Below are 69,585 nucleotides of genomic sequence, written 5' to 3'. Positions count from 1 at the left end.
GCTCCGGTTCAGTTCCGGGGAACGAACATGACGGTTCGAACCGGTTTGAACTGGTTCGTACCGGTTCGAATCGCTAAATTGAGAATATATTTTCTGCGTTCTTTTGGCAATCGGCACAATTTCTAAAGTAAAACGCATAACTGTACTGCTTTTCATCGTTCGTAGAATCCACTTCTCATTTCAAGGACCAAAAATAAATTGCGGTATTTAATTTCGATCAAACAGGAAAATAAAAGCTAGATTACGATATATGACTCAAAATCTGTGTCTTTTTTCTTTACCGTAGTTGTATATATTTAAACTGAATCGAAAAGCTCTCAGTCTGGTAGGTCGCCTAAAATACCCGTGATTATTAGAACTTTACGTCGCACTATTAAAAGTCGAATCCTGTTGTGCTCTTGAAATTAGGGATTAATTACATTGCATAAGGTGATAACATTGGCACGTTTTCGCCACATATATTCTGAAATCTGGTTTACAAAGTACATTTCACAATATATATGATGACGACGCGACTGAGCTAGAAGCAATAATGTTTTCGAAGTGTGTCAGTGTACCTTCTATGGAAACTGTGAGCGGCAATAACAACGCTTGCTTTCCTGACCAATATTGTTTGTACTCAGCACCGTGATGCAGGCGAATACTTCTGCAGAAATGAGTGACCTTCGTACTCATTTCAGAATCTAATCTAATATAGCGCGTATCAAAATGAGCATTTTCGGCATAGTTTGGCGTTTGAGGTTTGTTCTTGACACGATGCCGGTCAATTCAATTGGCAAATAAACGTCACCCTTGTTTTTTTTTTTTTGTTTTTTTTTTTTTGTTAAACAGAGCAAAGTAGTATCTCGTAGTCTACTTGACATCGCAGCCACTTAACTGCTCACTCTCTGACGGCCTGCGTCCGCAGTCGTCATATTTTCGCCACGCGCCACTGTGTACTTTGTTTTCGTCCACCCAACAGAAACTTAAAATTCTTTTCTATCACATGAAAGAGGCAACATACTTATTTATGTTTGGGAAGTTGTATATGGGTCAGGAAATCTCAAATCACTTATAGACATGCCTATCGAGGATAAAAACGCCGGTAAAGATTTGCAGAGCATATTTCGGATAATTAGGGGGTGCATTTACTGTATATCTTTAGGGTGATCGGTCCGTCGTTTATGTTGTGAAGTCTTCAGGCTGTAATAGACTATTTATTTTTGTCATTAATAAATTTGAATGTACGAAGTTCAGATCTTCCCGTATCGCTTATAGTCCTCCCGTGTCGGAGGACGATACTCGGAAATACGCCATCTGTTGCGTCTGCGAAAATGCGTTTTTTTGTTTGTTTTGTTTTCGCTGTTTGACAGTGTGAAACACCGGGTCGCTGGATAGGCCAGAAATGAATATGTGCTCACGTTATAAACTTGAATGCAAATACTCGAAATATGAGGGAAGGGAGATAATAAATCGTATTCTCCTAAATAATCCGATACACGAAGTCTTACTGTAAGAAGAAATATATTGAAATGAATGATCTAAACGTAAACACGTTTGACGCAACTCCGCCTGGTTGGGCCAAAAATTCGAAAATACAAATCTTCAGCAACCAAGTCCTAAACATTTAGAGCCCCCCCCTCCCCCCTCCCCCCTCTCGGGGTCTACAAGAGTTTGATGCATTACTAGCTCGCCCGCACTTCATCACTGCTTACGCGTCATTTCAATAGGTCCGGCTAAATAAATCGACAGGCACTTATACACCGTCGTATGCCAACAAACTAGGGCACCTGAAGAAGAGAAAGTGAGTGAAGCAAACGATGCACCGTAGAGGGAAAAGAAGCTGCTGCTCTGCACGTGCCATTAGTTGACCCTGATGAGAAAAAAAACCTGATCGGTTTTGAAACGTCGGGCTCCTAGACATGGTTGGTGATGGTCCGTATTTCTCTAATAAAGATGCGTGCAATGATGTTCCTAATTACACATAAATAGCGTGAAGAAGACACAATATATTTCTAATTTTTCTCACATTCAGACATCGGCTTGCACGAGCTCGAAACTTCGCAGAATACTAGCTGTCTCGGGAGGCTAAAGTTATATTCAATTCTACTTGCGCATGTTCTGGGGCCTCAATTTACAACTCTGTGCTTTATCATATATGCGTCCTTTAACAATTTATTGGGCTGCCGCATATCGTCGCGAGACATATATACTGCAGAACGGTACAATTTCGAATTCCCATTTTGCACTACTTCGTTTCGGCTTAAAGGGGCGTTGCAGCGATATTCAATTGGAATGTTTTTCACTTTCACCAGCTTACTGGCACTATAGTTGAAAACAAGGATACTCGCATTCAACGCCACTGGCCAAGAAGCTCCTTCGTTGCGGTGTAATTTCAAGGACAAAAGCGAGCGGTCTAATTCACTATCTCCTTCCCAAAAATGAATGATGCAGCTGGGCGGTCGCAGCACCACACAGTGACATTATTTGAATGCAGATCATAGATTGCACCCGGGCAATGCGTGGGCACTCAACTTGGGATCGTGATAATCGATAACTCGAGAAGCATTGGGGTAGTGGCCCGTGTCCAATCGCTGCAATGACGACAACAGCCGAACCATAACAATGTCTGGAACTCAGCGCCTGTCCTGTGCCTTGCCAACCCCAGCGCGTGGTTATGATCGACTTTGGCGGCATATAATCGGATCCAGATCACGTGGCCGCTTGTTTTGACTGCGAGTTGGGGGGGGGGGGGGGGGGGTGAAAGCTGCTCGTTTTTCTTTTATTTTTTCTGCGACTTCGATTCCGCGTGGTGAAAAGCGAACGACTGTTTCACAGGTAATTAACGTCAAAGATCCGTTCTAAGCGGTGCCTATCAGTGTCAAAGGCATGCCTATAGGCATGCCTTTGAATCTTTCAAAAACGAGCTTTTACTGACGACATTGGTCTAGAGAGTCAGATAATCACGAAACAGAAGTTTAGAGGTAGGACTGGCTGAATAGGCGCAAGTGATTCTTTCAAGCACATGACTGTAACTCCAATTTTTGCTTGGAATACCTGTTAATTGGTGGGGCGTTCACATCTTCATAACTGGATGTTAATTTTTTAACATTTAGGAAGATCACGCATACATGTTGCACGCTCTTGTCGTTTTGGTTTTCTATTGGTTCAGACCAAGGAAGTCATCGACAAAAAAAAATGTGCTCAAATTTCTGATCTTCTTTCACCTATTATGTTCAAAATACATAATATTTCTTATTTACTGTATGTTTAATGTGTTGCTAGAGTCCCACTCACTAGTTTGAGGGAACGCGATACAAATAAAAAAAAAATTTACAATACTCCGTAATGCGAAATTAGAGCGGAGCTCTTGAGGAGGAGGTGGTGGGGGACGGTATTCCTCTCCTACCCCTCCGTAGTTTCTTCTCCTTTCTCCGTCTCTGTTCTTCTTTAGCGAAAAACTTTTGCTGAATTTCCCGCTAGATATAGCGAAAATATTCCCGCTAAATTTAGCGGGTTATGTTTCCTTGCTCAATATAGCGGGGAAACTGTGACATCCCGTAATGCAACGCGCGCGGTTACGCCGACGCCGATGCCGATGCCGCTCAGCCGGGAAACAGGCGCCTGAAGCGGGTTTCACATGCGGCGATTCCGCGGCCGAAATCACTGCCGCTAGCGGCGCGGCGGCACGGATAGCGAGGTTTCATTTCACATAAGCGTTTTCTGCCGTTGCGATGGCCAATGTTGTTTGCAGCTGGCAGATGCGCGGATGCAGCAAGCAGATGTTCCTCATTTTTTTGAGCTGCGCGTCCCAAAGAACCCGATGCTTCGACACTTCACTGATAAGCAGTTTATTGAACTGGGAACGATACATTTTGTCTAACTTGGTGTGACGATCTGTGTTGGAAACGACACGTCAATGTCGTTCAGTTCTTCTTCTTTTGTTTTTCTCACTAGCGCCCGCACAAGCCGTTTCCGATTAGCGTCTCTTGCGCTCGCTACCGTTGGTACTCAGGCGAGGAAACTAAAAAAGAGCCACTTAATTCATCGAGAAAACAAATTCCGAGGAAGGGGACAGCAATCCCTTTCCCCCATAATTTTCTGAACAGTTCCGACACGACTGCTGTACCAAAGAAGCTCGACCAGCCGAAAAAAAAACAACCGCAAACCAGTCACTTGCGTACTTTCTCTGCTTGGCGTCTGCTTCAAAAAGGTGAAAACGCCGCCGCCCTATGCGCCAGCTTTCCCGCAATATTTCTCTTCCAGTCACGTGATTTCCCGCCGTGTTGTGAGTGGCCAGAGCGGAAGCTGTCGCTCTGCCGCGACGAAAAATGTCCAACCTAATTGAACCGCGTCCTCAGCCGCTGCGGCTTGCCGGAGCGCCGCGACGGCAGAAATCGCCCCGAACTAGGCCCACAATCGCTGCATGTGAAACCCGCTTAACGCTATAGCTCCGGATTTTTCCTCTTCACCGACATCGTCGCTCGCTAACGACACCTGTTCCTTAAACCCTTTAGTTTGGGCACAAGTTCGCCCCATTAAACGTTTCTTCTTCCTGTTTCTTTTTGGTTCTTTTGGTCACCACCCGTGACATTCTACTATGGGTGTGGGGTAGCACCTTATACCTCTTTACCGTACCCCTCCGAGGACCCGCTCGACAGGCCCCACTCCAAGGCGACCACTTGTAGAAGAGACAGGGCCCCGGGCAAGCCAGCGTCTCCGAGGACAACCCCCTGAGCTTGGACAACTACCTTACAAGACAAAGAAGCTACCGAAGGCGACAATGAATTCCAAGCTCCAGCAGACGGAAAATCCCCAAGCAGCATCATCTATACGTCTTCTTGCCTGTGGCTCCCCGTGTGGCGACGCAATTTGGCGGTGAAATCTATGAGAACCTAGAAGCCTGGCCGCAACACGAACGTGTGGCCCGCTACAACGCGTGGACGGCAGAACAGCGCCTCCAAAATATTTACTTCGTACTGGAGGGAACGGCAAGGCAATAGTTCGAGAACCACGAGGATTCCCTTACGACGTGGGATACATGCATGCAGGAGCTAAAGCGCACCTTCCCGAACCAACACCCACGATAACGAGCCGATGACATCCTTCAAACAAGGCGCCAAGGTCTGAACGAGAGCGTGACTAGCTTCACTGAAGATGTCGTGCGCTTGTGCGTTCGTGCCTACCCTGGGGCCACTGAAGGCAAGACGCTGCGCGTTCTGATGAGAGGCGTGAAGAGCGAGATTTTTGGCGGCCTCGTTCGCAATCCCCCGATTACCGTGGATCAATCTGTTGCTGAGACAACAAACATTAAGCGAGCGCTGTCGGCCACGGCGGGTCAATATCAGAGACTCGCCGGCGTAGCTCCCACCTCATCCCTTCAATCTTCCCACCCTGTAATGGGCAGCGTTGGCATCGAGAACCTTCGGGAGGTCGTTGACGAGGTGGTTTGAGAAAAACTGAAATGGTCGCTCCCTCCTCTAGAACGGCCAGCCGCTGTTTCGATCCTGCAGGCTGTTCGCGAGGAGGTACACCGGGCGCTTTTGCCAGAGGTTTCCGTCGCAGTGTCTCCCAAACAGCCGGCCCTAACCTACGCCGATGCCGTCAAGAGAGCACTTCCCGTCACTTGACACTACCAACCAGCTCCCCCACGCGAGGCACCGGCGCCGCACTATGCTTCATGCCCAGAGCAGCCTGGTGCCAGGAAGATCAACGTTTGAAGGACGCCCGAGTGACGCCCTCTGTGCTTCCACTGCGGGGAAGGAGACCAAACCTACCGCCGATGCCCATACCGACGACTAGGGCTGCGCAGGTTCCACCCGAGCGACCAGCGCCCTCTTTATGGTGAACGCCCTCGTGAGATCAACGGGTTCCTGCGACGACCTCAGTCCCCCCACCCTGTGCCCCCGAAAGTTCCGGTCGCCGTCGCCAAGATGTCCACCTTTACCAATGCATCGACCCCGACGTAAAAGCCTGTCGTCCCTCACTCCTCGCCGGCGAAACTAGGCGCGGCAACCGCTGGAGGTGGAGTTGCCGAAGACGACCAACGCCAAGATCCTCCACGAACGTCGAAGGGCCCCCACTCGAACGCCACAGGAGACCGAAGCGACGCTACTGCAACGGTTAAAGAATAACCTGAACGTCGTAGGTTAAAGCTGGCGGTTCCCGTGCGTCGTCGACGAGAACGTTTGGCCGAAGCGCTTGCTGGACATCCTCTCGAATAATCTCGGCGATCGAGGGTGAAGCTGGGCGTTCGGCGACAGTTACCAGCTTCTTCAGTTCTTCACGGACGATGTCCCGTGTATTTCGCGGATCCCCGGCATATTGTGGCTGAGGGCGCAGCTGGACGGCGTGGGTGCAGTGATGCAAGGACCTCGATGATAGTGGGCGGCTCGGTCTTGCACTGCGGGTGTAGTGAGGACATCTCTTAACAGATGGCGCCATATGTGCTGTACTGCGGTACTACGCGAAGCGGAATTTCCTCCGGTAGTTAAAATACGATTAAAGTCACTTTTTTTGTAGAGCTGTCACTCGGGGTGGATGTGTCTTTTCTGCCTGGCGACCATGTGGTCGCATGCGGACCCCTACCACCCTTACGGTCACAACATGGCGTCAGAAGTGGGCAGCCTGCCGGTCTGACGTCCTCCTCGCTCCTGCCAGGCTCACATCAGGCCCTGCTTCTCGTCGTCTTCGCGTCGCACGCAGCAACGCTTTTCGTCTTCTCGTCTCGGTCGCTACGTTCCTCGTCATGTCGCAGGAGAGGAAGCTGCCGCCGCCACGGCCCCCGTTGTCTCACTCCCGAGCTTGGTTCCGCCACCCGAATTTGACTTCCAAACACAGACAAGTGGCCGCAATGGTTTCTACAATAAGAAAATTTCAGCCTTGCCTCAGGCCTCTACCAAGCGTCGGACAAAGTTCAGGTGCGGACGTTCCTGTACACTATGGGATCCGAAGAGGCGCGGCGTGTTCTTGAAATGTTAGGCCTCACCGCAGAGGAATGAGGTTCCTTCGCTGCGGTAAAAGACAAGTTGAGGGCGCACTTCGTGCATCCACCGAACGAAGTGTACGAGAGCGTGCTTTTTCACCAGCGTGTCCGGGAGATCGAGGACAGGCTCGTTAGAGACCGCTTCGTCGTAGGACTTCTCGACTCGAGACTCTCTGACAAGCTCTGCCGCTGTCGGACCCTCACCACGGCCGAGGCTCGGCTACAAGCACGCATGCACGAAGACGCCGTCAGGGCGCGGGCAACCGTTTTTCGTAACGAGACAGGTGCCGTCGCTCCTGAGCAGTTCACGCTAGATGAAGCACGTGTGAAGAAAGGACGGAAACCGACCCCCAAGACATCTCCCAAGGGAGGCTCGGCGCCGTCGCCGAGAGAAAGCAGCCAGGACTGCAGATTCTGCGGGCGTCGAGCGCACCCCCGTAACGAGTGCCCGGCTAGACAAGTCAAGTGTCACTACTGTCGACGCCTGGGTCACTTCGAAGATGTCTGCGAGAAGCGGAAACGAAGTTTGAGCACTGTTCATCTACATGCCGTTTCGACCGTGGACCGAGAGAAGTTTGTCAAAGTAGCCGTCAACGGACTCCGGAGCCGAAGCCACGGTGGTACCAAGCACGTTTCACGGAGCACCTCGCAGACTCCAAGAGCCTGAAGGGCAACTCACTGGACTGGGCAATCACCCATTGAAAGTTCTCGGTACCTTCCAAGCCACATTGACTTGGACAGACAAGTCGGTCGTGGAGCGGGTTTACGTCCTGCCGTCGCAAGACCCGCCTCTTTTGGGGTTTCCTGCCATCCAGAAGCTGGGTGTGGTGAAGTTCATTCACGCCCTCTCCAATCTCTGCCAGCCAAGCCCTCCTCACAGCGACATCTTCGAAGGGTTGGGTGAGCTGAAGGACGAGTATGTGATCCGACTCCAGCCAGGAGCACAGCCGTTCTCCGTCAGCGTTCCTCGCCGCATTCCAATACCCCTTCATAGCATAGTACGCGAAGAACTGGATAAGCTAGAAGCTGACGATGTGATCCGCAAAGTCGACGATGCGACGGACTGGTGCTCTGGTATCGTTGTCGTCCCCAAGTCCTCTGGAGGATACCGGATCTGTGTTGATCTCACACGCCTTAACCAGGTGGTCCAGCGGAAGCGTCACGTCCTCTCATCGGTGGAGCAATCCTGGGACGTCTGGGTCCTGCACGGATCTTTTCCAAGCTCGACGCTACAGCCAATTTTCACCAGATCAAGCTATCTGCCGAAAAGCCAGCTCCTCACGACCTTCATGACCCCGTTCGGCGGATACTGCTTCTGTCACCTTCCTTTCGGAATTCGCTCCGCTCCGGAATATTGCCAACGTCAAATGGGGAGGATCCCGGAGGGTCTCGACGGAGTCGTCCACATGATCGACGACATCCTTGTCTTCGGACGCACCGTAGAGGAACATGACCAGCGTCTTGCAACAGTGTTGGGTCGCTTGAGCAGTGCCGGAGTGAAACTGAACAAGGCCAAATGCGTCTTTTCGGCATTCGCTGTCAAGTTCTTGGGGGTTACTGTCAGCGCAGACGGTATCAGCCCCGATCCTGACAAGGTCCAGGCTCTGGTGAACTTGGAGGCCCTAGTGGACGTCAGTGGTGTCAGGAGACTTCTTGGCATGGCTAATCACGTAGGCCGTTTTCTTCCTCACCTGTCCGACGTGACTACGCCGATTCGAGCTCTTCTCCAAAAGAACATTGCCTGGTGTTGGGGGCCCACTCAGCAATCTGCCTTTGATCGTCTTAAGGGCATGTTGAGCTCCGAAGTCTGCATGGCGAAGTACGACCCTTCGTGCCATACAACAGTGTCGGCTGATGCAAGTTGGTATGGACTGGGAGCCGTCCCGCTGCTAGATTAACCATCGGGAGAGTGTCGTGCCGTTGCCTACGCTTCGCGATCTCTTACACCGACTAAAACCCGGTACAGTTAGACGGAGAAAGAGGCTCTGGCCCATGGGCCTTTCAAAGGTTTGACCAGTTCGTCCGAGGCATCAGGCTTGATGTCGAAACAGATCATCGACCCCTCGTCACTCCGTTGGGATCTGCGGAATTGTAGAGTATGCCTCCTCGCATTCAGCGCCTGAGGATGCGAATTCTGGCCTACCAGTAGAACGGTCTCTATGTACCGGGGAATTTTCTAGCGACCGCAGACACCCTTTCCCGAGCTCCTGTGCAGGCTGCTGTCAACAAAGTCGACATCGCCGAGCTCTTCGTTGGGTCACTGCTCAGAGACATCGAAAGTCTTGCATCCACTCGCCTCGATCGCCTTCGCCAGCGCCAACCAGAGGATGGAGTCTGTGCCGACCTACTCCGATTCTGCAAGGATGGGTGGCCCAAGAAGGTGTCCAACGTTCCAGTGCATCTTATGGCTTTCTGGAAGGAGCGAGGCAACATCACAGCCTTCGAGGGCCTGTTGCTGAAGGACTGTCGCATCGTGGTTCCTCAGGCACTTCAGAAAGAGGTGCTAGCATTACTCCACGAGGGCCACCAAGGCGTGGGAAGATGCAAGGCTCGCGACTCAGTATGGTGGCCAACCTTTAACAGCGAGCTGGAGCAACTGGCGGGACGTGTGAGCGTTGTGCCCAAACACGAATTCAGCGCTGCGAGCCGCTTCTCGGGACTCCTACACCCGATCGCCCTTGGTAACGTATCGGGGTTGACCTCATTGAGCTGCAGGGACGCAACTACGTGGTCATGGTTGATTTCTATTCCCGTTTCCCCGAGGTAGTCAGTATTGCGACCAGAACATCAAGCTCCGTCATCGCATCTTTGAAGAGTTCCTTTGCCCGCTTTGGGATTCCGGAGGCTGTGGTCTCAGATAACGGTCCGCAGTTTTCCTCAACGGAATTTGCCTTTTTCGCTGCCTCGTATGGGTTTGCCCACCGCACAAGCAGCCCGAGGTACCCGCAAGCGAATGGCGAGGCAGAGCGCATGGTTCGAACACTAAAGGAGCTCTTCGCGAAGGCAGAGGACCCGCACATGACGTTACTGGTGTACCGGGACATACCCGGAGTGACCGGCTACAGCCCTTCGGAGCTGCTCATGGGCCGTCGTCTCCGGACCAGGCTGCCAGAGTTACACGCATCGCTGATGCCGAAGTGGCCGCCACCAAAGCTCGTCAAGAGCAGGAACCAGAGGGTGAGGAGACGTCAACGCAAGGACTTCAACGGGTGTCACGCCGCCCAGTCACTGCGCCCTCTGGAACCAGGGGAAGACGTGTGGGTACATGATATACCATGTCCCAATAGGGTGTTGAGTCCGGCTCAGCGGCCGCGCTCCTACGTGGTCGAGACGTTGTCCAGCGCAATCCTCGCCACTTAGTGCCGTTTTCATCCAGTACTCCCAGCCAGCCAAGCAACTTTGTTTGCACCCAGCCTGCAACTTCAGACGGGCGAGTTCCTGTTGCCGAAAGACCAACAGGCGACTCAGCGGAGGTGCCTAGTTCTACACGGCAGTGTCTCCCAAAGGGTATACGCGTCACACGTTCGGGGCGGCAAGTCAAGCCTCCTCAAAGATTGAACTAGTGAAAGCACGAAGTAAAGTTCCCTCGAGCTGGAAGGGGAGATGTAGTGAGGACACCGGTTAACAGATGGCGCCATATGTGCTGCACTGCGGTACTACCGGAAACGGAGTTTCCTGCGGTAGTTAATAGACGATTAAAGTCACTTTTTTTGCGAGCTGTCACTCGGGGTGGATATGTCTTTTCTGCCTGGCGACCATGTCGTCGCACGCGGTCCCCTACCACCTCTGCGGTCACACCACGCTACGGTCGCAGTGCACCCCTTGGAAGGGTGCACTGCACGCACATGCGTTACCCCGCACCTCCACAAAAATGTCACCAATGACAAAGGATGAGGCGGCGATTTAACTGGAGAAACTAAGCGTTTAATGGGGCAAACTTGTACTCAAAACAAAATGGAAGAACGGTAGCGTCGCTGGCGTCGATGTTGGCGAAAAAGCAGGACCGAGCGCGTGCAAAACTGACTTTGGCTCGCCACGCGAAGCCCCTGATGTACACGCGTGTATTTTTAGAATTATCGGCGTTCAAGGTTCGAAGCGTAGAGCATTCGGGCCTAGAATAAACAACAACGTTTTCGAATTCACCAGAACGCTAAACTGAAAGAATAAATGAAAAACGTATAACTCCCAGGAATCGAACCCTGGGCCTCCGCGCGATAACCACTCGGCCACGCACGCACTCGCTCGCAGACGCGCGTGGCAATATTAACGACCTCCCTCTTTAACTTTCGTCATTTATTCGTTTTTTTTTTCCTGATGCGTGTGTTATTTACCGACTAATAAAAACTCCCAAGTGCATGCATATATACTCTACGCGCTCCACTTCTCTGCTCGAGAAACTACATTAGAAACTTAACGGCACTGCCCTTCAGACTGCTACCCATTATAAATATCTAGGTGTGTATTTAACCCCTGACCTATCCTTGTATGTTCATATTGATAAAAGAATTTCCTCGCCGTATCAATCACAGTCGTAATTTTAAACCTTTCCCTTCTCACCCATAACCACTTCCTTATATCACTCTTGTTCACCCTAAACTAGAATATGCTACAATATTATGGCACCCTCACCAATCTGGCCTAACTAATGCAATCGAAGTGGTCCAAAATCGTGCTGATCGCTTTATTCTTTCCGACTACTTACGTTTTCCAAGTGCTATTGCAATGAAAACCCAACTAGACCTTCCCGATCTTTCCTCGCATCGTGAAATTTCCCGACTTTGCCTTTGTTATAAAGTTTATTATTCTGCCCCTTTAAAAGATTCGCTTCGTAAACCTCCCAGATATATTTCAGCAAGACTCGGTACTCCTGCAAGATTTTACGTCACAAGACTACCTCTACAGCATTCCAATATTCTCTCCGACATACCATTGTGGACTGGAATGGCATTCACGATAGCATCGTCACCATCACCGATAACATCAAGTTTCGGCTCGCGCTAACCACCGACTTGCCTCTGTGATGCGCCTCGGGCCCTGAGGGTATTTGTAAAGAAATAAAATAATTAATTTGGCAGCTCCGTTCACCCCTAAGCAAATAAGCTAATACTGCGGAGGGAGCTACGTCCTCGTTGGATCAGTCATACGCCTCTGTTTAGCCACGTCATTAACATACCAGCTCATACCCAGGCGCAGAGAGCCGAGTCAGGTGATAACAGGGAGGAGGCTGATTGGTTCGGCGAGCACAAAGCTCGCACCGCAATCTCAGCTTAGAAATGAGCGGAGTATAGGTCAACTCAGTTACGGAGCTGCCTAAAATCTTGCGGACCTCGTTGAACCTTTCCTGAAAGGAAGGACGGTTGTCTGTTCGAAGATGATAACTAGATTTCCTTCGTACTCGTCATTCCACTTGGCTTGTGACGAAGCAGCGTTTGCAGTGCTAAACGTACCTGAGGTTTGGCCGGAGGGCAGTATCTTTCACCAGTTTTTCGGTCGCCTTGATAGTACACGTGTTCAAACGAAGAAACGAAAACTCCCGAAAATGGCAGCAACGCTTAGTGTCTTCTACCAAAACGTGAGGGGCCTACGTACGAAGGCTGACGAGCTGATGCCAAACCTAGCTACAATTAAGTATTGCCGCTCGCAGGGTCACGAACTTGTAGAAGATTCTTGTTTATTCTTCCTGCGGACATACCTTCTATCGTTTATCCCCGCTTCTGTTGTTCTAGAAAGTGCGCGTTCATTCTCGCCCCGAGCGCGCTACGCTCGAACCTTCTCCGCCGAATCTTCGAGATAGTGACTCACTCTAGATAAGAGGCCACCCGCAACCTTGCCGAGTCAGTTTCGCCTCAGCGTTCGATCTCGCTGCTTCGCCGCCTTCGACGCCCGCGACGCTCTGTTGTTATCTTTCTATTTCCTTTTATTTTCCGGCACAAGTTCCCCCATTAAACGTTCAGTTTACTCGGTCATTCGCCGCCTCGTCACTTGTCATCCGTGACAGTATGATGTTGTTTGCCTCACGGAAACTTGGCTCTGTGATGGGATACCGGACTCGCACTAGTTTACACCTAGCTACAAGGTGTATCGCCGAGGCAGAGATTACCAGACCACTGGACACAAGTATGGCGGTGACGTTTTAATTGCCTGTGAGTCATCTCTTTCGTCGCACCGTCGCCCCGACCTGGAATCATATTCCGAGTGTGTTTGGCTAGAGATACAGGCAGGCGATGGCTTTAACTGGTAACTATTATTTTTCACCACATTATGACCAAGTTCTTTTTATAGAACGTTTATATAAGATTAGTGAACAAATAGATTTTGCGAAGTACAGAGTGCAGGTTTATGGAGATTATAATCTTCCTGGAGTGAATTGTGTGCGCTAGCCCACTCGGCCATCAATCCCCCCCCCCCGTCCCCCCCAAATTTAGCGGGGAAACTTAATGCGTAGTGTTGAACTATGGGACGTTATAGACCTACACACAAATTCAGTTTCTTCGCTAAATTTAGCGGGAATTAAATTGGTGTATAGGTTTGTGACGTCCCATAATGCAACGCGCGGTCACGCTGACGGCGACGACGACGACGACGACGCGAAACACGGGAATGAACGCATAAGATGCTGCGCTCTAAAATATTTTCTTTAAGAAAAAATTAGGACGGAGTGCTGTTTCCGAAATTATTCATTGCAATAAATGCCAAAAGCAGACAATTAACTGAGGTGGCGGCAGTACTGTAATTTAATAAATATTATTAAAGTAATGAGCGCGACAAAAGAGGATGCTCCCAATGAATGAGTGGTTTGTATTCTTCAGAAAAAAAAAAAAAAAGAGAGCCAACGGATACAAATGAGACGTGTCCCTCGGCACTGAAAAAACAGTGAGTGCGCAGGCGAGCGGGTGGATGTTGATCATCCTTAGAAAACCCGAGACTGTGGTAAAAGCAGGGAAACTTGGTCGAAGAACAAAGACAGGGGAAAATAACGTCTCTTTCCCTGTCTTTCTTCTTCGACCAAGTTCCTCTGCTTTTACCACAGTCTCGGGTTTTCTACATCATGATCCCTGGGCACAGAGCCGTTACACTCGATCAGTTGATCGCAGTAAATCAACGATCACTCGCATTGCGTTAGTTCTTCCTGCTTTTGATCCCACCGGTTTAGGTTGGTATTTGCAGAAAAGTAAACATTGTACGAATTGCACAGTGTGTTAATATAGTTTTCTATAATTTTTATTTTTATATATTAATTTTTTTTTCTATCTGATTTTTGTATGCCGTTGTAGGGGTAGGAAACCTGTGAAGCTGCCTTGCAGGTTTTTTCCCCCAACCTCCCCTATCTTTTTTTAATGAAAAAAAAAAAGAATTGCATTGTATTCAATTCGAATGCATATGCGGCTTCCTTAATGGTTTCGAGTAATAAGTTAAAAAAGAGGCCTGCTTGATTAATTTTTTTGGTTGACTTGAAGTACATTCATTGTATGCATTACATGAGAAGGTTTAAAAACCAAGAACACATAATACATATATTTTATCATTAAACAGTAAAAACGAAGGAATGCTAACAGAAACAAGTAAAACCAGATTGCAGTTGAAGCGCACTGAGCTTCAACTAATTTATTTACACTATTTACATTATGTTAAATCTGAGACGTGACAAGCCGACCTTGCGGGTGCCGTTGTTCCTCAATTACTGTGCTGTCTCGAGCTCAGATTTAACATAATGTAAATAGTGTAAATAAATTAGTTGAAGCTCAGTATGCTTCAAATTGGTGACCCGGACGTGATCGCGCGGGCACTTCTTTTACTTCTTTCGGGCTTCGCTGGGAGCCGCTACACAGTCAATAAGCCGCGGTATGTATGGTGATAACACAGAAGTGACAAGTGGTGAGAACTGAAGAAAAGGAAAATGCGTGCATGACAATTAAAAGCGTGCCAATATTCCAACACATCACCGGCATCGCACAGTGGTTGCGAAAAGCCGTACGAGGAGGTTTAGATTTCTTTTCTTGTTGACGCATGACTTTTAGTTAGTAAAACGTGTAAAGGCAACGATTATTTTATTACACCGAACGAATTTATTTAACCAGAGCCATTGTAAAGCACACTAGTGCTATTTACAAGTAAGCAAGAAGCTTACTTTTGTCAAGTAATTTGTAGTATAAAATCCAACCGTTTTCTTTCTCTCTGTATTTTGAAAAGGTCCTTTTTTGTATAAGAGCACTCTTCATGCAGGTTAACAATGTTACGTTTTCGAAGTGCCGTTTTATTATTACTCGCTCAAACTGCTCCTCTGTGCCACTTGATATGACCAAAGAAATATTGTTCAGCTATCACAAAGTAGATAGATATCAATATCACGTGAGGCTCACGGCTCTGACTCAAATCATGCGTTGTTGATTGGCTTGGGCTACGGTGCAATCAGTATCATAATAAAATTTATGCCGACGCTTACGTTCAATTTGTGTTTTGTTGAAGGCAGATGAGATTTAGATTTTCTGAAAGTCAAGCAGGCTATCTCTACATGTTAGATCTTCAAGGACGCTGCTGTTCGAAGTTCGGTGTATTCCTGCTGCCAGCCATCTGGACACCTGCCATCCTTCCTGCATAACATCTTAAACTCGTCCTCAAGAGTCTTTGTTCAGTCATGAATTGGGCCATTCGTAACTTGATGGGTATTGCTACAATCGCCAAGTCTCCTGTTATTTCCCAAGACATTTTTTTTCAGAGTTCCTTGTTAAAAAGTTCCACATCGAGACACAATTGGAAGCTCTCGTGAAATACTTGCCCCTTTTTATAGTAAGGGGGCAAGGTGGTGATTTTCCCCAGTTGGTTCACAACTAAGGAAAACAGCGGCTTGATCCTTGTGGAATATCGGCGCGCGAGAACCCGGGGAGAGAAGGGGACGACAGCGCGCGGGGTCGTCAGAACGGCAATTTCTGATTCGAATGCTTAGTGGGTAGGCCTAAAGCCTTTGTCTACACTGATTCGTCAAACGCGTTCGAATGCAAGAACCAAACGCCGGAGGCCGGCGTTACGCGTTCTAAAGCGTTCGACGACTGCAGTAAGGGCAGAGGCTACTTTGTCTTCACTACACTCGTCGAACGGGTTCGAATGAAGAAGCCAACGGCTTGACGCAGGCGTTCCGAATTCTAATGCGTTCGGCGACATCAGTGGACACAAAGGCAGGTAGCTTTAGGTCTACCCAATAAACCTTCCAACAAGAGCTCGGCTTTCTGACCTCCCCACGCTCTCTCGTCTCCACCTATCCTTCAGGTTCTCGGCGCATAGCTTCATGGTTTACAGACTAGGCGCTGGCAATATTTTCTTGCGGCGACAGGATGAATAGCTGTAGTCAGTTCTGGTAGTTAATATATGAGGAAGTTGAGTAGAATGGGGCACTTATTATCTCAAGCGTGGAGACACCAACCTTAAAGTAGTGGGGAGAACCGCTGACCGAAATAATAGTTCCCAACTCCTCGATACCGGAATATGCAGCTCTGCGAAGGTCAGGCACCGGTTCTGAGTGTTTCTGGATTATATATAATGTAGTCATTTTTTAAGTTGCTAAAACAGTGTAATTATTCAAATGACAACAGTACCTGCATCGTCAAATCACTAAGCCCACTACGATTTTTTGCTTCAGAAACAAATTTAATTACAGCAATCTTATGGCGACAATGCAACTGATGCAGAGTTTACTTTCTCGTGAATTTTACAATTTTCGTTATACACTTTATAGTTTGTGCTACCTTTTGTCACGCAGGCCTCCTTGTAGATGCTTATACAGGATGTAAGTTGTTTTTCATCCAAAAAACGGCTGTGCACGTACATCTCACAGGCTTGACCTGGAAAAGATGCCATATAACGTTATGTTGTGAAATATTTTAGCATATCATGACCCAGTTCTAAAGGTGCGCTAAATGTTGGTAGCTTCATATTTGGGGCTCCTTTACGTTCATTCGTGAACACTACATGCCTACTGATAAAGAATGCACTTGGACCATCAATTATGAACTCAAATTATCTAATGAAGATTGCGAATAATATAAAATTAGATCTTCAACAACTTATATTATCTGTGAGAAAAATGAACTATGAATCTCGAAAAACTAATGCCGAAACTATTGAAGAGTATTAAACATTGGTGCACCGTATGCACTGCGGCTCAGTCGGCTATCAGGCGTTTATGAAAGTATTGAGGAACGAGTGAGTAAACGCCTTTCTTAAATCTGAGTATCGATGTTTGTTCATTGAGAATTGACCGTGGCTGTTGTTTCCAAAACGAATAGTACCTTTCAACGTTTTAATAGCAATATTTGTGACTTTGTTTTACAATTTATTGATGATTATTAAGTTTAATTCCCTCGTGTCCCAAGGTCTGCCGTAGCTGATATAATTAAATCAAAGGTATAATTTAGCATCATTAGAGCTCATTTTAAAACGTGCAATGTTTTATAACGGAAGCATCGACTCCCTGAAATATGAATGCCCGTACATCCGCTCATTTCCCACGACAGTGCATTTTATGAGAAGCAGATTGGTTAGCATGGCAACATACGCAGTACGATTAACACAAGCACTTACTTGTAATTAAACCAACGTATTCTATTTGCACATTAATACGGCAGATATTTAAAGCAAAAAAAACATATTGGAAATAAATAAAAAAATATTCCGGATGAGTAAAGCTATCAACCATGGAGGTCGTCAGAGCACGAGTATGATAAACAATTATTGACATATAATCAACTAAAATTCGGTAACAAAATTTTTCACGTCTTTTTAGCTGGCATATTATAGTTGGAGATTTTTGTCCGTTTTTGGTATAAGCTAGCTGAGTTGCTAGATATTGTCTTAAAATTATTCGTGCTACGTATTACGTGTCAAATCACTGAAATTCGCCGCGTGACTACCTGAAGAACATTTTTTTTAAACAAGATTAATCACTTTTTTGCTTATATACCCGACGGTCTACACAACTCCAATAAAAATATGACAGATAAAAAGATACCGGGTGTTCACGCCACTTCCGGCCGCCACGAGAGGGGAAGAGAAACACTTCCGGTTCTCTTGTGTTTACGTTGTGCTTTGGTGGGTGTGCGACGACTCTCGGTTTCCTAGCTAGAAATCGCATCAAAGCTAAGCTCAAGAAATGACCCAGTGTCGTGCTTTTAGGTTGCCGATACGTAACGGCACGAACAAAATGTTACAAGTGAAGTATTTCGAATATCTCTAGACGAGGGACGTCACCGACGCCGCCGAATCTTGTAGGTCGCAGGACGACGACATTGGCAGACGGCGCTGGCACCTCGATGTGCTGCCGATGGATGGAGCATCGCGAGAAACGCGAGGAGGTGGCGAATCGACCGGCCATCTCCGCACAACGATGGGCCATTACGACACGGACAAATGCAGTGTGCACGGTGTTCTGAATAAGAAACCTTGAACACCAAAGAAAGCAAATCAAAACAGTAGAAAATTGTACATTACAGAGACTGGCGTCGTGCTAAAGCTAGCGTAATAAAAACGTTTGGAATATCAATTGCCTGCCAAGACCCGGCTTGGGGACCGCTGCGGGGAAGCTCGGCGCGTATCTTCGGCGCCTGGGGTAGGGAGGTCCCCATCTCCGAAGACTTTCCGTTCAAGAAGTAATTGAATGCATTTCAGGACTTGTAGGTTTTGAGTCGTTCTCAGGTATATGAACAAGGCGGCTCGAAAAGAGAGTCGTGAAGATGCACTCACGATAATTTCGGCAGATTTGCCATTTCGTTCAGGAAAAAGTGCTCTTTCTCATCACCAAGGGGTTCCAGAAGGCACGTCGACCCCGGATAAGTAAATATGAGGAGGTCACGCAGTTAGTTATCGGTGTTGAGACTTTTCGAGCAACCGTAACTCACTGCGGTTAATCAGAAGCAAGCAAAAACAATAGCCAACAAGAAGCATCATACTCCCCTTGAAAGTTCGGCCATGTTCGTTTCAAAGCGATAGCTACGGGGGCACTTTGCAGATATTTTGCTCTCATCGGTTGTTTTGGCCGCGCGCGGCAAGAATGGAAAAACCCGTCTCTCCCCTCTTGACACGAGGCCAAGGAAGTCGACCTTTTCTGTCGGCCGCGCGGAGATAGAAGCCCCGGAATCCCGCCAGTAACGACGCGACGAAAGGAGAGCCTCCCGTGTCGTCTGCTTGAAATACTTGTTTTCAAACATTACTCTCGTTATGCGAAATCCTACTTCAGCAGTATCCAGCTGCTACGCGTAATATTGGATGGTTTTAGAAACTTCCACCTCGCTTACCCACTTATCTCAGCGAGCACTCGTAGCGGTCGCGAGTGGCATCCACGACGCCAATTACGACGGCTATGAGGACTAACCACGTCTCACCTCGTCTTAGGGTGTGTGACGGCACCATTCCACCCGCATTGCGCCACCGTGCTACAGCTATTGCCTTCGTTTCTTCGCATATTGTGGGGAAAAATAGTTCTTTTTTTTAACTTTTCACATTCTGTAGACAGGGATCGCGCAACTTCCGGCCACCATCAGAGGGAGAGAGAAGTGGTTCGGTTTTCCTATGGTTACCTTGTGTTTGGGGGTGTGTGCGACGAATCTTGGTTCTCTAGCGACCGATTCTGTGAGAGCTATGCTCTGGAAATGCCTCAGTGCCGTGCTTTCAGGTTGCCGATGCGTACTGGCACGAATAAAGTGTCACAAGTGAATTATTTTGATTATCTGAAGACCAGGGACACAACCGACGCAGCCGAGCCTGGTAGATCGCATGACGCTTGATGTGCGTTTTGATGTGCCTGTCGACAGATGGCGCAACGCGAGAATGTGGGGCTTCGACCGACCATCTGCGTGCCACCATGGGCCATTACGGCAAGTACAAATGCAATGTGCACAATCTGGGAAGAGATCCTTCAATACCGAAGAAAGTAAGTCAAAACACTTCAAATTGGGTATTGCAGAGACTCACGATGCTCAAAAGGGTACGTAATAAAAACTCTCGGAATATTTTATGTTAAAACAAACACCCGGCTCGTCGAACCATGCGGGAATTTCGGCGCCTATCTTCGGTGCCTATCTTCGGCGCCTACCTTCGGCACCTACTTTCGGCTCCTATCTTCGGCGCCCCGTGGTGGTAGGTGACCATCGTCGTTGCCTTGCTGCTCATTAACTCGTCGAACGCGTTTAGAGATTCGTAGGTTTTAAGTCGCTCTCAAGGAAATTACTCAGGCGGCTCAAATAGGTAGTCCCGAAGATGCCCCCACAATACCTTCGGCAGATGTGTCGTTTATCTCAGGAAACAAGTGTTGTTTCTTTGCAGCCAAGGATAGAAGAAGGGGTATCAATCCCGTATTAGTAAATTTCTGGAGGTACTACTGTTTTTCCTCGGCGGTGAGACTTTTAAAGTATGTGCTACTCACCGAGGGTCCTCAAAAATAAGCGAAAAGCAATAGCCAACCGGAAGTGGCGTCTTCACCGGAGGTTTGGCCATTATTTTTTTTTCCTCCCACACCCTGTATTATTAAAACGTTAATTATATTTTTTTTATGAATTAAGTCTCTAATTTGTTTTATACTCGTGCACCGGCGATAGCGTTCGTTTCCATATTTATTCTGTTTTGTTTACCTAATACTTTTAGTATTAGAAGAAAAAGAAACCCAGTATACTACAGGGTTCGCGGAGGTAAACAAAAACAAACAGTGGCCCAACTTCCGGGGGAATACGTTACTTCGGATAGGCTATTTCATTTCTTGTTTTTGAGGACCCTCAGCGAGTAGGGCATACTTTGAAAGTCTCATTGCCGAAAACTAACCGCGATACCTCCCGAAATTTACTTATACGGGATCGACATGCCTTCGTGCTCCCTTAAGTGAAAAGAGAGAGCTCTTGTTTCTTAATCAAATGACGAATCTGCCAGAGGTATCCTGGCCGCATCTTTAGGACTACCTTTTCGACTTGCCTGATCCATATTCCTGAGAACGACCTGAAACCTACGAATCCCTAAAGGTGTTTAACTACTTCATGGACGGCAAGGCATCCGCGATGGGCACCTACATCCCCCAGGCGCCGAAAATATGCGCTGAGCTTCACCGCAGGGGCCCCCGAGCCGTGTCTTGGTTTTAGGGTATACAATCTTCCTAATGTTTTTATTACGTTTCTTTAACGCAACGATAATGCAAAATTTTGTAGTGTCTTGACTTGCCTGCTTTGGAATTTGAGGGTTTTTCTCAGAGCACCGTGCACATTGCATTTGTAGTACATGCCCTAATGGCCCATCGTTGTACGGGAGAGCGTGGGTCTAGGTGCCGAGGCGCCGGTGTCGCATTTGAGCGTGTTTCGCGTTGCGGCGTCTGTCGGCAGCTCATCAAAGTAGGCTAGCACCGTCTGCCCAAGCCGTCGTCTTGCGATTGCTTAGACTTGGCGGCGTCTGTGGCCTCCCTCGCCTCAAGATATCGAAATAGGTTAACTTGTAGCATTTTGTTCGTGCCGGTAGACATCGGGAACTTAAAACTATGGCTATCAAATGTTCAATTTTACACTCCGACATTTGCTAAATAGACTTTGCATTGAAAATATTGATTTCGATAGTCTAACGTTCAAGAACCTGCGCTTATATTTGTGTACATGATTTGTATTTTCATTTTATATTTAGCACCTTGGGTGAAGCTTGGTTTGTACAAATGTGAACCTTAGATGTGCAAAGGTTTCACTGTATACTTTCTGTTTTCTGTATTTTTCCGCATGCTTGCTGCTAACCAGTGTAAGGCGCCCGAGGACTAGTCAAGCTGCCTACTACAATTTTTTACCCTGCCCCCCCCCCCCCCCCCACACCGGCCCATCATTAGATGAAAAAGAAAGTTATTAGTTTTTTTAATATTAAAAGCAGGACACCGGGTGATTTATAGAGCGTAGCTCTCACAGAATCGCTGGCTGGTGAACCAAAAGTCGCCACGCACCCATCCAAATAAAAGTAAAACATAGTAGAACCGGAATTATTTCCGTCACCTCGTCATGGCTGCCGGAAGTGGCTCGCACATCCTGCATACATATGAAAAGCGGAGACACCAAATGGGGGCGCACATATTCGCCTTGGCAGCTGCACTACGGTGCCTGGAAGGCGTTTCAGACTGCTCTGTTTAGCGTGCCATTCCCACATGCATCATGGTAGACTCCCGAAGTGGCCACAAATGACGCTGCGAGAGTGTGTTTTCTTTTGTGGAATCCTGTTTAGAACAAATTTTGCGCCCACTGTGGCCCCAACGTTTTGTATAGCGTTGTGCTCAGGCAAGCTGACGTTGATGACAAAGCTAAGGTCGGCTGCTACATGCGATGTTTATGCGGAATGCTTTTGCAAGCACAGTGACGCCACCCTCTTGTTGGACATTTCCAATACATGCGAAGCATTTTCTAAGATGGAAAATATTCAAAACACCAAGAAAACATTGAAAATGTAATACTGAAAAAATCTTGGAGAAAAGCGCTATAGACCGCGGCGGAGGTCAGTCCACAAGTATAAAAATAATTAGTCGGTGAATTTCCTAAAATTCGCTAACTGATTTTTGAACTATTTTAGCTGCAATATTTCAATTGCAGAATCGTAGCCCTTCGCCAATATAGGTCAAGATAATTTGCTAAATAAAAAAAGAAACTATTCTATTGATAATCTCGGTCATTTTCCACGTAATTACTCGAAGAAATATTTTTTTCTGGTCCTTAACAACTCGTCTGACCCATATTAACGACAGGCTACAAATCTCTATTTGAAATATGCCAGCTAAAAAAATAGTTAAGAAGTTGTTAAGCGAAGTTTTGTTAATTAAGCCACTAATTGCTTTCTATACTCGTGCCCTAACGTTGCCAAAGTCAATAACGGGACTCTCCATGAATTTTTTTTTATTTCCAGTCCTTTTCCTTTTTAATAAACTTCGTTATAAAAAATACTTCCAACATACTTAATAGGGATACAATATATAACAACTAGGTGCAATTTTAAGCTCATAAATCACAAACCAAATGAGAGCGGCAGAAATAAAGGGACAGAATGCACACGAAATTTCAGGCGTGTTTTTTTCTTGACGCATTCAACTTGTTGAATTCCTCGAAAAGCTAAGGTTTTATTCGTGAAACGCACGACAATGGTTCGCTCTTGTAAAATAAAGCAAGGGAAAACTAGATACCGTTCTTCCCTGTTATATTTTACCCGTTATTTGTACTTATTAAAGCCTCGCCGAAAATCTCAACCCGCAGGAGCCCGAATTAAATTTCGAGCTGGCAGAAATTTACGAGAAAACCTACCTTTCTCGATAGATCTCGTACATAAATTCTAGGGTACTCTGGCGAAGTAAATTATATTTTATGAACCCGAACGTGCTTACTAAAACTTTAGAAACAGCGGCATCAAATCACACGAGCTCAGTAAGTGGCCATGCCTCTTTATGTACATTTTTTTCTTACCGTGGTATGCATTCTTGTTTCAGACATATTGGAACACTTTAGACTCATTTTCAGATTTTAAAAATTGACATTATAACGTTCATGCTCTAACTTACCCCTTGACTTCACCCTTAGTATATCGCACTTTTCGTAGTCAGAGTATATTAGTTCGTATACTCCGAAATCCTTTGCAGCAGATCCGTTCGCTGAAAATGTCAAGAGCATTTTATATGCTTTGTTTCGTATGCCGAAGTCAATAACTTCTAGTTATTTGATAAAGTAATGGTGCCGATTATCTTCAACGTAGTGTTCCGGAGTTCGATAAACTCGCAGCGAAGACGGTAAGTGTTTAGAGGTAAATACCCTCGAAACAACTCTTTGTTTTACCAATTGTTTTCACAAAAGGGAAGCGAGTAAATAGGTAATATATTTGTAAATTAAGTGTTAGTGTTAGACAAGCGTGTTGATGTGGTTGCTGTAATAATAATAATAATAATAATAATAGTGTTTATTTCCACCATAAGATCATGGCGGCGATCAGGAAAAAAAAGCTGTGAGGTACAGCTGGACGGGTTCCTGACCGCCTACAGCAGCACCGACAGAGTGGGGATATAGGACATCAAAGAGAAACACAAATGTACAAAAAATGATCGCCATCACAACATGTTCAGCACAATACCTTAGGTCATCACAATGTTGACCGATAGGGCATGACGGGCAAACAAAAACAAAAACAATCTCATAGTATTAAGAACAAAACACGGAGTAAAGAGAGCAAATAAACTAATCATCAGTGAAAAAAGGGTGACCTCACTTCACTCAACGATAACTTGTCCAAATCAATACCTTTAACTAAAACAGATTAAATAATTTAGGAACAGCGTATTTCAACGTTTGTGTGCCATAGTTTGTTCTCGGTGTGACCACCTCCCAACATTCAGCTCCGCGGGTAGAGTAACTATGAATGTGTGTCAAGATTTGTGCAAGCATTATAAAAAAAAAGTGCGTATTTCTAATTTACTCCACTTTTAGGCTAATAGCGAGCCTATATTCATAGATAGTGTAGGCATTTATGACATTAAATTTTTGAATAAGCTGGCTGTACGAAAGTCAAACGGGACATCTTCTATAGCTCGAAGTGCTTTCTTTTGCAACACATGCAGCTTCTCTAGATTAGTAAAAGTCGTTGTACCCCAAGCTAAGTGGCAGTAATTTAATTGGGAGCGCAATAGAGAATTATATGATAATAATTTTACTTCTTCTGGCAAAATATAACGATGACGATTTAACATGCCCACAGCCGGAGATAGCTTTAGAATAAGATAGTTTATATAATTTTCCCAGGACATATTCTCAGAGAAGGTAACACCTAAGACCTTAAAGGAGTTTACCATTTCAATATTGCTAGAATTTAAATTTAGGTCTTTTGTGATGTCTACAAGTTTATTTTTAGCCCGAAAGAGCACGGCTTTTGTTTTCTTCAGATTTATTTGCAACGCGTTGTTCTGACTCCATATTTCTAATCTAGACAGAGTCAGGTTTGCCATATCAATTAAGGTCTCAGCATTATTTGAAGTAAAGAGTATACTTGTGTCGTCAGCGTAGTTGACAAATTTTGCAAAAGTATTAATATTGGTGATATCATTAACATATATATTAAAAAGTAAAGGACCCAAAATACTACCCTGTGGTACGCCAAAAAGAATAGGTTTTATGGTGGAAGAGTTTTCATTAATACTGAGATATTGCATCCGGTGCCCCAGATACGACCGTATTAACTCTAAAGCGTGCCCTCGAACTCCATAATTATCAAATTTAGAAAGTATAGTTTGATGATCGAGACAGTCGAAAGCTTTAGTAAAGTCTATAAATACTCTAAGGGCCATCATTTTGTTTTCAAAGCTTAGCAAAATGAATTCTTTTTGAACGAGTAGTGCAGTTCCGTAGATTTGTGCATTCTAAAACCGTACTGCCACGGTGTTATCAAGTCATACTTATTAGAAAAGTTCATGAATCGGGTATGAATGACTTTTCGAGTGCCTTGGAAAACCCTGGCGATATTGAGATGGGTCTGTAATTTCCCATTTCATTTACACTTCCTTTTTATGCAATACTGAGACCTTAGGAATCTGCACTCGCTTAGGAAATACTCCTGTTGCTAGAGAAATATTAAATATGTGAGTTATCACAGTTGCTAACAAATGAATCACGCGCTTTACAGGCCTTATTTGAATAGTATCTACGTCAAAGCTTCCACTATTTTTAAGCTGAAAAAATACACTCGACACTTCTTGTTCTAACACAGGGTCTAAAAATATCGTGCCGCTGTTTCTTTTATCGCTAAAAATAGCAGCATTATATGTTGCAGACGTAGTCGCAACGTTTACAAAATGTTCGTTGAAAGCATTTGCCAGTGAGCGACCAGTAAGTTCAGTGCCGTTGTGCATAATTTTTTCAATAGAACTGGATGGGAGATCGTGATGATAAGAGAGTTTAGAGCTCTGCTTCCACATGACGTCTGCGCGACCCTGTGCGGCTTTGAACATATCGAAATGAAAACGCTGTCTCGCACGTCATAGTTCTTTCGTTCAGTGGTTGCGATAGTTCTTGAATATTGATACATCATTCTGGTCTCTTGACTTTGCGAATTCACCACATAAGACGTTTTTTGTGTTAATTTTACAAAGTAGCTCAGGAGTTATCCGAGGTTTTCTTATGCGTTTATTTGTTTTTATAAGTGTGAAAGGAAAATATGTGTTATACAAACTTAGAAATAATTCAATAAAAGTGTTGTAAGCACCATCGGCCCTAAATTCGCAAAGTATAATATTCCCATTTGGCTTTGAGACAGCGATCCCCAAGGCGTCTAGTCGATCTAAAGTTATTTTTTGAATCAGTTTCCGGTTCGCATGTATACACATACATATCGGGACAAATACATACACAAAATATTGATCGCGCCCTCTATCTCCAAATCCATTTGAGTTATACAGCGTGGACTGCGGTATTTAAAGTGGGTCCTTTATACTTGTTTAGAAGATATTTAACTGTCATTTCGGGGAGTACTGGGAGCCTTATATTTCATAATATTCCCCGGTAAATTTAGCTATGAGGGCTGCATTGGCGAATAGATCAGGTTACCTGGAGTTCTCCGCATTTATCTGGTGACAAGGAATTGGTGCATAGGTTTGGTGACGTCAGTGTCACGTAAGGTCATTTTTCTTGTGACATTTTTATTGATGAACTGAATTGGTGTATAGGTCACGTGACGTGAATTTCGCCTCTAAATTTAGCGGGAAAATTGAGTTGGCGCATAGGTATCGTGACACCAGTTCCTCTGATAAATTCATCGCCTATAGACGTTTGCAGCTACGGCGTCTGGGTGCCGCCATCTTGCTGCTGGCGCGGGTAGATCATTTAATAATCAAGCATTGCTGAGGCGTACCCACAGCCTCAGTAATGCTATAGTATGAGACGATCTACCTGCACCGGCAGCAAGATGGCCGCGGCCAGAGCTTGCAAACGTCTATAGTCAGTGATAGGTTTAGAATTCGGTAGGAGCGAAGCCCCACAGATGTAATGGTCCGCTGCAAGTGCCTCCACTGTCAAAAGTAGTTCTGCGTCTGCTATGATGTGGCGACATAGGCAAGGTCCGCTTGAGGCAAGAGTGAAGAAAGCAAAACTCGCTTTTTGCAACGGGACGATATTGTCGCGAGTCTGCAAAAGTATACCTGTGTAAGTTCGTATCAGGCAAAGGCCTGGAAAATTTTGTACCTCGTGTTGTGTAAAATTACGGCAGGACGCCTTCATGTGAGACAATGGTAGGGGAAGGCAATTACAACGATAAATGACGAGGGCAGGAATTTAACGAGGAAATAAATAGGCTAGTTTTTGTCTCCCAGATGGCGCGGGGTGGGGGGCGGGGCGGCAATGAGGGGGGGGGGGGGGGATTGTAAGAAGCGAACATGTAATACTCGCATTGAGCATCAAGCAACATTGCAGTGTTCGATCACGAACGAGCAATGGTGCTTACAAGCGTATGTCAGCGCCTCTCTATGCGGGGTAAAACAGCCACCAATAGAAGATAAATACTAAGAGAAACTGAATATACAAACAAAAATGCAGCTCGAACTTTCAGGGTCATATGAAAACCAAAAAAAAAACATGCTTCCTCTAATTTGTTTTTCGCAAATTTATGTTCGACATTGAAATTCTCAATGAAAAAACAGTGAGTGCGCAGGCGAGCTGGTGGATATTGATCATGAAGTAGAAAACCCGAGACTGTGGTAAAAGCAGAGAAACTTGGTCGAAGAAGAAAGCAGGGGAAAAGTACGTCTCAAACTACCTACTGTGTTTATTTCCTCAATGTCTTATATATCCACAACCTAACCGGTCGGTGGTTAGATTCTGCTTTCCTGGTTTTCACCCTTTTCTAAATGTTATTTAGTAGTGAGAAAATAAGAATAGTTAGTGCTAAATCGATAAATAAAAAAATGATGCGAAAACCAACATTCAAATCCAGCGCTTCTCAGCGCTGCGCCGTCAACGGTAGGCAGGCTTGCAGGTCGAGCAGGCAGTTGAAAAATTTGACTATGCAGAGCGTTTGTTTTGAGGGCGCGAGCTTCCTAAACATTTATTTGACACTATACAGCTGCTTGTGGTAAGTTGAAAACCAACTCTAGAGTCGAAAGAGTAAACCGCTGCCCGCTGCCGGCGTCACTTTTTTATTGTTGCCAGTATAGAGATTTTCCGTTTGAAAAATAGGGGGAGGACAGACATTGTAAATTTCCGAGCCTCGCGAAAAAAAAAATTCTGGCCTAATATTAGCTAGGGTTATTAGACTAGCGATGTTGGCCAATGTAGTTAAAAATTTTCATGTAAATCGGGGCCGATAAAAAAAACGCTAGAGTACCTCTTTAAAGAGCAGTAAGAGACTGATAAGCCACACGTAGTTAGTGCGCCTATTTAATGTGTTCATTTTTTTCCTACCCATATACGTGCACCCCGGTGATGCCTTCTAGCTATTTGGGTTTTGGCGGACTTTATATAAAGGTAGCAGAGTTTGAACTGGTAGGAATTCTAATTCATATTTATCAATATTTAGTCCATCCTTCAGCTTCCTTGAGACTAGCAATTTAAGTGCGACAAATAAGCCAAATGTGGTAAGTATAGTTGTTCGAATTATATAACCTTAGAGATTTTAGATATCAAAATTGATATAAAAATAATACCATCCTGGTTTTGAGTTTTTGAATGACTCGCCTAAGCAATATTTTAGGGGTGCTAAAATCAACTCACGACTTAATCTAACTAAAGAAATGATAAAAAAGCTCAACTAAGAATAAAAGAGGTTACAAACGCATCGCAGTGCTATGGTGTGTCCGTCTTCTATTCCTTGTCTTTGTTTTACCCCCTTTTTGTTTCAATAACGACTTTTAACTAGCCCGAACAACACTACATGAGGAAAGTATTTTGCATCGGGACTGATTACTCTCATTTAGTAATAAAAAACATATTTAAGTAAGATTTATGACTTACCATACTTCAATGTTACGTGCATAGCATTGTCCTCATGCCGTTTTCGCGTAGACACAAACAACGGAACTTCAATTCTGAAATTCGCACTGATATTGTCAGAGGCGGTCTGTAAGATGAAGAACTTGTCACATACTTACGTTATATTAGTTGCTGTCGTCCATCCCTGCCTGAACATATAGTTACCGGTACCGCTCAATTTTGCAACATTAGCATAGACGCATTCATATTCCGGATTCGTTGGCTCTGGTTGGTAGGTGCGATAGTACATCCATGAAAATGGATCGCAATTCTGAAGAGCCTGTAATACAATTATGTTTTAAAGTAAGGTATTCAAGCACGTTTGGAGTTGTGATTAAGAATTTCATTCTAACGGAAGCTAATTGATATTGATATTTCGTAGGAAGAAAAGTGAAGCTCCGGAGTTTGTCGCCTGTCAAACACCTGTACCGCCACACAACTGCGCGTCTTGGTACGCGTCGCGCGTGAACATGTGACGCACGAACTCTTATGACAATCCTTCGTCCAAATCTGTGCACCTATCCATTCTCCGTGCTGTCAAAAAAAGAAAAAATCAGAGGCGGGATGGGCGACAAGGCGGCACCTTATAAAGGAGTGTCGGCCTTTTATTTCTCATAAAATGTATCTTTAAATATGACGGCTTAACTGACAGACCAAAATGCAACTGCAAATGTTTCATAGACCTCATTTTTTTTTTCAGCTGAATAACTTCTGCTTCTGCCCTCCCCCAAAATATGCAATAATGTATGTACATAGTATCGTTACACAGCAATTAAAAAAATGGCAATATTAAGATACTTTAGCGCTTTGAAGCACTCTCCCTCAAACGTGTAGGAAACCAAAAACATTCTGCACATTTATTAATGCGAAAGTATTAATTGTCCCATGGAGCGGACCCGGTGTTGACCGCAACCGCAAAGAAACGGCAGAGAAATTCTTTCCGCGGAACGGCTCTTAAAATGGCTGCGACGCGGCCCGCGTGCCGGATAGTTCCAAGTAACGCTACCCCAAAGAGAGCCCTCCTTGCGCCGCTCCCGCGCGCTGCCACAGCAGCGCACACCCGCCCCACCCCAATGCCCGGCCGGCCGGCGTCTGCAGATGCTTCCCGGCTGGCCTATACAGAGGATAGCGGGGCGCGCAGCGCGTAGGAATATGCTACGTACACGAATGCTTTCGCATTCCTACATGTAAGCAGTCTTTAGAATCTTCCTGTATTTTTTTCCTGTTACCTTTGGAGAGTCTGCACAGGTCCAAACACGAACCACTTAGAAATCACGCGGTATATAGCTTGTACACAACCTACGTGGCTTCTGACTTGTGATTGGGCGTGACGGCTCGCAGTATTTTGTACATATTCTAGCCTAAGGTGGATGCCGGGGCGCAGAGCTAAGGCGTCGGGTGCAGGCTGGTCTTGGTAACTTAACATATCACGAACAATTATGCTTAAACAGTAGTAAGTAAAACTATGTATGATAAATATACCCTCCATATGCCTTGTTTGCTTATGCGTCGCCTGATATGTGCTGTGTATGATTTATGCTGCTCTGGCCTGCATGCAACTGTTCTTCGTTACACTCCAGAGTAAGGCTAGTGGCGTGAAATCCAGATATGAAACATATTCTCTGTTAACGCAGTCACTGTGGTCGGGTGATATCGTTAGTCTTGGACTCCAAATTACTGTAAGAGGGCCTCGTTGACGTCGTTATCCTAACTGGCGTTATGAGTCAGCTTTCAAGTTAATAACATTTTAATCAGATGCTCGATTATTTCATTGTCCTGGTTTGCACCTCGCCTTCAACTAAACGCGAGGCACCTATACTCAAATTGTGTAATTCTGCAGATACCCAAATATAAACTGGAATTGTAAAATCACGAAGAGACGAAGGTCACCTTTGTTTACAGGTAGAGCGAATCTTGATGGCTGGTGTGGCAAATGAACACCAGTAAGTCTTTTACCGAACTGCCGAATCCGCTGTCGTGTTGGGCTTCCCCGAGCCTAGAGTCTCGTGCCTCCCCGAGGCTCACGCAACTGCCCGAGAACTCCGGTAGCCTGTCAGAGTTGACGTTATTCGTGACTCCAGCAAAACGAACGGTACCTACGCAAAAACACTAGTCTGGCCGGTGCAGATACTTTCGCGACTCCTGCTCGTTTCTTGTGGCTTCCGTGATTACATGTTGTCGGTAGTTGGCGCGGAAGAACAGTTGTCCGGATGACTCTCTCGTAACTGTTGTATGAGCTTGTTCCCATGTTGCTCTACACGCAGCCTACACAACCGCGTGGACCAGACATTCCGGGTTTATCAACGTTCATCAGCAGCGTGGAAGGACAGCAGGCAGTCCTATAATCGCTCCCTCAAAGAAAGTCAAGCGTCTGGAAGCTAGCACACTCCAACACATCGCCGCAGGTTCGAAAAATGGAGGATAAAAAGTGGGGGAAGCCAGTTTGAGTTTATTGCTTATTTGCTGACGCCCAAGCGTTGTGCGTTGAGCTGGCACATGGCACTGCATGACCAGTATTGGACCGTCGGCAATTGGTCCAGGTGAGCTGAACGCGGAAAAACAAGAACACAAAGGAAAGGACTGGACAATCGCAATGTTGACTAACAACTGACTTTTCCTTTTTCCTTATCCCAGCCTAGGCTCCTTCCTCCTTTGTCCGACGGCACATTGAGTCAGTTGTTAGTCAGCCGTGTGATTGCCCAGTTCTTTCCTTCGTGTTCTTGTTTTTCTGTTTTAGCTGACCTGATTGCCAGCAGTATGTACTTACCAACTAACTCAACTAGAACACGTAACTCAGTATTAGACTGCCATTATTGTCCGGTAGTGGCGTGCCCTATAGGCCGCTGGAGTCACGTATAGACGTTTTGCACACGCGCCAGATTACGACCGCCATTGCTGACCTTTTATTGTCTTATCGAGATACCAAGTCACTGAAGTAGGCTTTGATGATACTCAACAAAGGCCAATGCTAGGGAGAAAGACACAGTCGAATCTAGAATGGCAAAGGCCTGCCATGGTGTCACAGAATTCGACTATTTTTTTTAAATCTTTTTTCAAAGTTTTCCCGAGGGAACGCATCCCGTCATGGGACGCTCCCTTGCCCCACGGGTTGAGCGGCAGGGTTCGGGCACCGTCCGTTTTCTGTTTTATGGCCCCCTGGCCCCCCCTCGTCCCGAGGACGTTTCTCGCGAGGTTTTTAGTTGGTAGCGATGGGTCCCTCGGCTTCCCGGAATGTTGGGAATGGTTTCCAGATGTCCGAGTGGGGGTGCGCTTTATGGTTCGCTGGGGTAGGCTCGGCTTGCCAGTGTGACGTGTGTTTTTTTTTATATGTATTTTTGTTGTTGCCACTACAGAGAAACAATTATTTTTTTGGGCAAGGGAGAGTGGGGTCTGCCGCTGGAATTTGGGAAAGGGAGGACCTCGGCTTGATTCCGAGCCGAGTCAGGGCAGTGTGCGCGAAGACTGGGCCCGGGGTGTACGCAACGCGAAGTTTGGGGCGGGACTGCGGTAGCGACGGAAGGCTGAGCACGGGAGGAGTTTGGGCTCCCTGGTCCAAGCGCTGCTTTGGGCGCCCAAGTGTGTGTGCGTTTGTGGGTGAGTGCCTGTGCCGAGGAGCCACGCCGACAGCACCCAGGCGCACATCGACCTCCCAGGTTCGGTCGGCATCGCAAGAGGCCGCGTCACCCCCATCACCCACCGGACTCAGGTTCGCGCCACTCACCCCCCATATTACTTTGTATAGTTTATCCCTCCTTTAGTTGTTTTTTTTTTGTTACTTTGAGTGCAAGTACTTATATTGCAGAAAACTTTCTTTCTGAACGAGCGCTGTGTTTTTTTCATGTACAGATATAATCATACAACATAAGTCGCGCCTCAGCGCTTACTCTATGGGGCGGTCTGTTGTGTCTTGCTGTTGGAAGTTTTGTTTGTTTTGTTTTATGCATTGTCTAACGGGTTTTCAGTAAACTATTTTGGGGCTGAAAAGAAAAGAGTCTGTGTTGTTCATTCTCCCCTCACCGTGAGTCCGTCACCAGGGCGTGGACCTATCGTCCGGTCAGCGGTCCTATCAAAATTATAAATTTGTTTGCATAGGATATTATTTGGATCTTTTATTGTTAATTTTCACCGAACCTGTGACAAACTGGCGTCCGCGACAGGACCTGCTGACCACGGTGACGGCTCAGTCCGTGAGGAGCGGGGGATGAGATTGAGGTCGCCTGGGCCGTGGGAAGTGCGCTGTGTGGCTGACGCCGTTGCGGGAGCTCACAGCCCAGCTTGCCGACCGAGTATGGAAAAAGTATCCTACGGTAACAGGAACTAGAAGGGGCCACGCGACCAAAATATGAAGGTTAAGGAGCTAGTGGCCTTAGGGCAAGATTTAGGTCTCGATGAAGCTAGCCTCAAGGAGTGGTTACAGACTCAGCTAGGGGATGCTAAGCAGGACTTTGTATCTGTCCAAGACTGGACGAGAGAAATGGTTAAAGGAAAATGGGAATCCCAAGAACGAGCAGATAAGCTTTTCGCGTACCGAACAAAAGCTGAGGCCGAAATTCGTAAGCTGGAAGAAATGTTAGAGCTTTTGCGGGCCACGGAACCTGGGAAGGTAAGCCTCGAGACGTCGAGGGGGAAGGCTCCGCAGGGCATTTCGACCAAAGATGTTGACGTATTCACCCCGAAGTGGAACGCGGTCGACGAAGAACAGACGCAGGCCGGGGTCTGCTGCTTGGGAGAGACGATCCCGCTGTTCGAGTCCGAGGAAGAGGCCCCAGAGAGGGAACAGGGCGTGGCCCACAAGGAGACCCCGACAGGGAGGTATGCTGCCGTGCCAAAGTCCCGCAAGTTGGAGGAAAACGGAGTCCAGACTGAAGGGGGCGGTCCGGAGAACCAGAACCCGACCGCCAAGCTGCCCCGCAAGTACGGCTCGTCCCATCCTGACACGAAGCGATCGCCCAAGAAGAGGCGCATCAGCTCGTTGAGGCCGTCGGGAAATGAGGACTTGCCGGAGATCCTGGGAATCACTTTGGACAATAAGGACGAGAAAAGAAAGCTCGTGCCGCCCGAGCGACAGACGTCCCGGAACGCAGCACTCGAAGGACCGAGGCGCAAAGCTGAAGCTTGCAGCGAGCAAGGGGGTGGCGACAAGAACGGCGTCACCAAGGGGAAGCCGGGAGAGCTCAGAACTGACGGCAGCAAGGCAGATTCGCCCGCCAGCCAGCCGGCGACGCACGAGAACGGGAGCAGAGACCCGGAGTCCTGTGATGGTCCGTCGATCGTCCAGCCGCACGTGCATCTAAAGGCGAGGTCCAAGGAGGGGACGGCGAGGGCCAATTCAAGCGCGTGGGCCAAGCCACCGAGTGAAGGGTCCTTATTACGGAAGAACAACGGCTTCGAGACCCTGAAGGCGTCGTCGCCGAGTGTGAGGCCTACAGGGCGCCGGAAGGCGGCGCTTCGGAAGAAGACATCGAAGGCGAAGAACGGCTTCAGCGTTCGAAATCAAGTGATCAAACCCAGCGGGCGCAGAGAGAAAGGGCCCCGAAGAGAAACGGCAATCAAGGGGAACCGGCCCCTCTCACCACGTGCAACCCGCACTCAGAGCCGGAGGGCTTGGGAGCGGGACCTCGGAACAAAAGCTGCAGTGGAAGCAGCGGACTACGCGGCATTTCGAAGAGGCGCAGGGGCGACGGGGCATTCCAAACTAAGCAGTACGGTGAGGAGGCCCCGGTTGGGAGGTTAGAGAAAGACCCCTTCCTAGGCAGGTAGAAAAAAAAGGGCCCCTGACTATTTGTAAAGCGGCTTAAAAGGTAGCTCAGTGGTGCCTAACATGTTTTTATAACTGTTAGGTAATTGTTAGGGAGAGTGTAGATAACTGGCATGTGGAGACCCCGCGCATGAAAAGAATGGGCTATGTTCTTGTCTAGGAGCAAGCAGAGGTGTATCTATAGATTAATTGTGTCAGCATGCGCTCCGCAAACCCCGTGTGAAATTGGAGGTCTTCAAGTTATTTTTCTTGTTTCTTTTTTTGTTTTGCGGTAAGCTGTTGGAAGTAACGAGAAGAGACTTCTCTTTTTTTTTTTTTTTTTGCTGGGCCTTATCTTACGTGCTGGTCGTTTAGCGACTTTCAGGATGCTGACTTGAATATAATAGAAGTGAGAAACTGGACTTTGATCATGCAGCCTGGCTTTCGCAAACGAAGTGTCTGTATTGCCTAAGAGGAGCCCCCGGGCTCTGTGTGTTTTATTTTGCTGTTTGAGCATGATTACATTTTTTTTGAATGCTTCGTGTTTATGCTTGTTCCTGAAAAATATCTGTTCAGCCGTATGCACGTGTGCAGGCTGCCGCCCAGTTTTGTGTCGAATTTTGTGATTGTCTTAATATTCACTGGTGAATATTTTTGAATTGGGGGTGGTGTCACAGAATTCGACTATTTTTTTTAAATCTTTTTTCAAAGTTTTCCCGAGGGAACGCATCCCGTCATGGGACGCTCCCTTGCCCCACGGGTTGAGCGGCAGGGTTCGGGCACCGTCCGTTTTCTGTTTTATGGCCCCCTGGCCCCCCCTCGTCCCGAGGACGTTTCTCGCGAGGTTTTTAGTTGGTAGCGATGGGTCCCTCGGCTTCCCGGAATGTTGGGAATGGTTTCCAGATGTCCGAGTGGGGGTGCGCTTTATGGTTCGCTGGGGTAGGCTCGGCTTGCCAGTGTGACGTGTGTTTTTTTTTATATGTATTTTTGTTGTTGCCACTACAGAGAAACAATTATTTTTTTGGGCAAGGGAGAGTGGGGTCTGCCGCTGGAATTTGGGAAAGGGAGGACCTCGGCTTGATTCCGAGCCGAGTCAAGGCAGTGTATGCGGAGACTGGACCGGTGGGTGGACGCGTCGCGAAAGTTCGGAGCGACAGCGGGTGCGGCGGAAGGCGGAACGCGGGAAGAGCTCGGAGCGGCTCTGCAGGCCCCAAGTGTGTGTGCTCGTGGATGAGTGTGGTGCCGAGGAGCATCGCACGGAGCATCCAAGCACGCACAGACTTCCCCGTTTCGACCAGCGTCGCAACAGGCCCGCGTCACCCACACCACTCTCCGGAGCCAGGTTCGCATCACTCACCCTTGTAAAAATGTATCGTACAATTTAGAGCCATTATTGTGTTCTACATTTTTTTTTTGTTCGTTTGTTCTTGTGTACTGTCCAGTGTGGACAAAGCCTTTAAACCGCTGCTCTGCCGGTTATTATATTTTGTTTTGTTTTGTGAGTAGCGCCTGCGCGATAAGAAAACGGTGTGATTTTTTTTTTTTGGTGTGAATTTCATTATGTGTAAAAGCGCCGCGCGCGAGAAGGGCAGAGTTAGCGTTTGATTATTATTTTGTTTGCGTTTCGTGTGTGCGTTGTCTTGAACGTGAGTCAAGTAAATCCTTCGTTATTTTTAACGCAACGTGTCCGTCTCGTTCCTCGCCCCTCACAGTGAGTCCGTCCACCAGGGCGTGGACCTATCGTCCGGTCAGCGGTCCTAACAAAATTATAAATTTTGTTTGCATGGGGATCATTTGGATCTTTTATTGTTAATTTTCCGAACCTGTGACACATGGTTAGTGCCATGAGATCAAGATTAAAGGAAAGAAAGACTAACGGCCGGTAATAGCGGTGTCCATGCACAGCTGCCGCAAGGTGTCTCTCTCTTTTATGAATCACTCTCCAAAACGGTTCGATGGTAGCGATAAACGGACACTCCGTGTTAACATGAAAACGATATTCATCTTCGGCAGTACGCCCCCCTGTCTGCGTATTGCAAGACAATTTAGAGCAGCGTGATGCACGTGTTAAACTCGATAAGAAGTGATATGATGCTAGCCCAAATCCAAAAACGCCAGCTCACTGTCCAGCAGTGCCAAAAATGGTTGGCTCTCACAAGAAGTTCCGGCGCTTTTTATTTGTTATGCTTCTACTATCTCTCTATACACTTGGTCCCTGTGCTTGAACAAAACTTCGGCGTCACCCAACCTTGGCTCAGACTAACAGTTGCGACATTGAATCGCAAGATGAGGGCATGCACACCCCCGTCAATGAACTCTGGTGCTCTCTTAAACGGATGTTCAAAGAGCGCCCCGTTTGACCAAGGGTATCTGTTAACGAACTCCGCGCCGAAGATGGGTGGTGGCCGACACTGGCAAGTACGCTAATTTATTTATCGCTAAGTTTACTACAGTATCTATCGGAGTAAATCAAGAAACACATGGAACAATTCAGGTAGACTAAATTTATCTTTGATAATTAGCGTTTAATGGTGTTGGGTTATTTTTTAAATCGGGCCTCAGAGTAAGATGTCTTGAATAGAGAATGCATATCAAATCTTTGGGCCGTACACGTTTCGGTTTTAACGGAAAATATCTCCACCAGCGTCAAAAATATGAAATCGGATAAAAAAAGACTGATATCTGGACGTTTTTCTAGAAGCACCTGCTATGTTCGGCGATACACTTCCCCCCCCCCCCCCCCCCTCTTTTTTAGACGTTCATAGCACACCTAATCTTACCAATGATAAAGCACTCTGCCAGTCCCGAGTCAGTGGAACCCCTGATTTTGAAAGGCAGTTTAATGAGATTAGGTGAGTCGGGGTGGTCGATCCCCACTGATAGCCACACTGCCTCTTTTCGATTCAGGCAAGAGCTGGACGGCAGTGTTTGAATATACCAGGGATGGCCAAGCTGGGGCTCGCGAGTCGCATGCGGCTCTATGCGTGTTCAAGTGCGGTTCGCGACTCCCTAATAAACCTACCCCCCCCCCCCTTCCTCCCGCCCCCCCCCCCCCCCCCGTCCCTCCCGGTCACACCAGCACTTTCCCAAGAAGAGGAATGGAACGCGGTTTAAATTGAAAGACACGTTCCGGTTTAGTAGTCTTGTGCTACTGCTGCTTTACGTGCACTTGAACTGCGTTTGACACCGATGGATCTAAATTAGTCCAAATTTCATTTACTTCTCTCTCTAGAAAAAGTCTGCCCCACCCCCCCCCCCCCCCCCCCCCCCGCCCATCCGCTTTCTGCTTTTCCTCCTCCAGGCAGCTCTTGGCAGTTTCGTAGTTTTGTTTGCGGCTCTTCGGCAGGCTCCGCCTGCTGGCCACCCCTGGGATAAACACTGGCGATTGTTTTCGGTTGTATCTTGTCACATATGCAATATTAACTCAAATATTTTGCTTGAGAGTGCTTCAGTTTTCGAAGTCGCTCAAAGAAGAGCGTAACAGGACCGAACGAAAACGCACAGCTCCGGGTGATTATGTTATAGAATATTCAAATATCGACCAATGTTGGTATTTGTCGTTCGTTGCTTGCAAGAACTTAGGCATTATGATAAACCTGATGCTTTATTTTGTGTCTAAAACACATAAATTTAATTTTAACTCTCTGGTTTTTTTTTAATGTTTGGTACCTTTTGAGTATTGTTATCCAAAAATCACAGCTTTTAGAGTTTGTACAAAAATTAATTGACAGAATACACCGAATATTTAGACGTAACTAATCATGTACGAGATTCGCTACTTTTTATTTTAAATACACATTGAAAAGTGGACAGCCCTGAACATACCGGAAAATATAAAACATAGACATACCCTGTTAATGTCTTGGTGACTTTCACAATATTGGGGATCGTGAACTTGAGTTCGATCGTCTGCCATTACCTGCCTTGTTAGGGAGAAGCATGTTAAAAATAGATAAGTGACTGCTTTCATATTGCTGAGCACCGTAGAAATAAAATCTCTACCACCAAGGAGTGAGTTGGCCTCTTGCATTATAAAGACTTTACTATTTCTCAGTGATATTTAAATACCATTTTAGGTTCCGTGCGTTGCCCTCCACGTTGAACTTCCTATTTGAAGAGATAATATCACGATGAGAGGCCAACACTCTTCTGCGTGGCTAACCCTGACATATCCATTCATGATTTTTCAATTAACACTCCAAAAACTTTAGACTGATACAAAAACAAATCCCAGTAAAACGTAAGTTTGTTTCTTGGCATCGTATTTACCTGGCATACTTGTACTTATTTACATGTCCGAAATACAAATAAAAGATTGACAAATGTGTTTTGTGCAATCTACAAACAAAACTTCGACCTACGCAATACGAAATGCATTGCGCGCTGGAAAGTCTTGACGTTAAAATATTCCTGAATTTAAAAGTCTACAATTAAATTTCATATTCAGTGTTCATTCGAACACATACCAGCCAACGTTCAGAAAAAGCGTGTTTGGCGGTGTTGCCGACGCGGAGGAACGGAGTTGGAACACCGCTTGGCCGGGTTTTTTTTTTTTTATTTCGAATTTGTTTGTCTTCTGGAAATGTTTAGCCCTATCTTGGCTGTCATCCAATGTTCAGAACATTTCTTAACCACCTGCTTGTATAAAGGAAACGATTACTTGCCGCATTGGGACAATCATTCCGTTGCGGACGCAGGAAGCGTTGTACTTTCCACTTTGTCTCTACGCACAAGTTCGCTTCAATTTACGTGTATTAGCAGTTTTTAATTCAAATTCTTTTTAATTCCTGACACACATTTTCGAAGAAGCACTTTTAGCTTAGGATAAATGCCACTAACTACACTGATAGTTATAAAAAAGGTATAAAAATAAACTACACTGATAGTTATAAAAAGTAATTTTATTTAAAAAAAACGCGTTCTTAAACCGAATTTTTTTCTGCAAATGGGGGTATCCCCATAGTTTATATTCGATAATTAAAAAACAACAGAAGTTACTTTTTAACATTATAAACCACACTGTGCAATATTTTTATATTTAGGAAGTGTCTTTTATAACAGTGGTGTAACAAATACCAGTGCTTTAATAAGAAAAAAAAACTCTAGCAGTTCGATGCTTTGTATCTGCAAATGTATCTTCTCCAGAAGTAATATTTAGGAAAATTATAGTTGCCTAGAGAGTGTTGAGATGTATGTTAACGTACTTTTTAGTTTGTCTCTTATAATGTTGTAGCTTTCCCTATACCAAGGTCCCGGCGTTAGTTTTCAAAATCAAACAAGCAAAAGGGCTTTTAGACTCTTTTTAAAGCATGAAATGTTTATTACCTGAACACCATTCCGGCCGTCTGTGCATTTCCTGCTAAATTTAGCGAAGAAACAGAATAGGTGCTTAGGTCACGCCACTCAATTGTTGTCACGTGGCCCGACGAATGAATTTGTGTATAGGTCACTTGACCTCTTCATCAATTCAGTTTCCCTGTTAGATTTAACGGGACGATTGTAGTTAAGCTACAGTTGAGTTCAACTGACATATACACCAATTTACTCTCCCTGCTTAATACATCGGAAAGGTTTATAAAAATAAATGCCCTTCACTCGCCGAAACGACGGTTTTATGTCTTCTGAATAAAATTAAAAAATCACAGCTTAAACAGTGCATGTCATGCATTATACAGGGTCTGCAGAAGTAGCAATGCCAAATTATGACCAAACTTCCGGTTTAAAGGGGGTGGGATGTTAATTACGGTTGACTAATGTTTTTGCTGGTTCTTGAGGAGTAGCTCATAGTTTAAAAGTCTCACCGCCGAGGACTAACTCTTGTAGCTCCTGAAATTTTCTTATACGGGATCAAAATCGCTTTCTGTTCTTTTGGGTGAAAAGAAAAAACACTTGTTTCTCGAGGAAATGACAAAATTGCCGAAGGTAGCCTGGTCGTATTTTCAGTTCTACCTATACGACTTGCCTTGTCCTTATACCTTGGAACGACTTAAGATCTACAAATACCTATATGCGTTGAACTACTTCGTGAACGGCAAGGCATCGACGGTGGGCACCTACCTCACCAAGGTGCCTAAGATAAGCGCCGAGCTACCCAGCAGGAATCTCAAATCCGGGTCTTGGTTTTAGCTGAAATACATCCCAGTTTTATTACACTTTCTTCAGCACGACGCGGGTGTCCGTAATGCAAACCTTTCTTGTATTTTGAGTTCCTTCCTTTGGTATTCAATGTTCGATTCCCAGATCTCCGTGCACATTTAATTTCTACGTGTCGTAATGGCCCATCGTTGTACGTAAATGTTTGGCTGAGGTGCCGCGGTGCCGGCTCCGCATTTTCGTGTTTGTCAGGTTGAGCCATCAGCCGGCAGCACATCAAAGTAGGCTAGCACCATTTGCCAATGCCGTCGTCCTGCGATCACCGGGGATCAGCGGCGTCGGTGGCGTCCCTCGCCTAGGGATAATCGAAATAACTTCACTTGTGACATTTCATCCGTGCCGGTATGCGTCGGCAACTTAAAAGCACGACACCGGGGCATTTCTAGACCGTAGCGCTCATAGAATTGCTCGCTAGTGAACCTATGGCCGTCACGCATCCACCCAAACACGAGGTAAAGATAGAAGAACCGTAAGTATAGTGTGTCCAAAGTCACCAAGCTCCATCTAAAATGGAACGTAAAAATCGGCGCCTGCCCGTAGCAATCGCAACTTTTCGCAACGGGTGTATTTCACAGGTCGTTTTTTTTTTTCTTTTAAAATTAAAAAGCGTGGCTCTCCTTCTGTAACGATATGGCAATGAAACTTGCCAGGGTCAACGGCGGACGGCGAATCAGACGACCGAGTTGAATTGCGAGCTGCGTTTGGCGCGTATTGATAAATGGCGTCTGGAGCAGTGTCCCAGGTGCAGCTGAAGGTGTAGCAGCGAAAGTAAACAGACGAGACGCAGTCGAAATCCGTTCGCAGCAAAAACGCCGTCGTAACGCAAACGTCTTTTTCTTTTTTTGTTCTTTAAGCTTTGCTGTCGTTGTCCGTATTTAATTTTAAACCAAAGTTCTATGACAAAATAATTATATTAATTTTTATAAACCATGGTGGTTGCGAGCAGTCTCTTTAGGGAGGTGGCGCCATTTATCAATACGAGCGCCAAACCCGCCCCGCTACTCGACTTGGTCGTCTGCGTAGACGCCCACCGTTTAACCTGGCATGTTTCTTGGCCCTACTTTTTACAGAAAGATAGCGACGCTTTGTAAATTTGCAAGAAAACCCCAACCTGCGAAATACATCTTTGAGTAAAAGTTCAGATTTCTACGTGCAATCGTCAATTTTTACGGTCCATTTTAGATCGAGCCTCATGACTGGGGCACCCTATATATTTCTTTTCCTTGTGTCATGGCGGCTAGAAGTAGCGCGCACCCTGTAGAGAACTTTGGAAAGAAAAGTCGCTGCCAATTGTTTTACTAAGCATAGGCAAAGGAAAGACATTACAAATATTTTCTTAAAACGTCAGGTCAAAAAAGAAAAAAGAAAAAAAAAAGGCTTGAATATGCTAACAACTTTTAATGTATACCGGAACCTGTGAACTCCCAAGTGCTCGACAACATCATTGCGAACTTCATGCTCTTGATCTGCTGCATTGCCCACGTGTTATTTTCTCACTGGCACAGGTGGTAACGCGTTACAAGTAACGGCGTTACCGGTAACGTAGTAACGTTCTCATTGCATTGTCGTAAAAGGCAACGTACTGTAATTAGTCAATTCGTGTAACGTAGTTACGTTATTCATTACATAATCTCTCCAAGACTCCAATAATTACACTTCCATTTTATGCATGCTTCTAGGCGCCAAGATTTATAATTTCTTGACATATTTAGCGCTTTTCTCGTGAGTATTTAGTATGAAACGTAAAAAAAAAAGTTAAATTTGTTCAGTTTCTGAATGAACATAATGTTTCTCGAAATGTGGCGCTTATTTATGCGTACCTGCAACGTGAAATAAGTAAAACGTGTTAATTCATAATTTAAATATGGGACGGAAAAGTGACATTCGTTACTTTTTAACGATAACGGTGGCGTGTTCCTTTTATTTTGAGGTGACGTGGGTCGGTAACGCGTTTGTTTTAATTTGCAAATAAAGAGTAACATATTTGTTCCCTTTTTGAGGTTACGACAACAACACTGCCACAGGTATTTTTTCCTAGAACTAACTCCGCTATCTGTATTTTTCAACCACGTCATCATTACAGGAATACCGAAAGTAGACGTTCATTCGAGTACTTCAAGCTCTACCTTTTAGGAAGGAATACTGCCGCAGGGGCTTGAATAGCGTAAGCAGTAAACAATGCGTGGGTTTACCTGCGTCATTTGAGAAGAAAAGAAAAGCACAACCTGGTGACGCAGCGAAGGGGCCGGTACTCTTTTGTCGTAGCTCATTTCGTAGAAATAAAGTTCGTGGAAGCTCAGTTCTCCGGGAACACTCGTCTGTATGTGCCCCCGCCTTTCTACAGAAGTCGCACGCCCTCCATGCTTCCTTTTTTTTCTTCTTTCGAGTGCCGTAAAGTATAAAGTATGAAATATGAAGTACATATCTTCATTAAACATAAGTTTCATGAACACACGTTTCATTGACATTCTGAGCTCTCGTGGCAACTCGCTCTGGGGACACAACATCTCGTCGATAACATATTGTTGTGAAGAACGAAGAGGACATTGTTATAAATGACAAAGAAGAGCAAAGCAAGAAGGAAGAAGAGAAGTCAGATTCAGACAAATGAACGTCATTAAAATTGAGGACGGGAAACGAAAGAAAAAAGACTTCCTTTAGCCACAATAACTTTTGTCAGAAGTGGAATCATGAAACTCTGAAGTACCAGCCGGGGGAACCAAGTGTAGAAAGCGACCAACACCTTAAAGAGTTCACTTGCCCACCTGTGTGCAAAACAAGCGCGTCATATCGAATATCGAGAGGCCTTTGCAGAATTATGACGAGAGGTGACTGCTGAACTTCACTATAGACCGGGAGGGTCATCGCAGGCTCCGGAGTCCGGGCCTCAATGTCAGCACCGCCACCGTCTGATCAGGCCGTCGGAGCTGACCCGATAAAAATACCGGTTTCAAGATCTCACCCATAGATCATGCTGATGAGCACACACTCGTAACGGATGGCGTGGTGGTACAAGAAAGGCCTTGAGGGAGCCATTCCACAGAGGAAACTACCGGACCAAGTCGTCCCAAGGATGATCGTGAAACCTGCAACGTAGGATAGACGCAGCCCCTGGAGAGCCTTACGAACTCGCTTCGAATTGGTTGCGGAGTTAGAAAGTATGTAGCAGCACTTCATGAGAAGTTGTTTTGGCGTGAACACTTCGAGGTATGGCATTGGAACTACTTCGAAATCTACGTGTGAATAGCGCACGCCTCCATCGTAAAAACTTTTTAAAACTCTACTATTAAACTGGGTCCGTTGTCAAGCACCAGTGTCCTTGGCTGTCGAAATCAACCAGAGATGTCGCACTAGGCTTCGACTCTGGTCTCTGCCGATGCTTCTATCTGCTTTGTGTCCGAGTGGACCACGAACAGTATTGCGTTTATTTTCAGCGGTATGGAATAATATATGCGAAGTCATGTTCAGTGTTGCTTGGTATCAAACCAGCTGAATAGAACCTGCACCAGAGGCATTTACCAGGACTGGGCACATGTCTTGCACCCCCTTACATGATCTTAAATATCTTGATTTTGGAAACTCTAGAAGATACTGTTTCCCAAACTCTTCATGACTCACACGCCATGGATAGATGCCATGGAGCGTATCCTCCTGTATACAGATAATGCCCGCTGAATTGCCGGTTGCAGCTATCACCGCAAGGATGTGCCGCTTTCCCATACACGACACAAATATGAACGACGTGAATAAGCCTCTCTCGTGCGTCTTGTATTCTTTGTGATGTTTTTAGAATTTGTCATGGTACCTGCGGGCAACAAATTGCCGGGGCTGTCATTTCCCGACACCCAAAGCAACACCCGGGATTATGAAAAGTGACTGAAGCTCATATCAAGGAAAGACTGCGGCCTAATTTCTACCTCTTACTACGCAATTTTAAGCGGTAGGCACCTTTTTGCGACGGGCTTAACGGAAGGCCTGTCTGGTCCCCCCTCGTGCACTCTGCTGAGGCTTCACTCAAACCCAGCTAGGCTCGGGCCTCCTTGGTGTCAAACCTGAATCAGCCTATGTACCCTACCAGGTCCACATTTGGTGCTGCTTGACCTGCTCTCCGTGTTTACCTACCCACGTCTTTCTCGCGCACCGCAAGGTATATACCTAGTGACGGGCGCTTAAAAACAGGCACCGTGCGTCATTACAAAACGTGAGTCCCGGCACAGGTAACACCTTCCACATTGCTCAGGTGACTTCGAAGCGGCCCATAGGTCCTGGCCTTTGCAATTCCTTTTCCCCTTGTTAACTTTGAAGCCAAACCAATTATGCAGCAAAACCAAAACATGCACTACCATTCAGAAATTTAGCACCGCTTCTCGGCATCATTGTCGTTGTTTGCAGGGCTCTGTTTATTTGTAGTTTACATGGTGATATCTAAAAATCTTCCTTGTCACTCCCTGTGCTCGCTATAAGTTTGCAGAACATGAGAACATTCAAACTTCATACAGCTGATACTGCAGTAGAATGACCAAAATATGCAGCTGTCATTTCTGCTTGCGTCAGCCAGCTCACCACATTGCAATATCGTGATGTGCCTTGCCACAGTGTCGTTGGATACCAGCTAGGATGGATGTGTAAACCATTATACAATGCCGTTCTGTATCGTGCATGCGTTTGATGTTTACTATGGCAATTGATGCAATGAATATAGTCTTTGGTGGAGCCTATAGAGTTGGCAGGCTACGACCGTCTGAACATTTAGCTAATTGGTGATTTCACTTGACTACTCGTTTCAGTAAAATGTCTAACCTTAATTCGGTTTGTACATAATCTACTCACTTCCTGGTTTGTTCGAAAGTAACTCAGTCGGCCCAGGGGCGGATTCAGAGGGGGGGGGGGGGGGGGGGAGGGTCCGGATGTCCTGACCCCCTCTTGATTTCTGCATGTGTAAAATTTAAAGCGTAAAACGAAACAGAGGAGGGAGGGGTCCTAAACCTATGGTACGCTGACCGACACCTGACTCCCCCCTCAAGGAATTCCTGCATCCGCCCCTGAGTCGGCCTATCTAAGGAAGCCTCCTATAAGAGCTCTGCTAGGGTGGCACTAGCTTTTGAATTTTTTTTCTTCAGACAGAGAGAAGACCACTTGATTTAATTTTGATCACGCCGGCACGCTTCAGAGGAAGAATGACAAAGTTTTAGCATAAAGTTATGGATTTGAGATGAGTTTATTCCTTTTGTATTGTCACATCTAACTAGAAAAACAAGTAAAGGAAAAACATTATTAGGTATTTGGGTTAAGAAAACTGTCATACTTCAGCTCTGCTTTCAGTATTTTGGGCACATTTTACTTTGTAGCTGTGCGTTAATCTATGATAATTTTATAATCTGATTTTGTATTGCTATCACCATGACATTCCTACTTTCTCCTAATTCACTTGGAGCATGTGAAATACATTAAACGTGACAGACAGCCGCGCTTGGGCGTCCAACCTTCTGTCTCGGCTGTGCCTTCATTCATTTCAGTTGAAGTGCCTCTCTCTTACTTGGCTTGATCAGAACATACTTCATGCACTGAATGTCTTTTTACAGAGTTTTATCGCCGCCATTGTGCGCTTGTTGGCGTTTGGTGATCGGGGCTCATGGTGACCAATCACCATAAGCCCCGAGCCCAGCGTGGGTTCAGACCCCTGGATGCCTGGCTGTGCTAGGTGTGCCCGTGCCTCATGACACTGGAGTGGGTAGCTGAGCCAAGCCCGGGAAAGGCTTCCTTTAAGGACCCGTCGGGTTAGGCAACACACCACCCCAGCCCCCCCTCCGAAGAGACAGCTGTCCTGCGTTGACTCGCCCTGGACGATTCTGTCAGTTGCTTTGCCTCCCCTCCCTTTTCTTCTGACTTTTTTAGAGCGCAGCTCTTAGGCGCCCGTTTCCGGCTTAAGTGGCGTCGGCGTCGCCGTCGCCGTCGCCGTCGCCGTCGCCGTCGGCGTAACCGCGCAGTGCATTATGGGTAAATTTCCCCGCTAATTCTAGCGGAAAAATTTCCCCGCTAGATTTAGTAGAAAAATTTCCGCGCTAAATCCAGCGGAAAAATTTCCCCACTAAATCTAGCGGAAAAATTTCCCCGCTAAATCTAGCGGAATAATTTTCCCGCTAAATCTAGTGGAATAATTTCCCTGCTAAATCTAGCGGAAAAATTTCCCCGCTACATCTAGCGGAAAACTTTCCCCGCTAAATCTAGCGGAAAATTTTTCCCGCTCATTCTAGCGGTATAATTTCCCCGCTAAATCTAGCGGAAAAATTTCTCTTCAGGTCAGGTGACCCCCCGAGGTCACGTGACCGCCGTGGTCACGTGCCCTTGGGGGGTCACGTGACCACCACGTGACCTTGGCGAGGGGGTCATGTGACCCCCCCAAGGTCACGTGACCACCCCTCCCCCCGATAACACGTGAACCTCAGTACCCTTCCCTCCTCCTCCTCAAGAGCTGCGCTCTAATTCGGTGTTACTGGGAGTTGTAAACGGCTTTCATTTTCTCCGTCCCTCTTTTCAACCACTGACCTTTTAGATGTAACTGAATTCTTTAGAAGTGATAAGGAATTATATAGCCCATGGGTGTTGAAAACCACCAAGTTGGGATATTGTGACACAAAATAGTTTACTACGAAAATATCTCGCTCCATGAAAATCCAGCAACTTTCTACGAATAGGCTTTGTCCGCTTGGAACGACTAAATGCGCAGCAGCCTCGGGGTTTTCCCGTCGAATAGACCCATCTCCCCACTCAGTCAATTATGCTCGCTAATAGCCATTTCTAGCCATTTGAGGCCAATCTGGTCAGAAACAAATGCTAATAGCCAAACAATAGCACTAAAATCCATTCTAGGTAGTAAACACAAAACTCGCTCATAACAGTCTACACTAGTCACTGATGGGGTGGTCGTTTGGATTTCGAAGCGAACAGACGTATCGATACGGCCTCCGTCGGAGCGGTAACAACGGCTACTGATAGCCGCGGATCTGCTGTGTCATCGAACGAAGGCTACAGGAGGGTGATTTCAGATAAGATCGACCAAAGGATGGCTAGTCGACATTTTCAAATCAACTGATGTTTTTATATGTTATTGTCTAGTGTCTGATATGAACGAATCCAAACTTAGTTTTGACTAGAAAAAATACTTGGGGACAGGAAAAATCGTAAGGCATGAGGTGGTGGACAGTTGCATTAACGCGCACTGATGGAGGGGGCCCGTTTGAGAGTGAATAACTAAAGCGATAACATTAGGAGAACTCTAATACGTTTTAGGCGCAAACCATGGGTATAGCTTGCTTGTAATATAAAGTAATCATATTTATTTAAAATTTATTTATTTTTCTAAAAATTGACAAACATGCCTGCTCGAACGACAAATGGCAAACTTTGGAGGTCTGTATCTCATGAAATAATTTAATCATTATGATATAATTTGCAGATATTATTCTACGAATATATAGCTAATATTTAAAAAACAACTAAGGTATCTGTGTGATACAATAGTTAGGATATATTTAGTCAAACATGGAAAAAAATCAAACAAAGAAAAATTCCGATGCGAATAAAAAAAAAAAAAACTCCAGCCTCGATTTTTTTTAAATTTAGGTAACCTGTTATACTCTATTTCGGCATTCATTTCCATTAAAAACATGTTGCATCATTTTATTGAGAAAGAAGATACAACTCCCCAAAGTAGGGTCTTTTTTCAAAGCCTACACTTAGCAGTGTTTTATACAAGAACTGACTCTGAGTTCCAGTTTCATGAAACCAACACACATCTTTTATATATTTTTATTCAGATGAGGCCAATGATAACTAAAGAAATCGTTCACACACTTAAATTAAGGAGAAACTACTGTGTACAAAGAGGTATCATATTACGGACTAGTGATCCGAGAAAAGATCATGCAGCCATCGGCCACTAGGAACTTTGTTTACTTTATTCTCCTGCGACACTATATGCTATTCCCTCTTCCGCTTCACCTTCATCTCTCTCTCTCTCTCTCTCTCTCTCATATATATCCCTGATATATATCCAGAACAAAAACATGTTCAAGCATTCCCTTTCTGCGTGGTAGTGTTCTGTGGCTAGCAAAAATCATTTCCTCGCTAAGCTCACGATTATGGCAAAATAGTTGCCGGAAACCGCCGACGACACTCGTCGCTAGTTCTGGCAAAACGGCCGATACAATCTTTTTTTCGCATTTCCCCGCTCGCTGTTAAGGACAAGGGGGTTCGCTTCAACCAGCAAAACATGGCCGCCGACGCCTGTTTACTGAGCAGGCATGCCTGTCGCCATCTCACTCGCTGGCGTCACGGGCGATAATATCAGGCACAAAGGGGCACACCAACCGGCAGCATTATCCCCAAATACTCGAGCCTCGCGTAAATACATAGAGTGTAAACGCTGTCGCCATGTTATCGTAGTAAGACCGCCCCCCCCCCCCCTCCCCCAACGGGGGACTGCAGTACGCGACGGCGTACTAACACAACGGCGACGATATCGACATCGCGAGCTTCGAATTTTCCCATAGTTCTACTCCACGGGCATTTCTCGAAACGCTTGATATTGTATACGCCCGCCTGGAAGGATTTCTGGCGCGTAGTTAAGATAAGGCGGTTCTCCGCGGCAAAAGAAAGCAATATCACAAAAGCTTAAAAGCGGCGGCGACGCGTGTGCGGTGAACGCTTGTAGTTTTGGTGTAGACAGGGTGTGTGTGTTCTCGTTGTTGACACCAGCCGGCGATAAGGCACTGCAGGCGGTAGCTCAGTACAGCAAGGGCTAATCCGAGTGACCATCAACGTAACCCCACCGCCAACCCCTCGCGAACCGGTCGCCGACATGGCTCAGGCTGTGTCATGAACCACGTGGTAGAAGCTCGGGTACTTTCATATCAGCGCGTGGAGGGACGACAGTGCGATTCCGGAAAGTCTTTTTCGAAGGCCGCTGACCACAATTTTTTGTCTGGAGACTTTCCCTCTTTCTTCCTTTGACGTGGATCAAGCTTTGCCGACAGCCTCAGTTGTGACCTCTCTTTTCAAATGTACGTTTGCAGTGAGTGAGCTCCTCAGCCTCGGACTAGTCACTTGTGCACCCAGTAGTTCTTTCACTTGGCAATTATATGCCATCAGTTGGGGTTTAATTTCTATTATTTATGTATACATTATGAAGACGTCCTGGAGCTCCGAACGAGTGTTTTGTGCAGATTACTTTTGCAAACACAAAAAGACTATACCAAAGCAGCGGAATTTTCGAAGTGTTGGCGAGTTGGACCTAAACTCGTTGAAGCAAATTCTTTCGCCTGACTGTTCCACCAAAGTGAGTGCGACGGACTACCCGTGCTACCATTGCTTCATGCACATCACTAAGGAGATCTCGATGCGAAGCTCAGAGCAGTGCCCTGTCATATTTGTGCCAGCTGAAGAAGCAATTGAAGATCTAAATCGCAGCATACTACCTACAGATGTGTCGCCGCTGAGACAACCAAGCGTCGTAAGAAGTCGGTACAGGCCTCCCTATGTCAAGAGAAAGCAGACAGAACTGGAGCAGGTTGCTGTCAAGAATATACGCTCAAGGCTACGTATTGCGTACGACAGGGACGCACCATCGGGGTCGTCCGAACCAACATGCTCCACATGCACTGAGTGGGTGGACAACTTTCGGCAGGCCTTTGAAACCGCCACCTCTCTCCGGGAACGTTGTCAACTGCTTACACTCCTGCCGTCAACACTGACGAAGAATGAGGTTCAAAAGATGATTCCACAGGCCTCAATGTACCTCATCAGTAAATCCCGAAAACTCAAGGAAAAGCATGGCGTGTGGTATGAGCCGGATCCTTACACGAGGTGCAAGGTGAGCCCTGAGAACCTGTCTGCTGCCCTAGAGTACTTCACGAAAGACGAGCTACAATGTTCGCGCCAAAGTCCCAACCAGAAGGACGTCATCTCTGTCATGCTCAACGGAGAGAAAACGTTCGTGCCAAAGCGCTTCATGACACGCTCAATACGAGAGGCCTTCCGTATATACAAAGACAAGCATCCCGATTCCGGCGTTGGGCTAACGAAATTTTATTCGTTGCGCCCTAGATGGGTCCAATGTATTCCACACCAGGAAGCGTGCGTTTGTGTGCGCTGCGCCAATTATTATCTTTGTATTGCCGCTCTAGAGAACGTTACTGGCTCAACATTCAACACTGGTGAAATGAACTCGGCATTTCTGTGCGACCCAGCAACAGAGCTGTGCCTTCAAGGAGACTGTGATCACTGCCCAAAAGGCCAGTTTCTTACACTCCAGGAACTTGATATCCCGGAGGATGAAGAGATTGTGCTTGCAACATGGGAGTCCGGCGACCTTGTGAAAAAAACTTTGGAACCTGAGACTTTCCTAAAAGTCATCCAAGTGACGGTTGGAAGTTGGGTACTTCACAACCATATCCGGCAAACGCAAGGTAAAGCGATCTACGATGAAAAACAGTGCATGCAACGCGGGAGCATTGTCTTTCATTTTGACTTTGCTGAAAACTGGACCATCGTGCTTCCTGACGAAGTGCAAGCATATCACTGGAAAAAAAAACAAGTTTCGATATTTACATGTGTTGTGACGACAAGAAAATCTACAAACAGCTTTGCCATCATCAGTGACGACCTGTGTCACGACGCCGCTCACGCTTGCTTGGCTCTTGAAAAGGTGAAGGAGTGGGTTGAAGACAACGTTGCGGTATACTCGTACGTGACGTACGTAAGTGACGGCGCCGCCAGTCATTTCAAGAATCGCTACCAGCTTCACCAATTTGCAAAGGACGATTGCCCACAAGCCCAGTGGTTATTTTCTGCATCTGGACATGGGAAAAATGCATGTGACGGAGTTGGCGGACTCGTGAAGCACCAGGCCACGCTAAACAACCTGAGAGAACGTTCAGTAAGCGCAATTCAGACGGCCAGGACAATGGTGAGCGTTCTATCAAAGAAACTGAAAGGCGTGCATCTTGTATATCTGGACGAAAATGAGGTTGTTCGGTATCGTGAACAAAAAAAAGAAGAGTGGCTGGCGGTGCGCGCCTTCCCTGGCATTCAGTCTTGGCACGCGTGGCGGCTCAGCAAGTCATCAACAGAAGGGACCTGTGACGTATATGTAGCACGGACAGTCGGATCTGCTTGGAAGCAACTTTATTAAATGGGTACAGCGAGGAAAACCTTAGCGTATAGTGCCGAATTTGATTTCCCAAGGACTGCTCATTTTGAAGGCAGACACATCTTATTTATCACATTTTTCTTCACGGGGTATTTAACCTACTGTTTTTGTTGGTGGTTACTAATAATTTTTATGTGATCACTATAAAAAAAATCCCAAAATGTTATCCTCGAGCAGGATAAAATATATCGGCTTGCCACGATTCATTCATACACCGAGAGCATCGAAGCTGCTCCAGTTAGGCACTATGGCATCCGTCACCTGAAATTGATTGTAATCGTAAATACACAGCCAACCTAAATATCTTACTATTATATCTTTGTTTTTGTGTGTGGAAGTAAAGTTATTTATTTTACTCTAGATGTAAAATATACCGGAAGGTACAACTTCACACTGCATCATCTTTTCTCAAATCATTAGTCTCTAATATGATACCACTTTGTACGCTTATGTAAAATGCTGTATATAGTTTCTCCTCCCTTTTACTGTGTGACCGATCGCTCTTTTTATCAATGACCTCATCTGAATAAATGTATATAAAAGATTTGTGCAAGTTTCATGAAACTGGAACTCAGAGTCACTTCTTGTATAGGACACTGCTAAGTGTAGGCTTTGAAAAAGGACCCTACTTTGGGGAGTTGTTTCTTCTTTCACAGTGCAATGATGCAACATGTTTTTAATAGAAATGAATGCCGAAATAGAGTATAACAGGGTACCCAAAATTTAAAAAAATCGAGGGTGGTGTTTTTTTTTATTTGCATTGGAATTTTTCTTTGTTTGATTTTTTTCCCATGTTTGCCTAAATATATTGTAACTATTGTGTCACTCAAATACCTTATTTATTTTTTCAATAATAGCCATATATTAGTAAAATAATGTCTGCAAGTTATGTAATAATGATCAAATTATTTCATGAGATACAGATTTCCAAAGTTTGCCATTTGTTGTTCGAGCAGGCATGTTTGGCAATTTTTAGAAAACTAAATAAATTTTTAATAAATATTATTACTTTATATGACAAGCACGTTGTACCCATAGTTTGTTTGTAAAAAGTTTTAAAATTCTCCTAATTTTATTGTTTTAATTATTCACTTTCAAACTTGCCCCCTCCATCAGTGCGCGTTATTGCAACTGTCCACCTCTCCCTGCCTTACGATTTTTCTTGTCTCCAAATTTTTTTTTCTGGTCAAAACTAAGTGTGGATTCGTTTATACCAGACACTAGACAATGTCATATAAAAACATCAGTTGATTTAAAAATGTCGACCAGCCACCCTTTGGTCGATCTTATCTGAAATCACCCAGGATCGTTCTGCCTCGCCTGCCCACGGGTGTTTACGCCCTCAATATAGTCTTCCTGCACGCGGACATAACAGCTCGGCCTTACCGCATCCAGGATTTTAAAAAAAGGACAAGAGAAAGCCGGGGTACTAGGAAAAATCGCCGCGTGTGGTTACATAGTTACAAAAATAAATGCTTTTGTGTGTCAATCCCTGGTGTCGTTTCATGTCGTCCCCTCAAGAGAGTTAGCAAAAATGTGAAAATATACTTTTCGGTGTGCGGTCAGTTTGAATTATATGTAGCGCTGGATGACTTTTCTTTTGCAGTACAATTAAGGTATACTTTTGAAACAATTCGATTTTAAACAAAAACAATGCTGATTACAATAACACTGACTCGTTAAACTAGAGGGCGTATGCTACTGCCTGATACAAAAATATCGCCAGAATGCGCCTTGAATTCATTCATTCAACTGGCCAGCGGTTCCTGCATGTATCCACCCATTCAACACTCAACTAGGGACGATACTGGCCATTGGGTGCGCTCGCAGACACTGAATTGGGCCGCTGGGGTCTATGAAAGTGTCCGCTCTTTACGTTGTACGATATTTCTCTATGCGTGAGCTTTGCCGACTCACACAGATTCTCCCGACGACAGGGATATAATCTCGCTCCAGTCAGCCGTCACGCCGACACCGCGAAGTACGCTGCTGCTGTTTCGACGAATTCCTTCTTTTGTTTCTGGCACAAGTTCGGTCAAGGGCATTCACTGCCCAGAACCGCTCCCTCTAACACCGTCTAAAATCGTTGCACAATTTGAAGCTAACAAAGTATTGGGCCTCTCGACAACGATGAACTATGCCTGTGTTTTCCCAAAGATAACAACGCCGGCGCCTGCTTGATTCAGCGGACGCGAAACCTCGTGATCAAGCAACGTGCTGCGGACGTCAGCCCAGCAGTCGCTTACAAAAGCAAGTGTCGCAAGGAACATCGCGGGATTTACGGCCCGGAACCACTACCTCTAACACTGTCCAAAATAGTTGCAGGTGAGCACTAAGCTAAGCTTCCCACGCTCAAACTTAGCTTTCACATGAACTGGCTGTGAATCCCCAAATTGGGATTCTGTCTTAGCTCCAGTGTGTTTTTGTTATATGTTGACGTTGCTTCCTAGAGATAGAGATTACTGATTGGCTGCTTTTTACCTAGAAAAAGGGCAAATTCGACAACACAAACGAAATGTCTGCACCTTCCTGTTAAATATATCTTTAGGACTATGAAGTTTGTAATGATGGCTATCGTTAGTATAATATAGTATAGTATAACACAGCATTATACTAAATCAAATTACAATTCATAACAACTGCTTTATGAGCGCATGTGTAGGTGCTTTATTTTAACGCCCATACATATTCATCAGAGAAACAAAAATGTCAGCATGCAGGAAGCAACGTTGTTGTGCTCATAACGTCTTCCCTCTGTTCTTGTTGGCTCGTCTCTGCTGAAGTTGTGTATGATTGGCCTTCCATGTTCTCCTTGCACCACGAGTAATACACTTGCTGCTTATAGGATGCTTCCTCTTTTCCGCATGCATTACCATATACACTCTCACATTCTCGAGGTACACCACCATCAACAGCGTTGCTGTGAAGATAAAGCTCACAGGCGTACCCTATAAAGAAAATCAGTGCTAGTTATGCTTTCTAAAAACATCACCGCAAAAGAACTTGCCGTTTATGGGGGGGCAAGGATTAAGGTGTTTCCGACGGCATGCCTATGAAATGTCCCAGTTTAACAGACGGAAATGTCTCGATGAAGTATACACTCAAACTTTACGCTTTTAAGGAAGAGAAAGTATTGCCGCCAAGGTGGAAACAGTGCATACTTGAAGACAATGAAGTTCATTAAATGTTTAGTATTTTATTGTCCGACAAAATTAAATTTGTATCACTTACCTTGATGCTAGAGATATAGCGTAATGCCTAACACTGAAGAAAATTTATTCTAAAACGTAGCGTTTCAACACAGCACAAAAATATTTGTTTCTGGAAACGCGGACGAAATTGCTCCTGCCAAAGCTACGCATCGCACAGAAAAAGGTTAATGCCGTAGTGGTCTGTGCTAGTCAGTGCCAAGAGGCCCATTAGAAAAAATATTAGCGCTCAGTATAATTACGTAATAATTTACCTTTTAGTTTTCTAATATTTAAATACTAACTTTAAAGCTACGGTTTCAATTAGAAATTTTGATGCGAACCATTGAAAACTACTAAATCAACCAACATTAGAAATATATAAGGTACGCAGCGTTTTACGGCGTTCCAGACACACTCTCCATATGGACGCGTTTCTAAGTTTTTTTACGTTTTATCGAAGTGCCTCTCCGCGCCAGCAGTCCCGCTCCCTGCGGCCAAAACACACAACGTACGTGCGCCGTCACGCACCGTACGTATTACAGGCGAGATAAGAAAGCCTCGGGAGGTTTACAGGAGGTTTGCCTTTTTGACGTCGGTGCAAGTGTGTCGACTCACCTTTGCGTTAGATGCGTGGCGGCGTATTTTGACTAATGAGAGCGGAATGCTGGTGGAGATGTTCTCTGATAAGAAACCGAAACCTATAAACGCGTCGAACTCGAGCATTATTTTGGAACACCATAAATGATACTGTGCGTGCCTTATTTAATGGTAATGTGAGTGAATTTAATAGCTCTCGATTACTTGCACCAAGTTATTAATAAAAACTAAACCTTTAAAATTATTAATTAAAAATTTAATTACTAAAAAGGTATTGATTACCCAATTATGCTGAACGCTAATAAGTGTTCTTAATGGACCCCTTGGCACAAACCACTGCGGCATTAACCGATGCGTAGATCTGTGCGATGCGTAGTTTTCGCAGAAGCGAATTGGCCTGCGTGTCCAAAAACATCCTGATACTTTATATGTGAAGGATTACACTCTCAAGGAATTACAAAATAAAAAAATGATAAGTTCAGTCTCCACTCGTGAGAACTTTGATTATTTGAATTCGATACGGGCGTGTGTGGTGTATTATTAAGTGCTGCTTTTCAAGGACACCCGGTATGCCCAGATCTATTTCTTCCATCTTCCTGCTCAAGACCTTGCGCTCTGGTCATGGCACAAGGCGCCAACTCGTAACATTATAAAACAGGCTTACAAACCAACCGCTCTGCTTTTATTAATCCGAAACATATAAAAGGATCTTTTCGTTTTAATTTCTATGAAATTTTATATTATAATTTTTGCCTTCATCGCCCATGGCACAAGCAACACTCCTGCACTTCTACTACTTGTTCTAGAGGCCATGAGTTAAAGCTTGGCGAGCCCAAGAAGTTGCGTTTGTTATCCGTCGCAACAAAATGTACGGATCACAATGCAATATTTTATGCTTGCGAAAACCTTTGGCGAAAGAAAACAAAGTATAGGATTAAACACGCAAAATTTCTCTGCTTTTTGGCGTATTAGTTTCTTTGCCCCCCCCCCCCCCCCCCTCGCATTTTTTCAAGGATGTAAGGTATTTTACACTTGTTATAATGAGGATTTCCTCATTACGTTGATTACTCTTAAGTCCACGCGCTTTGAAATTTCCTCAACAACAACGTAGTTGTGTGCGACAGAATCGACTGCGGTTATTGCTGGGTACAGAAGGCCTCCTTTGTCAAAGTGCTTGATGAGATGGTAGTACTCATAGCCGGCGGAAGCTGCGATTGTGCGGTCTGTTTTCGGGGCCTTCGTGTAATTGTCGCACTTTGGCTTCTTCATTGTCGCGTACACCGCATATCCCGCCACATAGGCTAGAACGGGACGATGTCTTTTATTTCTTAAAGGGCATCTTCTGTTACTATTATGTTGTGGCTAAGGCGAGGCGCGTCTCCTCGTTTTTGCGTTTCCGCCCATTTCTCATTTCTCTCTGTTCCAGAAGCTTTGTCAATCGGTGCAAGTGTGTTTTTCAGCCGCAGCTTGTTTTCGCCTTCATAAAACTGTCGTGTAGACACATGGTACTGGGAACCTGCAGCTTCAACTTCAATAAAGCCGAACACGTGCACTTTGGGCCCCGTTTTGTAATTACCATTACACCGAGGCACACAGCATTTGTCAGGCACGACGGAAACAGCACTTGATCATCTAGCGAAATATCCAGAAAACTCACAAGTTATGCGACGTTTGAGACAAGACGATCAAACTAAAACAACCGAGGCAAAACGAAGCATCTCTGGACACGCCCAAACAACCTGCCTTCACCCATTCTATGCACCGTGGAACGTTCTGGAAACAGACTGAAGCAAGCCAGCTCCATCTGCCCAGTCGGAACAGAACTACACCTTGGCCGCAGCATAGGCAGAGTAGCGGTGCGTAGGCACATATGATCGCGGGAGCCCCCAATCTGGTTAGTTCTATCCACGGATCTTTACCATAGCGGGCTGGATGGCTCTTTGCCGCGCTCCGAATCGGGCGCGAGTGAACCCACCAGAAGTTCGATGCTTGTCCCGAAAGTCGAGTGTCTGATGTGTTTTATAGTGCGTTTAGTTAATGTTTTGGTTCACGCTTTCTTGCGTTTTTACGTGGGTTTTAATAATCCCTTTTAGTAATCAATATTGAGAATGAGGCATTTGAACTTGGGACATGTGCACTTAATCAACTAGAATCTCTTAATTCTCACACATCAAATAGCTTCCAATAAGACTTCTCGGGCCTGTATAAGCTCATATTGCTTAACAAGCAGGCTTTCTTGATAAAAAAAAAAGCAAATCAAGCACCTTGGACACTGTTTGGACCGCCGCTCGTAAGAGTGCGAAAGCCTGTGAAGCGCTTACTTCCGAAACAAGCCGCTTACTTCCGCTGGCTTCATACCTGTTTGCTGAATGCGCCATCCAGCCCTCTAGAGGAGAACAGTGGTTTTATTAGCACGAACGTCTCGCGCGTGGGCGACGGAGCGGTTCGCATTTCACTGTTTTTAGTATGACTCTTTCCTCGTCTGGCCAGGAGGCCTCCGCGCTCTTTTCGAGCTCTTCTGAATTGCCTGCTCCATTACTGTTGTCCCTGTTGTTTAGTCCCGCGAGAAATGCCAAGGTTAAGTGATGACGCTACTTCCTTTTTAATTTCCCTCGCTGGTGAGCTCTCGGAGTTTTGGGACAGAAGCTGCCATCTCTATTCGAAGGCACTCGATTAGAGATCGATGCAATAAAAGCGCTCGAAGTCACTTTTATTGATGAAGCAGCGATTAGCTGAGGACTCTATTGCGGTTTCATTTAATCAGTGGTCGAGCGTAGAAATAAAGTGAAATTTCGAAAGCTGTATAAAATACCTTGTTAAGGTGAAACTAAGATTTTTTGCATAAATGGTATGCTGTAACATCGTCATACAAATTTGGCAGGGCCTGGACAAAGTCAAGCCCCATTTCTGTCTTTTTTTCGTACATCCAATAACTTGGGTAATATAATATAAAATTATATTTTATTTGACTTGGAAGTATGATCTTTGCCAGAACAAAATACGCTCCGTTGAGCTTTGGGGAGCAGGGCAATCTAAACTTGAGCTAGTATTACGACAAAATTTCTGCTTCCCTGCATCCAGCTCAAGCTCGCGTCACACAAACGGAACATACGAATGGCGTACAATGCCTCCACCTCCAGCAGTATTCGCCTTTTGTCTCCGCCTAATATTAAAATAATGAGATAACCTTCTAGATACGCGTCCAAGGATAAGCTGAGCAAAAGACGGTGGGCTTTCTTTATTTTTTGATGAAAAAAGGGAACTTATTCTAGGGCAGTACGAGCGGGTAGGAAGGCAGCACTTGCAGTGCCGCCTGGAATCGTGAAATGTCCTATTTTAGTTCTAATTGAGCAGCGAAATCCTCTTAAAACCTACATGAATTAACAAGTATAAATTTTTTCGTAACACAGATAACATTTCATCAAATGTAGATCATTCATAGCAAATAAAAGTTTAGATGCAGAGCGCAATTATTCAAAACCTTCTTTTCAAGGTCAATTCATGACTCTCTACCAGAACAGGTCGTCACAAAAACTTCCAATTCAACGCTATCTACCCTTTTCAGTAGTTGTTTAACTTTCATTTGAGTGTTATTATCTCTTTTTTATGGTGTACTTCTCTTTTTTACAATATTCTTCTATGTACATTATACTTTGGTGAAATACTTGTGCTTTGAAACACTGTTTTTGGTACAAGTACGCAAACCTTTTTTGATTATAAAGCCCGCTGTAGTAATGTCCACTGCACGATGTAGATAATAAATAAATTAGCAACAATACTAATAAATAAATAAAGAAACTTCCTGAAGCGACCAATTGGTATGTTCTATGACGCTTAAAATGCAAACGCGCCTAAATTTTACTTTTTTTTTTCCACCCACGGATATATTTTTTAAAGCTGGGGAAAATAAGTAATATAAGCCCCTCACACTCACCGTTGCTTTCGTTGAGAACTCTTAGAATATCACATTTGTTATAGTCAGAGTAAATCAACTGGTATCCTTTTCCAGTTTGGGCATCTGAAAAAAAGATTTCCAGTTACTTATGTCTCTCAAATTCTTCCAGAAGCCTGATGATGAGGCGTAGTGACGGAATTTCGGCTGGTAATTATAAATAAAGTAATATAAATTGTTTCATATTTTTCTTGTGTGATGCATGTCGATTTTTCTGAATATGACACTTTCTATCTAGTGCAGACATTTATTGATAATAGCATCATTTCTATTTCTATGATACTTTACAGTCTCAAAGAGTGTTTTTTTTTTAACATTTGCTTTTAAAGACAACGTGAACACCTTTTAGGGCCGGTTGCACTAACGCCGCTTAACGCAAAGCGGAGCTTAGCCCTGAACCTAAGCTTAGATTCGGTTTCGTTCGGTTGCACCAAAATCGCTTATCGCTAAACCTAGCACTAAACAACGCTTAACTTAAGCGCTCAACCAGTGCCTCCTATATAAGTTACACTATGCCTTTCAGCTCCGAGCACTGGCAAGCGGAAGGGAGAGGGCAAAAAGTACGTCTGATTGCCGTGCGGTGGAGCCGCCCAGGTGTACAAACCTGCCGTGTAGTGAAGCCAACCATCTCTTTCGTAGGAGGTTCGATGATGTCGCCCCAGCAGCGCCGACAGCAAGAAGTCTAAATGTTTTTGACTGACAGCTCGGGACCAGCTCGCCGTTTTCGAGCGGAATATTACTTATTATCTTCGTACCTTCTCACCCGCACATGACGCGGCGCCAACTATTTCTATGCGCGCGATTCAGGGGGACCGCCAAAGCCCCAAACTGCCGCCAAAGCAGACGGTCAAGCGGCCAAGCGTTCTGCGCGTTCGCGCTGCAAAAGCGAAGCCTGGCCGTGCTTGTTTCGTAGTTTTGTATTTTGTCTCTGCGAAACTCGTTTGAATCAGGGCGGCCACATCCAGAACAGTGTTCTACATATTGTTAAAAAAACATATATACGATATATCTTCAATAATGATGTAAATACAACATGCTAGAAAAATAGAAAAAACGAACGTCCACCAGGCGGCGCTACCTAGCCGTACGAGAGTGTTGTGAGGTGAAGCATCGGGCCTGGACACCTCTTGGAGAGAAGCTGAGAGGCATAGTGTAACTTATATAGGAGGCACTGGCTCAACATTGGGCGCTTTGCTTTTGGTTGTTTCTTAATCCTGGATTTAAAACATGGCGGCTGGTTTGTCGCGGTCGACGTGGTGGACGAAATTGGTTGTGCAAAGTATTTTAGGCTACATCAGCGTGAGAGTCTCGACAGAATGACCTTCGATTGTGAAAAGGATGCAAAATATTGTCGCGTGAAGTGTTTATCGACCCCTGTTTTCAAGTTGGTTCTCCACTCTCAGGGCGTGTTAGCCCTAACCGAGATACATACGGAGCTGTGGGGCTCACGTCTGTCTTCCCGTTGGTTCTTCTGTCAACGAGCTTATTCGTATGTACTTACTAATTTTCGCATAACTCTAACGTATTGTTATTTACCACCTTGTTTATTTACACTTGCAGCGCGTATCCTTCAATCCGATCAGCGCGTTGAATAGTGGCAGTACATGATCTCGGCGATCAGCTGATTGTCGACACCTCTGCCGTTTGCATTAGATTGCGGCGCTTTTAAGTAATAAAACAGCGAAAATTCAATTTCTTTCGTTTTCTGAGTTTTGATACAATGTTCACTGAATTTTCCTAATCTCGCGAGTGGAATCTTGGCTTCAGAAAACTGTATCGTTCCCTAACCGTAACTTTTTTGGTGATCGCGATTTTTTAGGAATATTTTGTTTATATCTTTCATTCGTGGTGACGACAAATCGTAACGACTACTATGCTAGATTTGTTCATTGCTGTATCGGGGCAGGCTGGGGCAGGTGATGCGAAGAGACGACTGTTCTTATCGGCACGATGTGATGTACTAGTGGGAGTTTTTTTTTCTGATCACGACAGTGTGAAACTGAAGTCCGTTTGAGGCTTCAGCGGATGTTCAACGACGGTACAGTGCAGTTTTGTCACCTTGCTGATAGCAACGAGTACCGTCGATGCAAGATCTCGTGCCCCGACCTCTCGACGACTTCTATTCGACAATTTCCGGGCATTTTCGCAGCTGCCGTGGCGAGTTCGTCACTATTTTGAACTTCATCGGTTTCAGGCATGACTTGATTTCAGTAGTCATCTTACCTGCCTACTTATTCTCGATGTTGTTTTGTCTTCAGCGATGTAGCGAGTAGAGTGTCCTTCTCGCATTCGGTATTCGACATTCCCCCGATGGCTCCTTCGCCTCAAATTATGAGCACGAAAACTACTGCCACTGTCAAAATATCCTGTTATCAACCGATATTAAACACACAATCACAGATGTAAAGAGCATTCGTGTTTGTTTAAAGCTTAAACTTCTGTTATTGAAAGTTAAGCGAAAAAATGATTGAATTTGGAGACCTTTAGTTTGTTACTCACCGAGGAAATACAGCGAAAAGCAGACGCCGACGACGACTACTACGACAGTTTTTTTTTTTTTGTTTACATCACGTGATTCCTCTCCGCCAATCGTATTCGTCCCTCTGAGCGTTCCCTAGTTCCCTCTGTTTGTCCCTACATTCCCTACGCAAATCCCACGTTTAGCTAGGGGCGCGTCTGTAAAGCCGGGTTTACGTTGGTGCAAACGGAATTTAAACCCGTGCTTATCCGAGCTCGGTTTAGCACGCTAAGCCGACTTAAGAAAGAGTCATTTTGGGTTAAGGTAAGCGACGTTGGTGCAACCGGCCCTTAGTAATTTTATGGCGTGGTGTGATGTTTCAGGCGAATTGGGAAATTAGTTGCTTTCAGAAAACAATCTTCGAGAAATGCCACTGCAGACCGAATAATTTTATGGTCTGTTGAAATTCGCGCAGCCCAATTGATATCAAGTAAATACAAGATCAAACCGTATGTCACAGCATATCGTGTTATCGGTGAAATTTCTGGCTTAGTCGCGTTTTTTTAAGTCTTTAAGGATACTTCTAAACAAGCATCAAATTAAAATCTCTGTCACAAGCAGTTCAGTCGTGACCTCCCTTGTCGGAACTAAGGCTTCTGCTAATTTCCATTTTTAGTTCTTTCAGCCGATCGGCGTTTTGCATGGGTCTGGATGAGATATCCACCTCTCCAGGGAAAACAAAAGGAAGAAGTAATAACATTATGAAAAGCATAATTTGAGGTACTGTGGTCTCTTTGAAATCGCTTAAATATTTTGTGTAACCAAGATTAAATGGGCTGCTCTTGTGATAGTAGACAAAACTGGAATTCAGCATGAGCTGTAGAGTCATAATTGCTCAGCACAGCTCACACTACGGAGCGGTTGGAAAGGCACCAGGCACAGGGCTTATCACGCGAGGAATGCTTTTTTCCAAAATATCTGCCAGGTATTAGTTGAGTTGATCTAATCGACTTCGAGCAGTGACTAAAACTGACATACCTCTGAACAGGAATAGGTTTTTGAACGGCATGGTGAGACATGTTTAGTCTGGAGCCAAAATGGGAAAATGTCAAAACTCTAAAAATTTAAATTCTTGATTTCTAGTACTGTGCCTTAACGTTCGTCGGAATATTGTTCGGTCTTTACTAATTAATGTTGTAATTCAGTTGGGGCCAAATGTGGCGCTACAACAGGTCCGATGTTATTTAATCTGTCCTGCCTGTGCACGGACTATTTTTTCCTATATTATTTGGTATAATTATTTTTATAAGTCCCCAAAGGACAGAAACTTTACGTAAGATTAAATTGATTTGCACCTGAAATGAACCGCATCTCGCGCAATGTAGGCGTCTGGTCACCGTTAAAACATCAGCCTGGTCCGGGATTCAATTCCTGGACCTCCACAAGAATAGTGGAGACCTTTATCTACTGAGTTACCCAGGAACTGGTAGTCAGTAAAGCAAACAGACGTTAACAGTCATCACTAATCTTGATCATTGCCACCGCAAGTGTAAGAGCAGTCATTAAAAATTTGATGAAATATTTGTGGGGATTTTAGGGGACTTTATAAGCTTCATCCTCACTGCACTTTACAGGCTAACACGCCCGCCCATTCTCATATTCTGCACCGGCTAAGAAAAACAAAAAGTAATACACCCGAAGAAAACAAAGAAACGAAAGCTGAAACGAAATGTTTTTACTGTGCCCTGCGGCATTCCAGTAGGCTCAAACAGCAATCAAAATGCTTGGTCCGCAACATTTTGAGTGCACGAACGCTGATAGAATTTAGAAGATACACACCTGTTTTATCGTTGAACAGTTCATTGATTCTGTTTTCAGAACAAGCTATATAAACCATTATTTGGCGGTACCCATGGGGCAAGCGGAGTTTTATTATTTCATCACTTGTATGGAGTCTTTGAATGGTGACATTTCTGGATTATGTTTATCCGAACTACAGCGAGGTGCATTGCAAGAATCAGTAACTTATGTTTCCAAAACTAGTATGCCGATTCCACTTGTGATCATCTGCAGCAGGCGGACGATTTTTACAACTGACTTTCTAAGCTCGTACAAAAGTATATCTATGGCAGCGTCAAGGCATTAGGAGCCCTGGAGCTAAAAGCCCATTCGCTGAGAGCACACTACAGCAAAACCTAGATAAGAAAACCTAAGTGCTGAATTTTCGTGCGTCACTAACGAAGGCCACCTTCGGCCAGAGATTGGAATCGACTACGGCATCAGAATTTGCCTAAGAGTCGTGTCCTCACTCATTGGACACGAGATCCAGCCGGACGCTGACGTAGGAATCGTGTCCGATCTCTGCTTTAGGGTGGCCATATTTAGTGAAGCAGGAAAATTTAGCACCCTTAATAACGACCTAGAGAATCACTTTCCGCAAGGCGCAAAAACTTTTACCAGTGACCTCTCCATTCCCACTAGCTCCCTTTTCTTCTCTTTTTTTTTCTCCCCAAAAGACAGGATTTCAAAGCTGCTCCTCGTGGAAAGAAGGATTGTCTACTTTTTTCAATTGATGCAACCGTGCTGTGAAAGAATTACGTCAATTTTGAACATTAAAGGCACAAAAGGGGCAAATACAGACAGCCACTCTCTTGCAGTTAGAAAGAGCAGCGAGGTAAATTAATCTAGAAATGAGGGAAGGTAAAAAAAGAGAAAAAAAAAGAAACGAGACTGACCAAAAATACTTGTTTTTTGTTTTTCACGATTACTTGAGTGCCTGTAATTGTGGTTGGAAAATACTACCTCACGCTTTGTCACGGCTAGTGACGCAGATGAGACGTTATTTTGTACTTTAATAAAGCAATCAGCTTGAAATCGTTTTTTTCTCTCTATGGTGCTGATAATGCCGCCTCTCCACCTGAACCTACACCCACAAGGTCTTTGTATCAGCTTAAATTTGTGCACAGCCGAAGAAGCGTGTTACCTGAATCCCTGTAGGGGATGTTTAGTTATAATTTGCTTCATTGTAATGCCCAGTTTAGCAATCGTTCAGAGAGCGCCGAGTCTGTAAGAGAGAGGTCGTCGGTCCTCGACCTTTGGGATTTATTCCTTCAAATCGTCACTGTCCTTTATTCTCTCATGGAGAGGTGAAATCGAGGTGTGGTTTCCATTCTTTTGGCTGATTGTCGTGAACTATAGTTTTAGTTAGAAATTGGGTGGATGCCGCTTGGCAATGTACCCTCCCTGTTTCATGCTCCCCGCTCAACCGCAGAACCGGGTGTAAACAAAATGCATATTGTTATTTTTTTACCACAAAAATAAACTACGCATTGCGGAACGTTCTTTTTGCTCCCGAATATGGAGCTGACGGTTTGAACCAGATTACAGTCTTTGAACTAGCCTGTATCTCATTCAAAAATCATCAGTGATTTTCTGAAAATTTCAGTTAAAACACTGGGCCCGCTTTCGGGAACTTGCCTTATTTAGCTCTATGCACTCGAGAGCTCCGTCGGCGCCATTCTTTCATTGAAAATTTCAAAAAAAATCACATCTAACTTCTTCATAAGATAACGGTTACTTTTGAAAGTTTAGCATCTGGTTCGAACTATTAAAGTTAAACTTTGCGAAAAAATGAGCGTTCGGCGATGCATAGTTTTTCTTGGCCGTAAATAAACCCCTGTACATTTTTACTTGAGGAGGGGGGCACCTTGCACTTTTTAGGACAAGGCATTTATATTTAAGAAATAATTGCCTAACAGCTGCATTAGGTAATTAAGAACGATTATCCCAAAAAGATGCTTAAAATTTGCTTAATGGTTCCATGGACAAGTTGTTAAAACTGGTTATATAACAGAAATTGCAATTGTAATAAAACATCTTTGCTGAATATGTGTTCACTTTCACTAAGTGTTTGTTTCTTTTAGATTGAGGTAAAATAAAAAAGACAGAATTGGAAAAAAATTACGAAGGCTTTTTATGACTCGGATTTTCCACTCCACTCCCGGATTATCCAATTCTAACGCGGCGCACATGTTGATTTTTACATGAGTCAGGGTCCAATTTAATTAAATCATATTCAAAAGCACAGTGAAGGCTCTTTTTTTTACATGGGTTTGTAAATCGACGGTGGCGCCGCAAAGTGACTCATCTCCTTGTCATCATCCAATGTTTCATAAAGAAATTTATTTCAACGTAGTTCCCAAAATTTGCGGCATACGAGTAGTCCTTGGAATTAGAAGCAAAATATAAGATCTTAACATCTGAGAAAAAAATATTTTACTATTTCTTTAGATAAGCGAGATCTGATGAAACCTATGTCGTACTCTTTTCTTACCTTTTATCTTGCTCACGAGCATTGCGTTGTCATTTTCTCGTTCGTTAGCATGCGCCTCTGTTTTATAAGGAGCCGCATACAATGTCACGGCTTCTCTAAAGAGAATGCACACAGTGGTCAATGTCTTTGAAATTGCCTCAAATAATATATAAAATGCTTAACTAGCTTACTTCGTGCTTGTGTTTTGGTTTCCCATTCTATATTCCTGGACAAATTCGTAAACGTTTCCAACCGGTTGATTTTCGCTCACTTTCGCATACACACAAGTGTGCTCCCTTCTATATGTTCGATAGTACAACCAAGATTCTCGATCGGGGTTATTCAGAGCCTGAAATTAAGAAACTCGAACTTATACGTATAGCCAACAGATTGGAACATACCTGCATGGTCGAGAGGGAACGCTTCTCCGTACTTCTAGAAGGTTCCTGTTTACTCTCTCTTCGTATGCACCTTCACTAAAAATGTCGGCAATGAAAAGGATCGACAAAGGCAGAACTGAACATAAACGTTATATCAGTGAACTCGTTTAACAAATAAAATAAAGAGCGCCGAGAAACCAGCAGCAAACGTTGAGGTGTCGGCGTGACAGCTGGATAGCGCGTGAATCCGAGAGTGAATGGGCAAGGCCACGCTGGGCTTCTTATCTACTGCACTTTACTATGGACGCTCTGCTCTTGTGTCCATATGCTTTACTGATGGACACAAGAGCAGAGTGTCTGGAACATTTAATTCTCATTAAATGGAACAGCCCCGCTCTGGTTCGAAATCCACGAAGATTTAATCACCTCCTAGGAAACAGTGGAAAGAGTTGTTACGCCACACCTTTGCGAGCCAGCAGCGCCGGGAACGCGCTCAAGGACTGCTCCAGGCAAAAATTCAAGGACAAAACGAAACCTTCCTTAACTTTGTCGAAGGTGTCCTCCAACTATACAACCGCGCGGACCCCCTAGCGCAGGAAGCGAAGAATTTTAATATCATCATGCGAGGAGCAAAGGAAAGTACCTTCGGAGGCATTGTGCGAAAGCCTCCTGCGACCGTCGATTCATTCGTGACGGAAGCCACAGACATCGAACGGGCCATACAAGAGTGAATCATCCATTACCAGCGACTGCCCAACGTTGCTGCCCCTGCGTTGACTAGCCTCGATGCTGGCACCAGCAGCCTCCTTCCGCGACGTCATCTATAGAGAGCTAAGGAAATTAATGGCTGCTGCCGATCGTCCGGCTTCACTCTCCGTCGCCGAAGTAGAACGAGAGGAAACTCATCGAGCCGTTCAACTGCAGACTCCCATCAACGCTGTGACAGCCCTTGATGAAGCCCCTTCGATAACGTACGCTGCGATTTTCGGGAGGCCACCACTAGCTCCCCGCCAGCACTAGGCACCGACTCGACGGGACACCTGGAGGCAACATTATGTTCGACACCAAGACGACTGGCCCAGTGCGCCCGCCCGGAACCACCTGCACCAATTGAGACCGCCGTGCAACAAACGGGCGACCGTCGACCGCTGTGCTATCACTGCGGGGATGCCGATTACATCTACCGCCGTTGTCACTACCCGCAACTATGGCTGCGCGGCATTACTAGGAGTCGAGACGAGGCAAGAGAGAAGCGAGTGATTAATCGCCTACGCTAGCCGCACCCTGTGAGACGCGGAGCAAAATTACTCAACGACTGATACGGAAGGCCATGCCGTTGTCTGATCGTAAACAACATTCCGACCATATTTGTACGGAAACCCGTCTCGAGTGGTCCCAGGCCCGCTGTGTTAGCTCGAGAACACTAAAGATCCATTAGGACTCCACGCTCAATGGAACCTATGACCGCAAGAGCCCGACGTGACCGTAGTCTTCAAGTCAGGCAGAAATAACAGCGACGCTGACTGCCTATCCAGAGCACCCATCGAGCCAGCTCCCATCTGCACCAATGGCGACGACGGGAGCTTCCTAGGAGCAGGAACGTCAATGACATGGCGAAAATCTAGGGCGACGATCCTGTACTGCGGACTTTGATTGAGAGGACGACCTGTGTCTTCTCAAGAGCATTGCCAACCTTCACCATTCAAGAAGGCGTCCTCTTCAAAAAATACGTCTGGATACAGCAGTACTCTAACTTGAGTACGAAAAATATAACAGAACAAAATAGGGAAATTTAGTTGTTACTTCTAAAGGAAGAGAGGCTATATATTGTAAAACTAAAACAAAGCTTTTTTTTTGTGAGTAACAGGCGCAACACTTGAATCAAAAGGGAGCTTTAGTAGATCGCATCTTTAGCTCCGAATCTCGCAGCGGAGGTAAACGCTGTTACTAAGCATGCGCACCGCTAGCTTTGCACAATTTGAGGGATCATTTCCGGATGCCATAAGCTAGCGGGATGGAGGGTATCGTTCAGCTTTCGGTGCCTTGTCCGCTTAGAGCTGAACGGAGTGCACCTACACTCTTTCTCTTAAATACAATATTTTATTTTTATGAGGACCACCATAATACCGGCGCATGAAAAATAAAAATTATTGTTGCAAAAATTAAAAAAAAATTTAAAATTGCTTCGATAGTTTTCGAGATAACTGTACAAAAAAAGTAACGTGAAAATAATTTTGTAACGTAACGAGTAAAGTAACCCATTATTTTTCAGCGAAACTAATTTGCAACAGTAATCCATTACATTTGAGGCTCGACAATTTGTAATTATAATCAATTACATTTTTTCAGCTAACTAGCACAAGTTTGGTATCTGGTAATTAGTTGTATTTCTTCCCATTTTAATCATTCTGACATTCACCAGTCCATATCAACTTTTTTCAGAATGAAATATGGCAGAACTCACTCCACTGACTCACTTGAGTAATATGGCTGACAAAAAATTAAAAAAGATATCACGTCAAATTAAGTTCAAACTTGCCTTTTGAATGTCTTGATATTGCCAATAACTTTCGTCCTCGTCAATTCGTATTTCTCCCGGTGTCGCATCGACAAGTATTGCTAGGAAACAGCATAGATAAGAACATGGCATCA

General features: G+C 45.2%; 1 protein-coding gene and 1 pseudogene across 1 annotated transcript; both read right to left on the bottom strand.

Annotated features, from left to right (window-relative positions):
* Positions 1-16,621: 16,621 nt before the first annotated feature.
* On the bottom strand, positions 16,622-38,711 carry LOC115331915. Its single transcript, XM_040213869.1, has 5 exons — positions 38,532-38,711; positions 29,064-29,224; positions 28,927-29,000; positions 23,505-23,594; positions 16,622-16,800 (listed from the first exon to the last, which is right to left on the bottom strand). The coding sequence occupies exons 1-5, from the start codon at positions 38,709-38,711 to the stop codon at positions 16,622-16,624; spliced, it is 684 nt and encodes a 227-aa protein (XP_040069803.1).
* Positions 38,712-54,781: 16,070 nt separating this feature from the next.
* Positions 54,782-69,585, bottom strand: part of LOC115331912 — a 14,811-nt pseudogene continuing 7 nt past the window's right edge.

The sequence above is a fragment of the Ixodes scapularis genome, unplaced genomic scaffold (assembly GCF_016920785.2).
Source record: "Ixodes scapularis isolate PalLabHiFi unplaced genomic scaffold, ASM1692078v2 PGA_scaffold5__190_contigs__length_132052651, whole genome shotgun sequence".
NCBI classification, from domain to species: Eukaryota; Metazoa; Arthropoda; class Arachnida; order Ixodida; family Ixodidae; genus Ixodes; species Ixodes scapularis.
The sequence above is the reverse complement of the archived record's forward strand: the minus strand, read 5'-3'. Positions and strand labels throughout refer to the sequence as shown.

Excerpts from the sequence above, each read along its gene's own strand:
- LOC115331915 (XM_040213869.1), bottom strand. The coding sequence starts at position 38,711 with ATGCAAGAGGCCAACTCACTCCTTGGTGGTAGAGATTTTATTTCTACG. Across the intron at positions 29,225-38,531 it reads GTCACCAAGACATTAACAGG|GCTCTTCAGAATTGCGATCC; the intron begins GTATGTCTATGT and ends ATTGTATTACAG. Across the intron at positions 29,001-29,063 it reads ACGACAGCAACTAATATAAC|AATTGAAGTTCCGTTGTTTG; the intron begins GTAAGTATGTGA and ends TGCGAATTTCAG.